The sequence below is a fragment of the Populus euphratica genome, unplaced genomic scaffold, assembly GCF_000495115.2.
Source record: "Populus euphratica unplaced genomic scaffold, PopEup_1.0 scaffold110.1, whole genome shotgun sequence".
NCBI lineage: Eukaryota > Viridiplantae > Streptophyta > Magnoliopsida > Malpighiales > Salicaceae > Populus > Populus euphratica.
Genome location: NW_011499904.1, coordinates 242,061 through 312,560, shown reverse-complemented (window position 1 = coordinate 312,560; position 70,500 = coordinate 242,061). Strand labels below are relative to the sequence as shown.

General features: G+C 30.8%; 5 protein-coding genes across 8 annotated transcripts; all 5 read right to left on the bottom strand.

The window, feature by feature from the left end:
• Positions 1-4,996: 4,996 nt before the first annotated feature.
• Positions 4,997-6,832, bottom strand: LOC105133201 (UDP-glycosyltransferase 88A1-like). Its single transcript, XM_011037078.1, has one exon. It carries the CDS (start codon positions 6,658-6,660, stop codon positions 5,230-5,232), a length of 1,431 nt encoding a protein of 476 aa, XP_011035380.1. The 5' UTR covers positions 6,661-6,832; the 3' UTR covers positions 4,997-5,229.
• Positions 6,833-11,069: 4,237 nt separating this feature from the next.
• On the bottom strand, positions 11,070-22,324 carry LOC105133199 (uncharacterized). 2 transcript variants are annotated; one of them, XM_011037075.1, is made up of 4 exons: positions 21,987-22,324; positions 21,296-21,411; positions 15,905-15,939; positions 11,070-11,173 (listed from the first exon to the last, which is right to left on the bottom strand). In XM_011037075.1, exons 1-4 carry the CDS (start codon positions 22,078-22,080, stop codon positions 11,089-11,091), a joined length of 330 nt encoding a protein of 109 aa, XP_011035377.1. In that variant the 5' UTR covers positions 22,081-22,324; the 3' UTR covers positions 11,070-11,088. The 2 variants fall into 2 exon arrangements, with proteins under 2 accessions (XP_011035377.1, XP_011035378.1); XM_011037076.1 differs by having other exon boundaries at positions 22,002-22,324.
• A 1,111-nt stretch (positions 22,325-23,435) lies between these two features.
• Positions 23,436-27,112, bottom strand: LOC105133198 (protein SGT1 homolog). Its single transcript, XM_011037074.1, has 10 exons — positions 26,837-27,112; positions 26,418-26,487; positions 25,876-26,000; positions 25,597-25,720; positions 25,309-25,405; positions 25,150-25,215; positions 24,778-24,919; positions 24,103-24,185; positions 23,920-24,024; positions 23,436-23,819 (listed from the first exon to the last, which is right to left on the bottom strand). The coding sequence occupies exons 1-10, from the start codon at positions 26,991-26,993 to the stop codon at positions 23,712-23,714; spliced, it is 1,077 nt and encodes a 358-aa protein (XP_011035376.1). The 5' UTR covers positions 26,994-27,112; the 3' UTR covers positions 23,436-23,711.
• A 1,295-nt stretch (positions 27,113-28,407) lies between these two features.
• LOC105133286 (uncharacterized) lies at positions 28,408-46,854 on the bottom strand. Its single transcript, XM_011037219.1, has 6 exons — positions 46,845-46,854; positions 46,427-46,711; positions 46,176-46,264; positions 29,421-29,522; positions 29,223-29,334; positions 28,408-29,160 (listed from the first exon to the last, which is right to left on the bottom strand). The coding sequence occupies exons 1-6, from the start codon at positions 46,852-46,854 to the stop codon at positions 28,763-28,765; spliced, it is 996 nt and encodes a 331-aa protein (XP_011035521.1). The 3' UTR covers positions 28,408-28,762.
• Positions 46,855-60,338: 13,484 nt separating this feature from the next.
• Positions 60,339-64,199, bottom strand: LOC105133196 (DELLA protein GAIP-like). 3 transcript variants are annotated; one of them, XM_011037072.1, is made up of 8 exons: positions 62,297-64,199; positions 61,961-62,163; positions 61,713-61,795; positions 61,505-61,658; positions 61,312-61,404; positions 61,144-61,224; positions 60,832-61,055; positions 60,339-60,748 (listed from the first exon to the last, which is right to left on the bottom strand). In XM_011037072.1, exons 1-8 carry the CDS (start codon positions 63,411-63,413, stop codon positions 60,565-60,567), a joined length of 2,139 nt encoding a protein of 712 aa, XP_011035374.1. In that variant the 5' UTR covers positions 63,414-64,199; the 3' UTR covers positions 60,339-60,564. The 3 variants fall into 3 exon arrangements, with proteins under 3 accessions (XP_011035374.1, XP_011035373.1, XP_011035375.1); XM_011037071.1 differs by having other exon boundaries at positions 61,961-62,181; positions 62,297-64,198; XM_011037073.1 differs by having other exon boundaries at positions 61,505-61,625; positions 61,961-62,181; positions 62,297-64,196.
• Positions 64,200-70,500: the final 6,301 nt, after the last annotated feature.

Sequence of the window (70,500 nt, the reverse complement as noted above, 5' to 3'; positions counted from 1 at the left end):
TTTACTTAGTTAACTTTTATCTTCTTTATGTTCTTATTTTGTTTATTTATTTTCTTTTCTTTCATTATGTCTAGCTAAGTTAGTTATGTCAAGGTGAAAAGGTTACACTAATGGTGTAAGAATAAGTATAGTGTAAACTTAATATGGATTTTAATGTTTGATACTAACATGTTTTGTATTTGTTATCTTATTCACTCTTTAATACTTACAAAAATGCCTCCTTTTATATACCAAAATTGGAAACTATTGATTTGATAACTAATTAATGAGTGGGTGCCCACTCTTGACTTGGTAACAATCTTTATCTTCTTTGTCTGCCTAAAACGTCATTAATAATGTCAAAATTGGAGCTACTTGACATGAAAGTTATAGGAAATTATCTCAGCGTTTTTGTGTAAAAGATTTAGCTCATTTCGACTTCTAGAACTCTAAATATGGCCAAAATACTGAATAGTGCTTGGGCTGGAGGACATATTCGTTCTTTGTTGTTGCTACAAGTTAGACTTGACAATGACCTTTTTAGATCTTGGGCTGCATATGAAAGTTGTAGGCCTATGTCTTACATTTCCATCTATATAAAGTAGACCTAAATCTGAGATCTATAGCTCCAGATATGACCCAATTACCGAACAGTGTTCCGATTTGAATTGCACCGACATCTCTTTTCTAAGTTTGGCCATCTCTTTATCCTTTCAATTTCAGTTCTTAAATTCATCAATCAATCCTTTTATTTATATGATAGGCCTGCATTTAAAATGAACATTTACCATAAATTAAAGGTATCTTATATTATTAGATATATTATTATAAGACATGCTTTAGTTAAAGAGTTATTAATACTTCAAATGCAAAATGATGATATAAAACCTTGATAAAAATACACTTTTAAGTATCAATCACCGACCCCTCAAAATGGATGTTCCATTAACAATGTTGATTTTGTTACATAACAAGGTGAAACAAGATCGAGTGAGAGGCTTTGTTAGTAAATCAACAAGTTGGTCATCCTTGTGAACATGAGCAACACACAATTTGCCACGATAAACAAAGTCATGAAAAAAGTGAAGATCAATGGCGATATATGTGATCTTGGAGATACATAACAGGATTCAGACTAAGCTAAATGACGCCATCATTAGCACAAATTAGGAGCGGTGGTTCACGTAATGTGAGACCAATTTCATCAAGAAGAGACTTTACTCACACAATATCTGAAGCAGCAATAAGCAGTGCCTTATACTCAGCTTCTGTAGAGGAACGAGCCATAACCTTTTGCTTTCTAGTATATTAGTTGATAGGGTTATTACCTAGAAAAATTATATAAGCCATGGTGGACTTCTGATTATCAAGATCAACACCCCAGAAAACATCTGAGAACCCCCGAAGCACAAGGTTTGATTAGCGATGCAGTAAAAGAGCGAAATGAATGTTATATTTGATATAGAGCAAAAGTCGGTTAACATGTTGCTAGTGCTTTAGCGTTGGTTGGTGCATGAACTGAGCAAGATGATTGATTGCAAAACCCAGGTTTGGACGAGTGAGCGAGAGGTATTGGAGAGATCCAATGGTGCATATGTATTCAATGGCATCACAACTAGCTAAACCATCATCAATGTAAAACCTTTAGACGAAAAATTATAAATTGACTAGTTTCATGTAAAACAAAAAGACAAATTCATAACTCTTCATCGGGTTATCAGAAAATTATAAATATTTACGTGAAGCCTTATAATATGATGCCTTAACTTGGGTTAAAATTTCAAAATTTTTAGAGATTCAAAAAATTTGATGAAAAATCATAATTTAACTAGTTTTATATTATTGGATATAATTTTAAATCCAACCATCAGATTGAGCTGAAATTTTGTGAGGAATCTTAAAATATATTAGATAAAATCCGATTAAAATTTTAGGATAAATAGAGCTTGGTAGTGCTAGAAAAGAATAAGGATCGTCAAATGGAAGTAAAAAGACTCATTAAGGGTAAAATGGTATTTTACCATTAAAAATAAAACAAGGCAACCCCTTTTTTGTTATAAACTACCAACTGGGTAGTAACACATTTGAAAAAAAAAAGAGAAAAATGTGAGAAATCAAGAGAAAAACAAGAAAAAATCAGAGAGAGCTTTGAAACTTATAAGATTGAAAGACTTGGAGTATTAAATTAAGGAAGAATCAAGTGAAGGAAGTTATAAGAAAGATGAGGAGAGCTGGCCACAGTAAGAGGAGAAGAAAAGTTAGGAGAACTTAGATTGATAAGCATGAAAAATTTAGATTATTACTTAAATAAAGTGGTTTTGGGTTTATTTGAGTAAGTTATCAAACAATGACAATTAAATTTGATTTAATTTCTTATATTCTTGATTTTTTTTCTTTAAATTAGTGTTCTTATAAAAATTTAGGGGTTTTGAGAAAAATAGTAAACATGATGGAATTGAGGTAGAATAGTATAGAAATAGTGAATGTAAGTAGTAATTACGAAAGAAATTGAATAATTTTAAAGAAAAGAACTTGTAATTAAGGATGAGAAAATATAGGAGTGACTCGTACACTTGAAATACTAAGGAAAAAAAATAAACTTTTAAGCACATTGAATCTTCTTAGATTTCTATCTTAACTGTCTCTTCTTTTATAGATTGTAAATCAAACATAGATTTCAAGACTTTGCATCTGTTTTTCTTGGCACTGTATAAACATATATAAATGTATTATCCATTTTGGTCAAGGGTTTTTTCTTTTAGACTTTGAACCCAAGTTCATTCATTGTAGCAAACTTGTCCTTGAAAAACTGATTAGATAACCCCAACACCATGGCAATTATAAGGCAAACTAAGCATCAAGCAACTTACTTTAGATAGAGCACACTAGAAATACTAAACCTTTCCCTTTTCACCGTAGCAAACTCGTCTAAAGACTAGTTAGGGTTTATAGTGAACATAATACAAGGTGACGACTTTATTTTTCACAATACAAATACCCTGACATCACTTTCTCGCTCTGATAAAGGTCGTCGTGATACCGCACTTTTGTAAGGGTAAGAAAAATTCATCTTCTATGGCATTACACTACCTACGTCCTTGAGAGCCTTAGAGACACAAGTTGGTTCCAATAATGGGGCAAGAGGGTGCTTGGTGGTAACCGAGTTTATTTTATTTTTAATTGTTTTTGTTCTTAATAATTGTATGAATGTTGTTGTAGGAAATTTTTTCCATATAAGATCAATTTTTAGTTGATTTATTTATGATATTTTTAAATTTTTTTATATGAATTTATTTTTTTCGTATTATTTATTTTATGCAAATTTGTTTGAATTGATTTTCTTCTTCTTTTTTCCAAACATTTTGAGTATTATAGATTGTTCATTAATATTAATTGAATTATTTTATAGTTTTGTAAAATAGATTTAAAAAAAAAAACTTTTTAAATAATTATCAATTATTTTATAGTTTTGTAAAATAGATTTTAAAAAAAAAATTAAATAATTATCGAAGAAATTACATACAGTATTTTTTCAAGTGAATTACCGACGGATTGAAGAGGGTAAGTTTTTTTTTTGCTTGCCTTTTCTGTCAGTAAATCCATTGGTAAAAATATTTTTTTATTATGAATTGATAAAAAATTACCAACAAAAAATTAGCAGACAAAACATTTTCATTAGTGATTTTATTGATAGATTAATTACCAACGAAATGATAGTGAAGATATGAACAGAAAATTCTGTTAATAAATCTAAAAATTATAATAGTATAAATTTTTGTGAATAAGAGACAGTTTCTTTTAAAATTTGAAATAAAAGAGCGGGAAGGGAAGGAAATAGTAGTGGAATCAATATTAACAACATGTAAACCTGTACTATCTCTAAGGACAACCTCATCTTGGCCATCATACTCAAAATGAATAAAAAGATTAGCCAAATTACATGTAATATGTAATATTATAAGAAGCAGAGGAATCAAAAAACCATTTGGCATTTAATGAAGCCAAAAAAGTTGTGTAATTGGTAGTAGTTGTACACAATAAAGGTCTTCTTTGAATGTTGGAGAAATTTTGTTTGAAATAATTTTTGTTGTTTTTGAACTGAGGATTTGATTTCCTCCATTAAGAGATATCAACAATGACAACTAGTGTTGAAGATTTGTCATTCATGTGTTTAAGGTAATGTTCTTAATCAATTAACAGATCATGCAATTTTGTTTGAAACAATTTTTGTTGTTTTTGAACTGAGGATTTGATTTCCTCCATTAAGAGATATCAACAATGACAACTAGTGTTGAAGATTTGTCATTCATGTATTTGAGGTAATGTTCTTTTTTGCAAAAGACAAGACGTTGTTAGGTTTTTTCGTGTGTATAGGTGCGTGCCATCATATCTCAAAACTCAGAGTCAAAGCTATTAAACACATATAATGTTAAATTATCATCTGAAATGGATGGATCAATTAACGAAAATTCATCAGCAATTATCACTCCATGAAAAAACTCATACACCGTGCAATTTCAACTGCATAATTCTAGCTCGAGATTTGCTAGCAAAAAAGTAGGTCAGATGTTGCCAGGCATCACAGTTTGTAATAGTCATAGCAATAACACACATAACTATAACTACTTCAGAAATAGAAGCAAAAATAACATTCAGCAGCAACTGGTCAAATCTGTACCAGTGTGCATGGAGTGGCATAGCAGAGGTAGAACAATTTGCATCAAATGTATGAGGGCATTGAAGAGGGTCGTCCAAATATTTCATTAGCTCATATCCCATGAGAATGTTGAGGAAAGTTGTACGCTAGGAAGGATAATTAGGAAGGATAATTTGAGGATGTGAGTTTATAGGACAATTAGCTGAAAGTGTTAATAGTAATGAGAGGGAGTGAAGATGCAGAGAGCTAGCAGGCTATGAGAGAGGAGTAGGGTTGCCACTAGCCGAGATGGAGTTAGAGGGCGTTTCTAATCTCGCGAGCGAAAACTGCTCTGATATCATAAAAGGATTACACAAGTAATTTGGTGAAAAACCCCGATAAATATTGCATTACAACACGGTCAATATATAAAATAAGACTGGCTATTTAAGGAATGCTGGCGAAGGAATAAACAAGACTGCAGCTATTTAAGGAATATAATAAACTAAGAAGTGCTATACATGGAAGTATATCACTGATGAGCGGGACTTATGGTGATTTCCGGATCGTGTTTCTTAGTGGATTCCAGCCTCTAAACATGAGGAATAATAAAATCATTTGTCTTTCCATGACTCAACAAGTTTAGACAAAGCCACCCGAGAAGAACCACCCTCATTCAATGCGGCCTGTGCTGCAATTTTCATGGCTATGGCTCGCTCCCTAATCAACTTACCTTCCTCCGACTCCATCAACCCTAGAACTCGCTCCTCCACCTCGGCCGAACTCACGAATCCGTTGTCAGATTCATTCATCGGCAATGCAAGTTTCATTTCCTCCACCAAGAAGATCCTATTGAGCCTCTGCTCTGCGTATAGTGGCCAAGCCACCAATGGCACACCTGCGCAAACTGCTTCCAGCACCGAGTTCCATCCACAATGACTTACGAACCCGCCTACCGATGGATGGTTCAGCACTGCTACTTGCGGAGCCCACGACTTCAGCACGAGTCCCCTCTCCTTGGTTCGATCCAAGAAACCTTCAGGGAGCAATGAGTCTAAATCAATGTTTGGATGTGCCGAGAGTGCCACGCTTTTCTTATCAGAAGGTGGATTCCGAACCACCCACAAGCCCCTGTGGCCACTTCTCTCCAACCCGAAAGCTATTTCTCTTAACTGTTCCTTGGAGAACAGCCCCAAACTACCAAAACATAGAAAGACAACACTTCCAACTGGTTGCGAGTCCAGCCATGTTAGACACTCCAGCGCAGTACCATTGCGAGTGCCTGCATCATCTTTAGGACCTTCAGTGGCTATCAATGGTCCGATACAGTAAATTGGCGGTGTGCGGTTATTGGGTACACATAATCCCTCTGATAATGTTTTCACAGCTCTGGCTTCAAGTGATGCAAAAGTGTTTACAACAATACCTGCTGATTCGGGAAAGCTGCTTGAGGAATCTAAAAAGTTCTCATAGGACTTATCGTCGCGATCAAGTACCGGTATTGGCATGTCAGACGATGGAATTGGGGGAACACCGGGAATATGAAGAAGGGAATTTAGATCTTTAAGACTTTTTGTGGTGGTGTTATGAATGGTTGGGAAATAAAGGAAAATAGCAAGAACACCAGCACCAGAAGAGGAGAAGTGGTAGCCAGGGATACTGAGTTCCTTGGCAACAGAGAGAGCAGCACAGCAAAAGACGTCCACAACAAGTCCATGAATGGTGTAGTTTTTGGAAATGGACAATAGTTCTTCACGAACGTGAGGATTGCTGAGGCGAAGGACCTCAGAAGTGAGTTCTTCATGATGGGTGGTTTTTGTAGAAGGGAGGGTTACAGTAGGAAGATGGTGGAATTTGATCGAGGGAATGGTGGCAGCAACGTTGGCAATGTATGGGGCAGTGGAGCCAGAATCATAGGGCACAGAAGTGATGAGTATGTGAATATAAAGGGAAGGATTTTGGGTCAATAAGAGTTTCCCCAGTTCCACCATAGATATCAAATGGCCAATAGGTGGTGATGGGTACAGAACTATGGCCTCCTCCATGGCTGCTCGTGGCCTTTCCTATACCTCTGTGTACTAGGAGGGAGGGAGGGAGAGCAAGCAATCTATGCGGAGCAGTTTCGAAAAGAATGGTCTAAGGTCACAAACAGCATCCGAGCATGAAATAGGGTCAGATAGATGTTGTTCCACCAAAGTTTTCATTGGTTTGTTCATATGCCTACTAAGTAATTGCTCTCATAGTCTTTCATCTTGGTGAACACGTGCTCTGCCAGCACAAAAAAATCTTATAGCAGGACAAAATCCAGGACAGTGAAAATAATAATTTAAGCAAAATATAGTAGTCAGCACTGACGTCAGAATCAATGTGTTTTAGCAGCCAAGAATCAAGACACATCTTCTAAATTTTCAAGGCAAAAGAAGACAATTGCGTTTATCTTTCCTTGACACGTAGCTACCACCTATGAGGTGGTATGGAATATGCCGCCGGCTACCACTTCATAAGTGTTCTCGGACAAGAAAAAAATCGAGACCGAGTCATTAATTTAGTTGGAATTCATGAGTTTGTATAATTTTAATAATACACATAAAAAATAAAATGATAATGAATAAATTAATAAAAAAAATTATCAAAAAAAGATAAAGAAAACCGATTCGAGCCCATCCATGTGGTGATGTGTACAGAACTACTGCCTCCTCCATTGCTCTCCCGCTTGAGAGATAGAACAAAAACAAGCACTGTACAAGTAGAGGGTGACGTGTGGGAGAGATTAAGCAGGCTACAAAGTTTTGTAAGGTGAGGCAAGCGTTTATTATTTATTTATTTATTTTTAAAGAAATTTACCAATAATTTACTTGCTGACAACACAATTAACTGGACAATAGCAAATAATAATAATAATAATAATAATAATAGATTACAGTGGTTGAAATAGGATAGACCATAGGAATCTTAGTTCATGAAGTGAAAATTTTATTACAATTTATTTTAAAAAAATTTACAATATCTTAAATAAATTTAAAAACAAACTAGAAAATCCAAAAAAAATAAAATTCATAAATAAACTAAGAAAAATAAAATTATGAATTCATCAATACTTGATTTTCTAAACTAAATAAAAAGAAAAATCATAAAAGTAACAAATTATCCTAAATCAAGTAATAATAATAATAATAATAATTGAAAAACTTTTTTTCTTGTAATCCTCCAATATCACTAGGCTATGTACAAAAATCAAGCCTTCCTCCCTTTCTCGTCCCAACTGTTCGGCCATTGTTCTGAGTTTTTTGTGTGTAGTTATCTTGGTGTCTTGTTGGTGAGTTTTGGGTTGAAGGTGAAGGAGACATGTACTTAGAAAACACTCTCATTATTTTCTCATTTTGTTTGAATTAATTAGAGATGAGAGAAGAAATATAAATAATCTTTAACCCCATGAATTAAAATAACCCCAAAAATTAAATGTACATAAAATTGCCTTCAAGTTAAGCATTGCATATTAATCATCTATAATGGCACTTTGCTTGAGTTTCTAGTTACACTTTTTTTTTTTAATTTTTATTGTTATTATTCATTTTATGATATGATCCTGCATTTGACTGTTGATATATATTCATGGGTCTTGTGATGCACACGATTGTCTTCTTCATGGCACCCCAGGATGGTGCCGTTTTGCTGCAAATTAACCCACTAGAACAGCCCATGCATTATTTACATCGGGTCCGCTATTTCTATTATTGTGTGTTAACGATAGTTTTAGCTTTATTTATTGCAAAATTTGAGTAGCTCACATTAGATGTTGGATCTTCTAGAAAGCAAGTAGGTAAACAAACTTGTGCAGGGGACTTGACTCCTCAATCAAGTGCCGCTACTGAAATTATAAAATCGTAAATAATTTTTTAAAATAATTATATATTGATAATTTTAATCAAGATAATAAATTAAAATGAGCTAATAATATTATAATCAATAAATAATATAATAAAATAAAAGAGATAAATAATATTAATTAATAAATTAATGACATAAAAAAATAAAAAGTTTCAGAACAAAATTTCTCAATACAGGAAACCACTGAAAAGTAAGAAAAAAAGACAATTGATGGTTCCCATCACAATAAATATCGATAAACTTCTTTTGGATTGCAAGCTAATAAATTTAAATTAGTAATGAATTAATATAAATTCAATAATAAAATCAATTCTTAAATAATGTCCAATGTGTTAGATAATATAAATTCAATAATAAAATCAATTCTGAAATAATGTCCAATGTGTTAGAAAAAAATTCAAATTAAAAATAATTATTTAAAATTAAATAAAAAAATAGAATAAAAAAAAATTCATGTTAAATACCTTCATATATCCTGAATCTCCAATTTTTGCATATTCTTGATTGATTTGAATCCTAATTTCAAACATGTCGTTCTCTCTCGTTTGAATAAATTATTAAACCTACAATATATGATTGAAAAGTTTCAGATGTCTAGTTTTTATCTCAACTTTAATCAAAACAAAATTTCATCGGTAGCTCTCGATATATCCTAAACAGTACACTAAGGTCTTATTTGACATATTTGACAATATTTGTTTACTAACTTTGATCATCTAAAATATTATGTTCCCTAACTCCATTTGACTTGAAAATATATCATAATATATTTTTATTTATTTAATATTTTCCTGTAAAATTTTAGTTTTATCTAATATACAGTTTAAAAGATATGTTCAATCTCGCAAAACTAATCAGCAAACATTTTAAGATCAATTTTGAACTTAACTTTACTAAAATCACAAATTTACTAAAATCATAAAATCAAACCAAGTTTACTGATTTTGCACCAGTTAAGTTTGATTTTACTAGTTCAAGTTTTTAATCGGATTTAACATGTTAGATACATATTGACTCGTAAAATCGTAAGATTTTAAGAATTAACTCGTAATTTTAACAATATAAACACTCAATCTTGAAGAATATTTAAAGTCTTTATTTCAATAATAATAATAATAATAATATGCTTTGAATAACTAATGTCTAGGAGATTATTTATATGCAATACGCCAAACAAAATTGGAAAACCTAACAAGTCTTAATTCAATAAGGAAGCTAAAATCCTAATGTAACTTTAACTAATAAATAATAAATACTATCATTCCAAGTAATAAAACATAAAATAATGACACAATTATAAAATTCCTCAATAAATAAATATTAATTCCCATCGTTGTCCTTCATCCCCATCAAACACCTCGTGCAATCTGTTTTCACATTGGACCCAGCATTTAGCTATGGACAAAATAAAACTTGCTCAGTAAGGCTTTTTGGTTTTCAAAGTTCTTTTTGACTAGACTCTGATTTGAGTGATAATAATCTATTGGAATTTGTTAATGAATAATTATAAAATAAAAAGTTTGAACAATGAAGCCACCGCCCATGGTATAGTGGCAGTAGCATTTACAACTTCCATTATGAAACATTGCCATTTTTTCTCTTGCCTCAGCTCGCAGTTCTTTTCCATGTTCAGTGATTGCACTGTGTACATAAATTGCTAGATACATTGTAAGTGTAGCTTGTATGCTCTACTTTAATTGAACTTGTATACATCCTTTGAAAGTTTATAATCCAGTCCCACACACAGGGCTCCCTTTTCTTTCATTTTCTTTTCAACCTTGAAGCATGTTCTACCAGCTGCCATTCAATATATTCAGGTCTCAGAATTATCCAAGTCGCATTAACTATTTTGTGGAATTTCCTCCTCTCAAGACCATACCAAAACATTGCATTGTCTGTTCTATTCAGATGCATGGATGCATATAAACACGCTACTTCTACTGAAATACAAATATCAGAAATTATTTTTTATTATCGGAATTCATTTCTTCAGTATGAAGACGTCTATACATTTTTTGAGCCAGAGCTTCCTTGTGAATCACTAGCATTAGCACGAACCAGGTCACTAGATCCTGCGAGGACATCTATTTCAATGATTCCAGACAGTACAAACCAAGTCAAGGCTCATCAGTTAAGGAAACAACGCTCATTGTCAACTTTGGAAAGGAGTAATTATCGAAGTGCTGCTTGGCGGCCTATAGTTCATGATAGAATGTCATTGCCAGAGGGCTCATCTGTACTTGATCTCAAGGCTGAGAATTTCTTCTCGTGTACTGTTTCCCGGAAGCAATCGGATGCTCGATATCTCCTTCAGTCATCAGATAATGTTGGCACACTTATAAAAGAGCTGGCAGAGTCTAAATCACCAAATTGATTCAATTTTACTGGTTTTCTTGGGCCTATAATTCGGAGGCTTGAGAAACTAGAGAGTACCTTGGCGATTATTGGTACTGGCGCTAGCAGAGGTTCCGTGATCAAGTTGATTCAAGCTATCTTTTTTCCCTAGTCGGTTCACTTGGGAAATTTGAGAACCTCACAGAGGATCTAGAGAGGAATGATGATGTTGGGCACATGCAAGATATGATTTATCTGCACATATTAGTCTCTCCCATGTCCCAACTACCTTCTTGTAGGCACTCCCTTACCCTACAATTGCTGCCTGAGTAGTCCCTGGACAGTTCAGTGCAAGAAGTCTGAATTGGAGTACAAAGCGGTATAATGAAAAGACGAGAAATTCCTTTTTGTTAGTTGAGTGACATCAAATGTAGCAACTAGAAGTTACATGATGAGAAGAAATTTGGGGTGTTTTCTCCTTTCTAATACATTTGGAAAAATATTTAAACAAAGTAGCAGCATTGGTTAAAAACTTATTTGACAAATAGCATAGCTGGGAAATAGAAATTTGGTTAAAAATATAGTCTTCTCCTGCGAGTTTTGAAAAAATTGCAGGTGGGAGGGAACTGCTATTTTTAGAAATCATAGGTGGGAAATGTAGTTTTTTTTAAATCTTAACTTTGATCTTAAACTTTAACTCTAACTAAACCCTAAGTAACCTCAAATGCAAACCCTACACAACCCAAGCCTCAAATTCTAACACGAAACCTCAAATCTAAACTCTAAACATTAACCCTAAATTCAAACCCTAACCTTAACAAACACCAAATACAAACCCTAAACATTATCCTAACCCTAAACACAAATTAACACCAATCCTAAATTCAAACCACAAACCCCCAAATAAAGATCCCAAGCCAATCCATTATGTCACTTGTTTTCCATCGTCTCTCTTTTCCCTAATAAGGGAGGGATGCACATACATGTTATATCAATCAATGCCCAGGATTCTCCCAACATTTTACACATCATTCACAAGGAAAATGCCCTAGATGAATTAGAAGTATTGCATCTTATATTTGTATTTATAGCCATACTTACCAAAAATAATAATTTAAGCAAAATATAGTGGTCAGCACTGACGTCAGAATCCATGTGTTTTAGTAGCCAAGATACATCTTCTAAATTTTGAAGGCAAAAGAAGACAATTGCCTTTATCTTTCCTTGACAGGTAGCTACCACTTCATAGGTGGTATGCATATGCCACCTACGGCAGACTAGCTTAAATTTTTTCCCCCATAAAAAAGATATTAAAAAAACTGTTTTCAGAGAAGGAAAAAAAATTGTGAGTTTAATAAGTTTATATAATTTCAATAATATAAATAAAAAATACAACAATAGACATAAACTAATAAAAAAAATAAAAAATAAAAACAAATTTGAGCTCATCCAAGTTAGCATGCTAAATTTACACCATGATCATGATACCAAGGTAATCCTATTAAAAACAAATTGAATAAAACAATAAATCTCGATTATCAAACAATCCAATATTGAAAAGTATAACTGAAAAAAATAATTAAAAAAAATGATAGTATAACTGAAAAAAATAATTAAAAAAAAATGATAAAAAAAAAATATGAATCAACTAAGATTAACTTGTTAACCCTGCAACCATGGATATAGAATTGAGATAACCTAATGATAGTAAAGCGAAGAAAAAACACAAAAACTAATTCCCAATAAATAAAACATTTAATGGATGAAATTAAAAAAATAAAATTTAAAAAGAAACTAAAAATAGATCGAAGTTAACCCGTATTAATATTTGAAACTCATGATCCTTCACATGAACCTAGAACTAACTTCATAAAAGACAAACCAGTAAAATTCTCAACCACAAAATGCTAAGAGATGAAATTGTGAAGAAAAATAAATAAAAAGAATATGGACTAAATTTAACTTAAAAATAAATCAAAATCAAATGTTAATGGAAGGAATTGAAAAGAAAATTCAATTAGAAAAGAAATAAGAAAAAAAAATTATAGAAATGAATTAAGAAAAAAAGATAACAAAACAAAACAAATAACAATAAAAAAAATAAGAATTAAATTGAATATTAAAAAAACAAATGAAAAGACACTTTATAATTTCTCAAGGAGGATAAAAGAAAAGGGGGGGAAGAAAGAAAAAAAATCCAACGAAGCCACATTATCACTCCACCGCCAACACTTACCTTGTCATCATGAAGATATTAATTTGTCACTCCCAACACTACCACAAAAAGTAGTATTTGGCCATTAGAGTAGCTTACACATGCCGCTTGAAGGGCATGAGCTTCTTTAACTCTTTAGCACATGCATTGCATGCCTCAACAACTTTTCTTTTTATTTTCTTTTCATTTATTAAAGACTAGATTGTTTCTCCCTCCATTTGATAATAACGAGAAAACTATTATGAAAAGACTAAAAATCCCCATAACACAAGTTATAGGGTTTTTTTGTTTCTAAGGGTAATTTGGTTATTTTAGTATGTTTTTAAAGAGGAAAATCCAAAAATAGCCTTAGTCAATAGTTGATCAATCATACTTTTAAGGGTATTTTAACCATTGCATTATGCAAATAAAAGGATAAAGACTTATATGTCCCAATTCAATCTAGTAATGGCAAATAAGTCAAATGAAAAATACTATTTTGCTCTTATAGACGGCAAAACAATTATTTCATTATGCAAAACCATAGTGAAATATAAGTGCCTCTATAGTAAAACATATTTTATTGATCTTAGATATTATTAATTTAATGACCAATAGTAAAGAGGATAAGGGGCAAGGTAAAAGGGAAGGACCATGAAATTTTAGACTTCCTAGTCTCATCATGATTGGATTCTAGGACTAGCAATGTGTCAATTTTTTAAAAAATTAGCATAATTAATTAAAAATTTGGGCAAAAAAACACAGTTTGAAAATGTTTTGGCAAACTAGTATAGTTTTAGGTAATTGCGCTTTTGAAACACAATATTTAGTAAATGTCATTATTTCTAAGCACGACAACCACCATGTCGCGCTTTAGAATAACAACTTAACATGTTGTACTTCTAAAGCGTGACAACTTAACATGTCATGCTTTTAAAATGTGACATATTATGAAATTTAAACCCTTGTCAGATTGAAGAATATAAACACAACAGTCACCTATCTCTAAAAAACAACACAACCTCCCTCTAAAAAATTCATAAATCACTACCCCTAAAACACCAAAAACTCGAAGCCATCTTAGCCACCAAGCATCCTGCGATGTTTTTCTCTTTAAATATTGCTAAAAACCATCATTGCCAATATTGCCAAACACTTTCTAATCTTACAAGCAAGTTAAACATACTACATTGCTATTAGTTATATGGGTTTTATATTTATTTTATGTTTGGTTTAGTCTAAATGAAATTATAAGTTGAATTTAAAGCTTATTGAATTAATGATAAATTTTCTACGAATGTCATCAATTAGGATTGATTTGATATAGTTGAATATGAAAATAATATCAATTAGAAATTAAGAATTTCAATGAATTATGTGTTGCACTGAATTTTGGATAAATTACCAAATTAGAAATTTTATATAAATTGGTTGAAATCAGCTAAGAGCTATGAATTACGCTTGATGATTTCATGCAATAGAGCATGAATAAGGTACAATTTTGATGAATTACATGAGTTGAATTGTGGATAAGTTGTTGAATTTGATATTTTCTTTGAATTGTTTGCATTTACTACAAATCTGAATTTGATTTCATGCAATTGAATATGAAAATATCAATGAGGTTTGATATAATGAATTATATTGAATTTCAGTGCATTATGCACTACATTAAATTTTGGAATTATGTTTGGATTTGCTATGAATTTTGACAATAAGAATTTGATTTGATGCAATTTATTTAAAATTATATTCAATTGACCATAATCAACTTTGTTTTTTCAACAAGATGTCTTATAACATTTCCATGCTTATGTCATTATGGTGATGCTATTGTTCCTAATGTGAACAATAGTATCACCTGCAATAATAAAAGCAGTGTGCTATTAAATTGTAATTTAGACATGCATGCAGAAATAAAAGAAACTACATGTCATGGACTTAGATAAAACTATAATTATATTGAAGTTGATATCACTTGGAGATATCAAGTTGGGGAACACCATTGTTATCTTGGATCGATTGTATATTATAAAAATTTTAAGATATTGGTGGATTCTTTCATCCAAAATGGATTGAACATGATGATATTGTATATGAATAGTCAAACAAGTTCTTTGTATATTCTAACTTCTAGTCGAATAGGTAGTATAAGTGTATCATAATCTATCGATCCTTCAAGGTTACTTAGTAGAGAGAAAAAAAATTAATTGTTAAATGATTTGTTACAAAGAAGTGATGATACTATGTTTAACAATCCATTTGTTAATCAACATGACTATAATTATTCTAAGTCTAATGACAATAAAGATGATGAGACGTTAAACTCAAAGGTGACAATAAATGATGATGATGATGAAGAAATAATATCTCTTGTTCCTGAACTTGGAGATGCTTATAAGTCTACATTTGTTGTTTTTCATAATTGAGCACTTAGTCATAAATGTTTGCTAGGAGACTCTAATTTGGAGGTTGGAAAAATATTCAGTAGTAAAAATAATTTAGTTAGTGCAATTAAACTATGGCACATTGCATATTCAATTGAATATCGAGCTCAACAGTTAGCCTCGACTTTTGATCAATTACAATGTGTGCAAAAATCAGAATATAAATAATATTTATATGGGGGATACCATAAAAGATCAAGTTCAATTGATATAGAAAAGTTAAAACAATCGCACATATGTACCTTGAATTTTGTCCAAAAAGACCAATATCAGCTCGATAAAAATTTTATTAGTAATGTTGTATCAACCCTTATGATGAATTAGAAATGAGTGCAAAAATCAAAATGCAAATGATATTTTTGTGGGGGATACTATAAAAGATCAGATTCATTTGAGAAAGAAAAGTTAAAAGGATCACACATGTACCTTGAATTTTGTCCAAAAAGGCCACCATCATCTCGCTGAAAATTTTATTATTAATGTTATATCAACCTTTATGATGAATAATCTTTCAATGATGGTTGTAAGCATTCAGGAAAAAATAAAACTGCATTACAAGTATTATAAAATATCATATGACAAAACATAAATAGCAAAACAGAAGGTGTTTAAGCATCTCTTTAGTTCATACAAGAAGTCATAATTGCCAAGTTTGTTGTTGGCAATAAAAAAATAAAATCCTATAATGATTGTTAATTGGAAGAACAAAGAAATTCTTCATGATAGTACAATGGTATTTGAGAGAATTTTTCGATCATTTAAACCTTGTATTTAAGGTTTCAAGCATTATATGCCACTAATCAATATTGATGGCACATATTTGTATTGGAGACATGATGAAAAATTATTGATTGTAGTTGCTTTTGATGCAAATAATAGGATATTCCCTTTGACTTTTGCAATTGTTGATGAAGAAAATAATTACAATTGAAAATGATTTTTACTTTGCTTGTAGAGATACGTTATCAGTGATGGTAATCACTCTTGATATCACTCTTTAAAAACAAGTTGGAACCTGAAAACTAATCCAACATGTCAACTAGTGGTGATATTGAGAACTTGTACTTCACTGTAATCTAGTTGATGGCTTGACTATCCACAAACATATGCTATAAACCATTATTTTTTAGGACTAGAAGAGTCGGGACTGCACACAAACTTATGTTTTCTTAAATGTAACCCGGATCTAACAACTCCAGAACCTGTCTCTACAACTCTTCAGTTTCCTTAGAGTTCAATCTATAAGTTGATTAGTTTGGGAGACTAAGGTTGTGTTTGCATTGCGTTCCCAAAAATTTTGAAATTTGTTTTTACTTAAAATGAAATTTTTTTATATTTGCACATCATTTTGATACGCTAATGTCAAAAATGATTTTTTTAAAAAAACAAAATTCATTTTGATGCATTTCTAAGCGAAAAGTATTTTAAACTGTCACCGCTACCACAATTTCAAACATGCTATAAAACCTTCAATCAAGTCAATATGGTGTTGAATATCTCTCATGAGAGGCAATCCCTAGGGTAATTAATCTAGCATCAAATCTGAAAATTATATCAACACATCTTGTACCTTCTCAAAGCTATCATCAACATCATCATCATCCTAGATTGTTCTACCACTAGGAACTAGGGCATAGACTACTTGTTCAACTCGTATTTTCTCTGTAATTTGTTATAAAGACAACAAAATCTTCCCTTTTTCAATTCTCTTTTCCACTTTCTCTTTCATTACTTATAACACAATATGTTTTCCTTCTAAGCTTAGATTATATGTATTTTTTCTAACATCATGCACTACACTTCTATCAAACTATCACGGCTTTCCTAATAAAATGTGACATGCATCCATAGACACCACATCATATCAAGAACTATCAAAATATTTTTTTTTCCCATGGAAATAGGTACAAAAGAATGTTTGACGACCATTACTTCGTTATCTCTATTTCTCGATGTCAACTTATAAGGCTTATGATGATATTTTGTCATCAATTAAAGCTTTTTTATCACCTCTATCAAAACCATATTCTTGCAACTACCACTATTTATGATTAAACTATATACCTCATCTTTAATAGTGCACGTAGAATGTAAGATACTAAAGTGACACCAATCCTCTTTTGAATAATTTTGGGTGTCAGCAAACTCTTTCTAATAACAAAGGTTATTATTATCTGAATCATTATCATACTTAGGATAAGTCATATTTGTAGGCTTCTCTATCAACAATGTTTTTTTTTTCTAGGTAACTCTCTACTTTGCTACCCTCGCCAGCCCAATGCCCAAGTTTACCACACTTGAAAAAAAGAATTCTGAAACTAAAACCCTGACCCAATATTTGTTGATTCTGCTAAGCTGGCCTAAGTTAAATGGCCTAAGTTATATGGTAATAGCCTTCTGATTTATAAAATGCCCCCTTATGATCTGCTTGAAAATTTCTACTAACAGTCCTAGCAGCCTATCACTTCTTTACTATTAAGGCCATTTAATAAGCCTTAGAAATTGTTTATAAAGACTAAAGACACAGTATCTCTTGTATGGACTATGTAGCTTAGACCACTCAAATACCTTACAACTAATTGTTCTTTCATTTCTGGCAGATTATTCCGAGCTACTAACCAGTGGTAATCATTGACAGACTTACCTCCTTATCTTAGTGTATGAAACCCCAATATAAGGTTTAGGAATAACTAAAAGAAATGAAATGCTCCCTCATCTTCTTCATCTTATCCCAATCACTATTTTTTTTCTTACCTCTCTTGCTTCTTCTTTAACTATTCCCACCAGACAGATACTCGACCTTTCAATCTGATTGTGATTAGTTTAACTAGTGTCTTCTTAAGAACCTCCTTACACTAAGAAATCCTTTCGATTTCGTTCAATCATTCTATGAACTCATATGTATGTAATGTTCTAGTAAACCCAAGGATTTTGATGTGAGACCTGAAATCCCAGATCCGACCTCTTTCTTATCATGATTATGTCTCATCTAATCTTTAAAAATCAAGTATAAAAATCAAAAGAAAAGGACATATAAGGTTTAATGAGCAAATATTGTTGAGATGTGAACCTTGAATTCATAATTTTATCTTTAAAAAATAAAACAAATGGTGGTTGCCTTCTTAAAAGGTTTACAAGACTTCTAAATAGGCTAAAAAACCCTATATCTACTAGGAAACAACTGGGAATATGAAAACATAAAAGAAATAAACAAAACATCCGAATTAAAACATAGAATTCAAAATAAAATTGAAAAATAATAAAAACCGCAATTTTAGAAGCATCAATGCTCAAAATGTGATTATAAAAGATCCAAAGTCCGTTTAGGAGGTAGCCGCTGCCCTAGAAAAAATTGCTTGTAAAATCATTTGTAAAAATTTGAGTCAGATATTTTATTATCATAGTTTTAAAAAGCTAACCAATCTTGACTATTCCAAACCTTTTCTTGGATCTAAACTTGTCTCACTAGTCTATAAAAATATTTGTTAAGCCATCAACATAGTCTATCTAGGCCAGATCCTCATTTAGTAATGTCATATTATCACCTGAATGCTTAGAACCACTCATGTCTACTAGCCTAGCTATATCATATATTTAACTTTAATTAATAACTTCATTACTTAACATTAAATATTTATGTAATTATATGCTTAGAACCACTCATGTCTACTAGCCTAGCTATATCATATATTTAACTTTAATTAATAACTTCATTACTTAACATTAAATATTTATGTAATTATATGCTTAGAACCACTCATGTCTACTAGCCTAGCTATATCATATATTTAACTTTAATTAATAACTTCATTACTTAACATTAAATATTTATGTAATTATATTTTAAATTGTTATATAGGATGAGGTTACAATTTATTATCAAATACATAAGCAAAAGAAACTACATGAGCGACATCAACATTATATGTCTCAGGCTAGTTTCTTATACATTAATTATTTGAAGCACATCAAGCTTGATCACAGCTTGATCTATGCACTGATTGAGCGATAAAGACATGAGACTCACATGTTCCTCCTTAAGCACGAGGAGATTACACCAACACTACAAGATATTGCAATTTTTCTTGGACTTCCTATTGATGAACAAGTAGTCACATCTATTGGGGTGCAAAATTAGGTTATGTTATACAAACGTGTATTTAGATTAACACCCTCTCCTACTGAATTGAAGGAGGGTAGCATACGCTTTAAATGTATTGGTGAGATATTTGCAACACCACCAGATGATACTGATGACAAGAACTTATGAAGGTATGCTTTAAAATATGATTTGAATGTGTTAATTATTTGTTAAGTATATATGAATTAGTTTGATTATTTTAATGCATTATGTAGGTATGCAAGAGCATATATATAATGCATTTGTTTGGCAGTGTATTATTCATAGACCTCACGGGGAGATATGTGCCATTGATTTATTTAACACTTCTTAAGGATTTTGACATGATTCTCATACACAACCAGGGATCTACTATCTTGGCATGCCTATACAAACATCTATGTCTTGCATGCATGAAAGGGGCAAAACATGTTGGAGTATGTTTTCTACTTTTACAGGTATGAATGGAAAAATTTTAAATAATTATTTACATTTTAACTATTTGTTGCTAACATGAAAAAATAACTCATTTTTATTTAATGACAGCTATGATACTAGGAGAATGTTTGTGTGGGTCAGCCCTAGATTCCTAGATTTACTTCAGCTCCTATTAGGATGCAAGTAATGCAATGTTCTTTTGCAATTATATGCATTTATATTATATAACAGTAACTTTAAAAATGCAATTAAGTTAATGTATTTGTAATATTAAAGGGTGTGCTAGTAGTGTATTTGATAATAATCCAACACATGCTATCATTTTATTAGAGCAAGCTGCATAGACAACACCCTATCCATGTATTTTTTAAACCATTTATTTAGCGAAACAACTTGACTTTAATAAATTATTGTTGTTTAATATTTATGACACTTATAATATAGGTCATATGAACTCCATACGAGGATAATAAATTAGCCGTTGCTCCAACAATTTGCAATTTCAAGAAGAATCAAGTGTTACTCATCAACCATGACACTTAATACAAGGCTGCTTTTCATGATATTGTTAGAAAAGTTTAATTGCAACTGGAGTTCGAGCAGAATCAAGAGTTACCTACCAAACATGACACTTATACAGGCCCCCTATAAGAAGAGCAAGTCAATGCAAGTTCTGAAAGGTTAATCTAAAACATTTAAGCACATCAAATTTCCTTTAAGTATTTTAACCACCCTGTACCTGATTTATGGGCAAGTTCTATGATCTCTCAGACAAAATTATGCTATTCTAGAGATGTACAAACTAAACGGAGCTTTCCCACTACACCATCCACCATGCTGGAAACCAAATCATTTTACTAGGGAAACATTGCAATGTTTAAGGGATATATTACACATCAGGTATTCATTCAAACTCAAAGAAGAGATTGAGCTTTCAATAAAATCAAGAATAATTTAAATCTCAGTGGTATCATCAGTGACATATGATCTTTTCGAAAATAATTAATTTCTTGTTCCATGATCCACTTTAGTAAGATTTCGGGTGACAAAATTTAGAGGGAACCCTACTAATGGATCACTTTTTACTGACTATGATCTCTTCCCAAAAACTAAAATTGCATAATCTCAAAATAGCAATCAAGCACACAGTAAAAATTGCAAAGCAAAAGAATGCCTCTAAATAATCAGAATTCACATTAAGATTCATGATGTCAACAGCATAAAAGCACGTAAAGAGGGAGAAAAAAAAAAAACCTAACCTTTATCCCAGAAGGAGTTTCCATGAAAACTGAGCTTGTACGTATTTGTACAAAAACTGTGAAAAGAAGAACCTTGCCCTGGTAACTGAGGGACCCCAAGGTACCCTTTATCAGCGCTGCACAACCAAAAATTAACTTTCTTAAACAAAAAAAAAATCAGAATAATCTCAAATTCCACAAGTCATAAACATGATACCACTCATAACCATCAATAAGAAAAACAATGGTGGGTCAAGTAAAATTCTGCCAACTACAGAGATTAGCAAAACTAGAATTAATTTGGGATTCTAAGAGCAGTTTAGTCTTGTACAATCTGAACTGGACTGACTGTATAACATGAGGAATCACTTCAGAGAATGAGAGTTGAGAGCTGGCTGCTGTGAAAATTATTACATTTCCCTCTTTCCAAACAAAGTAAACAACACCGCATTCCACAATCATTCACTAAATTCATACCCCATAAGTCAAAAACAATTGCATGTCTCTAAAAAAACGAGTCTTTACACAAATCACAGAAACCTAGTATCAAAAAGAGCATCCCAAATATTACATGTCCTAACGAGCAACAACTCCACTTTTGCAACATCACCACACCATGTTTCTTAAAATTAGAGCTACCCCAGTAACAAAAAGAGCTTGCAAATGTCACATATCCTAGTGATCAAGAAGTACCAAAATCACAATAAATCACCAGAAATGAGCTTACGATCTTGCAGAGGATTGAGAGTGAAGAGGACGGTTCCATTCTCTACAAAGCAAACAAACTCCATTCCTATTAAAGACATACATCATGTGTGCATTGTTCCCTGATGTTAGTTGGTGGTGGTGGTGATGTACTCATGTCTGACCCTCCAGAAAAAAATGCATCTTTTTGGGTTTTAAGATTGAATGTCACTGACCCTCATTCAAAAAATGTCAGAGGGACACTGTAAGAGAAGAATCATCAAAGAGGGAGAGGGAAATGGGAGAGGGAGGTCATGTTTTTGGGCACGGGGCTTTGTAAACGACGTGTCGTGGATTGTTTTTTATTATTTATTTATTTTTAATGCATGTTTTTATGCTTTTAAAATCTCTGTCAAGAATCAGCAAAATTAAATACTTTTTCTTTTCTGTTTTTTTTAAGTGTTTTTTTAAAAAAATTATTTTTTATTTTTTTATTTTAAATTAATTTTTTTAATGTTTTTAGATATTTTAATGTGTTGATATTGAAAATAAATTTTTAAAAAATATTATTTTAATATATTTAAAAAATAATTACTACCTGAATACCAAATATCATATATCATATTAATTTCATAAAGAAGTTTCTTTAAACAAATATCTCTATATATTTTAAAAAAAATCACCTATCAATATTAGTAAAAAAATAATATTAACTATTTAGATAACGATCAAGTAGTAAAAACTTGAAATTAAAGGGTTTATTCTCTCTATTGTCTCAAATTTAAGTTCTAAGTTGTTCATATAATGGTCATTGAAGACTTATATGATCGTTAATTTTAAAAATTGTAAAATTAATTGTGATATATGTAAGTTGACCTGAACATCCATATTAATTAAAAAAAAAAAAATACTTTTATTTAATTCACTGTGGTTAATCATCAACTGATTTTTTATTAGAATTTTATAAAATGCATAAATTTCATAAAAAGAGATTGCTTTCTAAATAAATTCCAAGTTAAATTAACAAAAAAAAAAAGGAATCAAAATCACTGAATTTACCACAATGAAAATCATGTTGTATAAATCCAAAAGATGGCAGGAAAAGTGCAAGTAGAGCAATAATAACATGACATGTATTTTAAGATATTTTTAAATTGTCAGTAGCCACTGGTAACTTGGTTTTTCATATTATTTTAACAAAAAATATTAAATTAATATTTTTAATAGTTTTGATAACAATGTATAGTCATTTTAATATATTTTTATTTTAAAAAATTAAAAGGCAATATACACCTCTTCAGCTCACCCCAATCAACTACTATTATATTTATTATATTAATAATAAATTTAAAAAAAAAACATATATTATTTTAACATATTTCTATATCAAATAATATTTTAAAAATCAACCCTTGGCTGACTTTTTTTAAATCAAGGCTACAAAAATAAAAATAAAGAGATGTTGACACTAAATGGATTTGAGCATTGAACAATCAAAGAAGGGGCAAAAAGACCAGTACAAGTAGACTAGACAATATGAAAACTGGCAGAAAAGGGAGACATTTTACAACCAAAACAGTTTGTTTTCTGGAGCACTAAACAGCAGCGGTGAAGAAAGAAAGGAACACAAGCTGTCAACCTATTCTATTTTGCACAAAGTTATTCTTTAAAACAAATAACACCGACTAACAAAATAGAGCACTGTTTTGGTTACAATACATGTCCATTCAATGGAACCGGCATGCGGCTCGGCTTAGTACTCCCATTTCCTCATCTCCATGCCATCAGGAGGGCTTCCCTCCACCGTCTTAGTACCCACTTCTTTCCAGTTTGTCGACAGCACCGTCCCATTGGACTCCACCTGTGGTTATGAAAACAGCAGAAAGCACAAACAAACATCAGGAAGCAGTTCCTTCACCCCATAAAACATATGCATAACATAATTAATTCAAAGGCCTTACAAAAGGCTTTTGCATGGCTCTTCTTGTGTCTTCATCAGCATCTTGGTAAATTGTTCGGAAAAATTTGTTCAAAGCAGCATCCCCATCTAGTTTCTCCTCTTTCTCCTGAAATCCATAAATGATATCTCATGCTTCGGTTATGAAATGAGCACAAAACATGAGCACGGAATCAACAAATATTACCTCCTTCTTCACTTCAGCTTCAAGCTTGTCCCAATCAACTCCTTTTGGTTTTGATGAGGGATAGGTAGGCCTATGAGCAATCTCTGCAAAATTCATCATGAAAAGCAAGCAATTTAGCAAGGCCATGCAGCATGCACAAGTTCAAGCTACCACTTAGAGGCTTAAAGCATCCCTTATCCTACCGACACAATTCCAACATAAACATTTCCAAAACAAGCCCTGACCCCTTGGGAAATGCATCTCATCACACATGGCACATTCCCATAATAAGTCATCGGTTCTTTGGATGTTAGTTACACAAATGGACTGCAATATTAGTTGCTAGAATTTCACCTATACTGGGTATGAAAAATTTTACTACACTAAATAAAGTACCAAGTTAGCTGAGAAAATGCACTAAATTAAATATTATAATTCATAACAATTAAAGCTTGATGATGCAAGATGTAACATGTATAATATATCACCTTGAAAACAACAATGGGCAAGAGGAAGGGGGTTAAAGAAAATGTTTCCGGAGCATGGATTTCACAATCAGTTCAGCCTCCAGTTAATATTGATAAACAGTTGTCATTTACTCTTGTTTAACATATCAGATGATACAGATATGTATTGCTAGCCTCTTATTTAACATATGAGATGATACAAATATGCATTACTAGCAATTGGACATACCAGAGGATACAGTAATCCTTTTTACCACTGCTGTCTCCTTCTTGTATTCAAGAGATGCCCAGTGCAGACCTGGTTCAGCTTTTGTGAGACGGATTTCAACTTTGGTGGGCAAGACATTAAATTTGCACTTGTCAAGTATAATCTGTTGGCACAAAATTTGCATCCAGAATAAGAAGCAAGAAAAAGCTTCCCCTACAGTATTACACAAAAGTAGAAGAGGAAAGGACTCAAAGGATAGCAGTAGTAGAAGATGCTGATTATTTTATGATAACCCTTCATTCCTCTCATTTCAAACAAGTAAATGCTATAGAATCAAACAATTATAGCCTGCTCAAAAGCGAAGTAGATTCCAACATTAATCTCAATCAATACCTTCCCAAATAAGCGAGTTTGAAAATGGTACGCATCTTCACCGGGAACATTAATGCGAACACTTAACTGCAAAGCAATCATCACACATTAGAATCTAGAAGTTCAACCCCTTGTATCCAGAAAAATATACAGAGAAAGACTTCTAATTGACATGCATACAATCTGTTCACCAAAATCAACAGTAACACTGTCGGCTGGTATGCCCTTTGCAAATATAGTCACAACCACCTCTTCTGGCTTTTGGTAGAATTCATGCCTGTACAGTTCAGTAGACCCATTACATATTCGCATGAGAAAAACATAAAAATACTAGTGTTCAGTCAAAACTGGAAACAATACTAGAAAGTTTCAGGATAAAAGCAATCCTTCACCAGCATTGCCTTTGAAAATCAAAACCATGAGAGAGGAGGTGTCCACATGGATACACAAGCACAAATTTGCACTAACCTGTACTTCGACTTGGAACGTGTTACCATTGGAGCCTGACAAGAAATGTCTTCTGGCTCTTCTTTTAGGGAAAGAGTGTTTACTGATGCCTCCACTGCTTGCTTTTTTGTCTCACCAGTTTCCTCTGAAAGGACACGAAAAGTTTGTTCACAAGATCATGATAAAGCGACAATGTTCCTAAAAACACTAATACCATCCTCAACAATTTTGTTTAGATTAATAAAATATGAACAATTGGACCAAGTATTCACACTGATAATGATAAAAGAGGACTCATACCTGCAATGCGCTCATCACATTCTTTGATCAAGTTAGCAAATCTAGACTCTTCTGTTGCCAAAGACGCTCCTGCTTCCAACGCTGCCTTAGCTGTCTGATACTCCTCAAGTTTCATGCATGCAATACTGCAACAGAGATAGTGGCAAGGGAAAATCAATCAGAAAATCCAGTGAACAGAATCAGATCATTCATGAGAAGGTACAAATGCATGAGGTAAAACCAAGGGCACTGGCACTACTTATATGACACAGAATCCTTACACCATGAAATAATGAATAATCAAATAGAATTCAAGACAGAGTCATCACTTCTCGCTTGCGATCTCGATTTTACTACCACAAGAAACCCAACTTTTCTTCAGAATTATCATAAACTCACATTTCAATTCAATCACACACATACAAAAGCACCACCAATTATACACCAAAACACAAAGAAACCACAAACTCCACACTCATAATTCCACTAAACCCCAAGCACAAATTCATTAACTCAAAAACCGAAAATCAAATCCAACAATAAAAACGAATTCGCAAACTAACCCTTTCCGCAAGTAAGCTTTAGCCATGGAAGGATCCAACTCAATCGCTTTGCTTGCATCCGCAACAGCCTCTACAAGAACATACCAAAATACAAACAAACTCTCAGTCTCATTATTATTATTATTATTATTATTATTTTGATAAATAGTCTCTCATTACTAAAATCAATAAATTAATCAAACCTTCAGTAAGTCACAATTACATATTAAAAAAATACACAATTCTGTGACGATTTATTAATAGCTAATTAACACAGAATATGAACAAGAAATCGTAAAGCTAGGATTAAAAATACAGAGAGCAAGCGAGAGAAAGTGAAGTGACATAAAGGAGAGAGAGGGGTTGATGCTGTGGTGGTGGTGGAGCGGGGTTAGTTAAGTATACCGGTGAGACAGTTGAGTTTGGTTAGTTAAGTATACCGGTGAGACTGTTGTGTTTGATATTGGCCTGAGCACGGTCAGCGAGGAGGTCAGGATTGGTAGGGTTAAGAGCGATGGCTTGGGTGTAGAGATCGACGGCTAACTCGAAGTGGTCGTCGATGAATGCTTCTTTGGCTTTCTTCTCCAGATCTGCCATCGATTGAATTCAACAAAATCGATTCTGAGAGACGGAGCCGGAGAGTCTAGAATAGAGGGGAAGAGAATATGATTGACTTGGGAGTTGAGTTGCTAATACGAGCCTACTCTCTACTAATCACTTTGACAATCTTATATAGGATTGGGAAAAAAAAAATTAAAAAGAAGCACCATTACTAAAAAGTTATTTTCATGAATAAACTTGAGTAATTTTCTACTGGGCTTGAAATATTTATGAATATAAAATATATTTTAAAAAGATTATTAAAATACAATAATTTATCATACAACAAGTGTAAATTAATTATAAAATACATATAAGATGAAGTGCTAAATGATTTTAACATTCAAATTAAGTTTAATATATATATATATATATATAATATTGAGATAAAAGAATTAATTTTTTATAATAATTATTGTAAAATGTTTATATTGTTTTTGTTTGTAAGCAAACTCGAGCTTGATTGAAAAAACAATAAACATGGCTTGGATATTATTTTAGAGCTTCTTATAGTACTAGAGCTCAACTGGAAAATGATTTAAAATTTATAAAACTAATTTTTTAATATTTAAATTGATTTTGCTTGTTTAAGCCCTGGTTTCACATAATTAAATCAGAAATTTGCATGCTTTTGTTTTTATTTTATGGGGGGTGTGTATGTAATAATACAAAATGTGAAAGTTATTACCGATTATTAATAAATTTAATTTTCTTGGCTTATTGGGTGAGTTTATAGGTTTTTTTCTTTCTTTTTTCCAGGCAAATAATGCCAAGTTGAAATCCTAAATTAAATATAAAAAAAAAAAAAACAAAATCTATAAAGGAATTAGAAACAAAATAAAAATAAAAATCAAATCGGCGAGCAGACACGCTTTCTCCTTGTTTTGGCTCCTTCAAGGAACACGCGAAGAAAAAACAATGCACAGATGCTAAAGAACAGAGAGAGGGAGAGAGAGAGAGAGAGAATTGCTTGAGCAGTATTACAATTGAAAGGAATCTCTTTTCCATTAAATTTCCTCAAGCCTGATACACCAAGAAAAGGATCACCTCTATGACCACTGCTTCAGGGGAAATTTCCATGAAAATTAAAACCACTAACCAAGAAAGTTCCTACCAAGACCATGGGGTCAACAGCTAACCATCCAATTCATCTGTCTTCCTCCCAATTCCCAGTATCAGTTACAGCCTGAAAGAGAAATTATCCTTTCATGTCCAATTAAGTAGCACGTTTAAGCAGAAAGAGAACTCATCATCCATGCTCACTGGGTGCCCCTGAATCTCACTCATCAATGGAGGTCCAATTAGCTATTACTGTAGCATTTAGTTTTTACTAAACTCATTTGCCATAGGATCGTTGCCGTAGTAATCTGAGCATGAACAAGAGAATCACATAATGGTCAAAAACCATCCAGAACTTTAAAATAACAAGAATTTCATATTGTTAACTTAACTTATCAGCAAATATTCCATCGATCAAGAATGTGCTAATCTAGCAGTAGTAATCTTAACTCAAGATCAAATGAAAATTTGTTGCTGACCTAAAATGGTGTCATGTGAATTTGTTATTGACATGTAAAATCAGGGCTTTGGAGGTACTTGTTTTACAAAATCAAACAATGCAGGCATTCCAGCTACTATATTGTCAATCTCAAGCCTATCAGCAGTGGCTTTACTGATTTGCAGTTCACGAGTCTATATAACAGCTTTACTTTCTTCTAATGTAGAAACCTCTAGTTCGATTTGTTTTATCTGTTCATATGTGGCCTTCAGTTGCTCTTCCATTGGGCAGCTTGATCTTGCAGCGAGGTAATTCGTGCTTTTATGTTAGAGCCTGATATAGCAGATTGGGAGACTGCTAAGTCCAAATTCTCGTATCCTTGCAGAGGCAGTGTTTCTGGTCGTGAACTAAAGGAGCAAGTAGCAATTGCCCCCTTGAGCCTATGTACTTTAGCCAAGAGCACCCCCATGCGGAGCTTCTTACATTCGTTACTGGCGGCATTGATTTCAGCATTTAAAAGGAAGCAGAACCTATCATTTTCAGTAGGAGAAAGCAATACTTGGGGTGACTGAGACAAAAAGCTCCTAAGTTCAGATGCAGCAGAAATAACTGCAAAACCAGAAGTAGTTGCGATAGAAGAAGTTGTGCTTGTAGCCAGATTCCCATCTGGAGCATGGAAAGCCGAAGAAACTTTAACAAACAACAAGGTTTGTGCTGGATGGAGTTCCCTTCTGCAGTAAGCTCCATCTTAGTGCATTCAACTTGAGGAATACCTCCAGTACCATCAATGGCCATATTATTGGATTGTTGGCCAGAACTTTGAGTTTCAGTTGGTTGCAGCTACAGAAAGATTGCTTCAACAACCAATATCGCAAGAAAAGAAAAACATGAACAAAGTTGAAAGAGAAAGATGATATCAACAATACCTCAATAATACAGCCAGATACGAGATGATGCTCCTGATCCTTGAGACGTCTTCCAGGTGTTTCTTTTGCAGTAAAATCATCTTGTACTGTTAATTCTTGTACCTGGTCATGAGCTAGACCAGAAACTGCTGCTTGACCGATGCCTGAAACAATAGGATATTGCTCCTCAGTCATAACAATAGCATTTGTAGCTTCATCAACAAGAAGATACAGAACACATAGTAAATTCATAAATAGTAAGACTAATAAAGACAAGACAAAGAATATTGACAAATTACAGATAACGTAGCATGCAAGCACTAGAAGTTTCTTCTTCCTCTCTTTCCTCTCCTACATTTGCTACTAGCTTTCTCCTCTTTGCTTGTGGAGGAGCACCAGCTCCAATGTTTGGTGAACCTTGTTTTTTGGGTTTGCTTTAGCACTAGACTCGATATTAGAAACTGACTGTTGTTTTTATCTTTCTTCCAATCTTTAAAGCAACCGTCTCAGTGTAGGCTTGTAGTTCCCTTCCTGCTTTTAGCACAGAGCTCTTTGTTGCAAACTGGGCATTTGGCATGTACCTCACATTTTCTTGAACCTTACTCGAAAACTTCCAAACTACAGATGTACTTTTTCTTGGTTTAGGAGTATACTTAGTCTGTTGAGTATCATTCTTTTTTCGTTTATTAATCCTCTTGCTCTGCTGCGTATCGTGCGTTTCTCCCACCTGCTTGTTGCCATCAACATCTAGTTCAACTGTAGCATTTTGTCCCCTGACTTCCTATCAAGAAATAATCAAGTGATAGTTCATGCAAGCTTCGTCGAATGTATACACCATCACTGAACAGGCAGTAGACATGTAGATAAGGCAGAGGACATCTTCCCATAAAGCAAAACATGCCGTAATTTGGTAGAATTATGACCGAGAACAAATGTGTTAGAAGCCATGTTAACTTATCTGCACATTTTCCCGACAGCAATAGTTAGCTACAGCCAGAGATCCGCACGTGTCACAATTTTGCACAAACTGATTTCTAAATTGTTCATTAGGCCCATTTGTTATCATTCTGTTTGAATATGGTGAAGGGCTCTCAAAAACAGCCAAAGGTGAGATGTTTGGCAACTCGGCTTCATGAGACCCAACAGAGGACAGGGTCTCAGGTTCAAATAATTAACATTCCGTCACTGTTGCCTAATGAACCAGAAACGAAATGGAGAACTGACAAATTACAAACTGATTTTTGAAGAACGAGAATTATTTTAGCACCAAAACAACGAAGATGCAGTGACGAAGCATACCTGTTCATGAGGCTCATCTGTTTCTACCCTGTTATTTTTGTAAATCGAAAATAAAAACTTACTTGTAAGAATTTGTTGAATCAATTATTTTAGTATCATTTTAATTACTAAAACTTAAAATTAAAGTGATATTTCATAGTACAAATATCTTTGTAAATCTTATCAAGTCAATGCAAAAAATTAAGATAGGAAAAGAGAAAGAGAGAACTATGTTCTTTTAATAATGAAAGCTTATAATTCTATATGGGTTATGTCTATTTATATATGATTAGAGAAGGTAGTTATTTTTCTTAGTAACTTCTTTAATAAATTGGATCAGGTTCATTCATCATGGGCAGACTCAGGGGCGGAGCAAGAAAAAAAAACTAAAGGGGTCAAATTAAAAATTAAGAGGAGTAAAGTTAAATTTTTAATTATTTTTATAATATTTACAAGGAAGGGAGCTGGGAAAAACATTTCCTGCAGGGGCCAGGGCCCCTGCCAGCCTCCCCCTGCCTCCGCCCCTGGGCGGACTAGACCTAATCCAATAACCAACATCTCTCACTTGTTCATGAAGAACTGAATCTTTTTAATACATTATACTTCAAACTTGCACAAGAATTTCATACTTGACGAACGGATCGTGTGACTTGAAGTACACAGTGAAAGAAGCTCCAATATATAAACCTAATACAGGCTATATAGCAGACATCAACCTCATAATTAATTATTCCTTAAAGTGTACTAATATACCCTAAGCATTTTTAGTTACACATGACTAAATATAATTCAATCCCTCAAGAATTTTCATACTCAATCCATTCTTACAATTACAAGTATTCTAAATCATATCAAATCTATTCAAGTGATATGATCCCGGTTGGTGAATGCAAGTAACAAGTATAAAACTAAAATTACTTTTTCTTTCGCTCACATATCAATCAAATTTGAATTAACTCGTTTTCCTAAGAGTATCCCTTTAAGTTGAATCATTCCATGACTATAGGATATACTCTTAAAGTAGCGATCATTAATGCATCACCTCATGATATAGTCAAAAGTCATAAAGGGTAAGATTTTAAGATCTTAGATATGATCTTCAAGACTCATATAATAAAGAAGCAGGGATCCATTCTTTTATTCCTGTAACGGTCGCTAACACATGTAGTATGAAATACATGTTATAATAGAGTTTACTCTTTTCTTTTCTTAAGACAAAGAATGTTTGTCATTGCTCTCCTTGTTAAAGGAAATACATTATACGAGTCTTAGTCTTATTACTAAAAACAAACTTCAAATAAAAAATTCTCATTTGTTTATTTTTTATTAGTGGCAAATGAATAATTTCATACTCGACTTTAATCATAATAGACACATGAATGGTGGGAATTCATTCATGTCGATTCTTTTATTTAAGAATCTCATCTTGGTCCCAGCCAAGATGACTTTTTAATAATCATTTTAAGTTAAAATTGTTCTCACTATGCCCAAATCGCTTATTAAGCATTAAAACTCAAATAGTCTCGTCTCTACTCACCTTACAAGTGCTAAAAGTGATTGCTTATGTGAATGAGCTAATCTAAGTCTATCGATCTATTATAATAAATTGTATTATACGATACTCATAATATATTCATGAAACAAATAATGAATAAAATGATATTCAAAAGATATTTATTCATTACTCAATCTCTCAATCACTGTAAGCTTTCGTATGATCTTTAAAACTAATTACATTCTATATAGGCTAAGGGATCTCATATGTCTAACAAATACATCCCTTGTTATTGGTTTTATGAATAGATTTACAACCATAGAATTTGTAGAAATGTGTTTTAGGATCATATCTTGTTCAATAATTGCTTCTTTAATATAGTGATATCTCATCTTGATGTGTTTGGTCTTTACATAGTATTTTGGATCTTTAGCTACAGCTATTGCAGCAGTGTTATCATAATAAATTGTCACTGGGTTTGATGCTGATTTGATAATTTTCAAATAATACAGAAAAGTTTTTAACCAAACAACATTTTATGTTGCTGTGGAACAAGCGACATACTCAGCCTCCATGGTAGATAAAGCTATACATGATTATTTCTTGCTCCTCTATAGTATTGCACTATCATTAAGCAAGAAAGCACATCCTGAAGTTGACTTGGATTGGTCAACATCTCCTCCATAATCAGCATTAGAGAAACCAATCAATCATAAATCTTTCTTTTCTTTGTAATATAGTATGTAATTTGAAGTTCCTTTCAGATATTGTAAAATCCTTTTGACTATCATCCAGTGTTTCTAACCAGGGTTTGATTGATATCGGCTAACCAATCCAACGGCATAACATATATCGGGACGTGTGCACATCATTGCATACATCTAACTACCTACAGCACTAGCATAAGGTACTCTAAACATTTTCTCCTTTTCTTCTAGAGTTTTGGGACACATATCACAGCTTAAGCTCAAACTTTTATCAACAGGAGTGTCCATTGGTTTGTTATCTTGCATGTGATAGCGCTCTAACATCTTTTTGATATAAGTCTCTTGAGTTAAATCCAAAAGCCTTTTAGCGCGATCTCTTATGATTTTCACACCAAGTACATAGTTGGCCTCACCCATGTCTTTCATTTCAAAGTTTGATGATAACCACTTTTTAGTAGTATCAATCATTTCTTTACTATTTCCAGCTATTAAGATGTCGTCAACATATAAGGATAATATTATAAAACTATTGTTAAAACATTTTAAATACACACAATGATCTTCTTCTATCATTGTAAAACCATCCTTAAGGATAGCTTGATGAAACTTAACGTTCTATTGTCTAGAGGCTTGCTTAAGACTATATATGGATCTTTTAAGTTTATAAACTTTGTGCTCTTAACCTTTAGTCTCGAATCCGAAAGGCTGATCCATATGGATCTCCTCATTTAGTTCTCCATTGAGAAACACAGTTCTAACATTTATTTGATATAACTCAAGGTCTATATGTGCAACTATAGCTAAAATGAGGTAAACTGAAGTAATCCTCACAACTGGTAAGAATGTATCTTCATAATCAATTCCTTATTCTTGTGTATAACCTTTTGCTACTAGTCGAGCTTTATAACATTCTATTGACCTGTCCGTCTTACGTTTCATTTTAAGAACCCATTTATTTCCAATGGATCTTCATTTTGATGGTAAATCAACCAAGTCCCAAACTTGATTAATTTTCATTGACTCCATTTCTTCTTTCATAACTTTAATCCATTCACTTGCTTTAGGACCAGATAGACCATGACTGAATGTTTTAGGTTATTCATCATCTTGTGGAGCATTCATGAAAGCTTCCCCCTCAATCTTAAATCGACGATGAGGAATTGGTTCATGAATGCTTCTTCGAGGTTAAGATTGCTCATGATCTTGCTTAATGAGAGTAGGAATAGATAAAATATCACTTCCACTATTTTTAGGAGGATTAAAAGTTTTATCTAAGTCCTCTACTGAATGGCTTGTTGCGCCATAATCTAGATTTTCCAATTCATATAATTGAAAATCTTTTTCAGCCTCTCCTATCTTTGGAAAAACCTTTTCTAAGAATACAACATCACGCGATTCAATCTTCATCACTCTTCCATTAGCTTTTTCATTAATAAATACAAATCCTTTGGAATATTAAGAATATCGTATAAAGATACACTTCTTCCCTCTAAGACCAAGTTTCCCATATTCATGATAAGTATTGTGAATATAAGCTTCACACCCTCATGGATGGAAATAACCTAGATTAGGTTTGACACCATTCCATAGTTCATATGGGGTGGATGAGACAGACTTAGAGGGCACACGATTAAGTATGTATGCAGCAGTTAACAATGCATCTCCCCAAAAGGAAATTGGTAAGTTAGTTTGCGCCATCATCGACCTAAACATATCAAATAGGGTTTTATTCCTCCTTTCTATTACACCATTTTATTATGGAGTATAAGGAATAGTTAGCTGTCTAGTTATACCCTTTCATCACAAAAGCTTTTAAATTGTTCAGACAGATATTCACGTCCTCGATCAGTTCTTAAAGCTTTGATCTTAGCACTTAGTCTATTCTCTACCAAATTGGTGTATGGAATGAAGCAATCCAATGCTTAAAACTTATATGAGATCAAATAAACATGACCAAACCGTGTGAAATCATCTATAAATATGATGAAATAATTTCCTCCATATCTTGCTCTCACATTCATTAGACCATAAATGTCTGAATGAATAAGTTGTAATGGACTACTAACTCTTTTAGCTTTGCCAAATGGTAATCTAGTTGCTTTTTCAGAAAAGCAATGCTCACAAACAGGTAATTCCTCTTTGGAAAGTGATCATAAAAGACCAGCCCTTGCTAATCTATGTAATCGATCTTGCCCAATGTGTCATAATCTAGCATGCCAAGTTATGATATTACTATCATTAATAGTACTGGAATTTTGAACAACATAAATTGAAGCATCATAATTAATAGATATATCAACGGTGTCTAACACCATAAAACCATTTAATACAAAACCAGAACCATAAAAAATATTATCCAGATGTATTTTTACACAACAACTAATAAACGTAATTTTAAAGCCCAATTGGAGTAAAATAAGAACATATACAAGATTCCATCAAACTTCTAGAGTGTAGAGCACATCATAAAGATAAAGTGTGCGAGTACCCCGCAAATCCAGTTTGTAGGTACCGATCCCAAGCACAATTGCGGAAGCATTATTTCCCATGTATATGTATCTACTTCCCTTTGGAATTCAACGGAATACCACAAAAGTTGTTCAATCCCTTGCTATGTGGTCAGTTGCTCCTGAGTTTATGGTTCAAAAGGGAACAAATTCAGCAAGCATTAAACAACTGCTAATGTACAAGTTAGAAGGATGATTGTGGTTAAACATTACCTTTGGCTCAGTGTAATTACGAGCAAAGTAAATCCTTAAGAAGTGTTAAATAAATCAATGGCAATGCTTAGAAGACTAGGTTTACCACAATTGAAACAATTCATATTCTTGTCTTTCTTACCGCCACGTTTTCCACACCTGCGTTTATGTCCATTACTACTTGCTTCTATTTCTCTCTTGTCATATTTGGAACTTTTAGCCTTACCCTTTTTATATTTAGAGTTATATGCTCCACGCATCTTTATCTCAGATATAAAAACCTCGTTCATAGGCTTTTCAGCGTGTAGTCAATCTTCTTCAAGCTCGACATGACGAGCAACATCGTCAAATATCTTAATATTGTCATTGTAGGTAAGGTTAACACACATGTGTTCCCAATTACTTGGTAAAGAGCGGATAACTGCTTGGACTTGTTGTTCATCAATCATCTCATGCCCAACACCTCTTAATTCACTAATCATGTTAGACATAACTATAAGATGTTGTCTCATCGTTTGATTTTGACGCTTCTTATAACCATCAAATTTAAGGGTTAACTGACGAAGTCTAGTAGTGGAGGTTCCTCCATATTAAATCTTTACTGTGTCCCAAACAGATTGAGCTGAACGATGCCTTTCAAAACGCAGCATTATATCATTTCTCATGCTGCCCAGCATCAAAATGTGAGCTACATGATCCTTGCGTTTATAAGTTTAATATGCTTCCATATGAAGCCTGTGTTGAGCAGTGTTTCCTTGCTCAGGTTCAGCCATCGATTGTGTGATTGTTTCCAACATTTCTTGCTCTCCCAGGAGATACTCAATTTTACGATGTAAACATCATAATTCTTTTCACTTAGTTTGTCTTTATGGTTCAAATCAGCAATAATACTCTTAGATGTAGCCATATTAAGCTTTATTGATAAGAATTACAAATATTAGTATTTAATGCAATTTAATTGATATATTTTGTCACTCCATTTCAAATTAAACAAATAATAATCTAACACGTACAATAAAAATGTAAAGAATGTTAAACATTTAATCAATTTCTATTTGTATTGTCTAATTATTATTGAAAATTTAAACGAGTACAAAATTATAGTTATTAGTTTCAACTAATAACTTCCACTAATCAGGTTACATATATTATCATATATATGCATATAATGTAATTAAACTTAAATTACATAAATATTCAGTTCACAATTAAACAACCAATCATCTTTTAAAAAAAAATACAATATTAAGAATAATAAATTTTAGAATTATTTTATATTTTAGGCACATAAGTGGGGTCTCCAATTACATCATCTACTTCATTAAACTCATCTCCTCCAAGTTCATTCTGCTCAAACCATGGAATAAATTTAGCAGCAGCATCCAAACGACTTGCGCTTTTTCTAGTGCGTTGTATACCTTTTTTACTGATATTCTCTCTCAAGCAGCATTTCATCTGCAAGATTGTTGAAATCTAAGAATTTCAGCCTATATTCCAACGATAGTCGCACCGATATCTATTCCTCAGGTAGAGAATTGAGAATGATTAACATTTGATGTTCCATGTAGAATTCATAAACATCACTTATAGTCAATCTACTCATACAATGATACATATAATCAATATGCTCTTGAATTTTGTGAATAGAATTAAAGGTATAACCCAACAAATAATACCAATATTGATTAATTTGTTGTTGCCTATCCACTATAACAAAATATTTCAAAAGCACATAAATATTATACTTAATATTTAATTAAAGCATATATCATCATATATGTTAAAAAATTTAAAAATTAAATAATTTATTTTAACAGTAAATAAATTGCTCCATGATTTGACAATTTATATTAACAAAATAAAATAATATTAATTGTCTTAATATTATTCTTAATATTAATAATTATTAATATATACTAATTTTCCACACATCTTTGGAAAGATGGAAAGATGTGTGCATATATATTAACTGCCACACGACAGTTAATATTTAATATACACACACATCTTTTGAAAGATGTGTGTGTATGTATAAGACATCTTTTGAAAGATGTGTTGATTTGTTTTTTTAATAATTATTAAATAATAGTTAATTAATTACTGTAATTGTAATTAATTAAAAATAAAAATAAAAATAAAAATGATAGTTTTTAATTTTTATTTTCATTTCCATCATCAATTCACACATGAATTGATAATAAAATTAATTATAGAAAAGACAAATTCATAACTAAATTACTTCATAAAATTTTATAAATTCAAAATTCTTAATGAAAGTAATTTTTTTAACACAAAATTTACATCTATCATTCGTATAATAATAGATATACTGTATAAAAGTAGTGTTAAAAAAAAATAACTCTGATACCAATGCAAATCAAAAAGAAAAACTTACTTGTAAGAATTTGCTTTCTTATTCGTGAATCAATTACTTTAATGCCACTTTAATTACTAGAACTAAAATGATATTCCATAGTATAAACGTCTTTGTAAATCTTGTCAAGTCAATGTAGAGAATTAAGATGAAAGAAGAGAAAAAAAATCATGTTCTTTCAATAATAAAAACTTATAATTTTATATGGATTGTCTTTTTATATATGATTAGAAAAAATAATTATTTTTTTTAATAACTTTTTTAATAAATTAGATTAGACTCATTCATTATGGACAGATGGACAAATTAGATCTAACCCAATAACCCATGCATCCTGTCTTTTGAATTTAAACCAACATTTGAAAAAGATGAAAAAGAGCCCTTAGAAAAAGCCAGTGATGGAATGTGTGATGCTTCAACTTCCTCAGACAGGTTGGGCTTTGGATCCGCCTGAATTACAACAAAGTAATCACACCAATATAAGATTTTAGAATGAAGATGAATTCACCGGCAGATTGAACCTGGACCACATGCTAAAGCACAGGCAGCATACAAACACAAATGTCACTGAAGTTCTTCTAGCAGGCTAAATTTTAGTACAAGAGTGCTTTCATAAGAAAGAGCATGACACAAATAAAGAGGCACACCTGTATCTGCAACTCCACGGTCCCTGAATTCTCGCACTTCGTACGCAAACTTGATAAGATGTCATTGATCAAATTATTCTGTTCCACAGTATCTTTCAAGTTTTGAAAAACCTTCTGCCACATACTCAATTTCACCAGCAGACTTACACTTTAGCTGACTGCCATAGCAGCTCGAAGCCCCAGTTAAGAAACTCACACACAGAATTCAATATGTTTTGCAAGCAACATTTTGTCCTTTCTTGAGAGGATTTCTCATGCATGCTATGACATAATCTTACATCGACGAATCATTCGTATACCAAGCAGATTCCCTAATGTTTAAATCATCAAAATCGGATTGAGGCTTTTCAAGGCTCAGTCGCTAGCCTTGATTTTCTTACACTGTCAATGAGTTTCAACATCAGCGAGTTATAATTTTTTTTGTCGTACGGTTTCGATCGGTTCAACCTTATAGTTTATAGGTTTACATTATTTGTTTACAAAAAAAAGACTCACAAATCTGCGTATAGCACCTTAAATTCATACCATTACCGGAATGCAGACAACTTATTTTAATGAGTTCAAGGTGAGAGATATTTTGCATGTGGTGAATTAATTAATATATCAGTTTTAATTATCATTCTTTCATAAATATTGGATGCAATTAAATATTTAGAGATAGATTGAATATAATTTATCTCTTTTCCTAGGACTTCAGGGCCCTAATAATTCTTTAATAAGTAAATTCATAATTGACAATCGGATGGAAAAGTCTTAAAAGAAAGTCTCCATAGAAACTGGCTGAAAGAAACCATTATAGATTATTTAGATACAAGTGTTAGCATCTTTCAAATTATCCGGAAAAAGATTTAGTTTTAGTTGACTTATAATAAGTTCGTTGGCTTAGTCTGATGATTCCAATACCTTCTTATATAAAATACCTACATGATTCCCAGTCACCCGTCCCGTCCGTCCCGACCCACTACAACCCGCGTTTCCAAACCCCGCCCCCCTTCCAGATCACCGTACACATCTCTATAAATTGAATACCTACATGATTCTGCCGAACATATTTCCTAGTACACAGTCATGGGCACAGCACAAAGTATCTATGCATCAGCAGCAATATATCTGTCCCGGCTGGTATGTGGTAGAGATGCACCGCCATTTTCTTCTTCGGTGGTCACTTTGAATTGGCAGCTAGCAGAAACACAACTCTCTCTTACCGTCAACCAAGAAGCCTCACAACCATCAAATTTACAGCCTTCTTCTCCGGCTACGGATCCGGAGTCGCAGTTATCAGAAACACCACCACAAGTACTCTCTCCTGCTGTCAACCAAGAAGGTACACAGCAACCGCAAGAGCAAGAGCTTTCCATTGCAATCAACGAGCAACCAACCAATACAAAGAGTGTTGTTAATAAAAGGGTGCCATGGGAAAAGATACTCGTGGCTCTCTGTTTCGCTGCATCTCTGGAAATTGTTCTTGCATATGAAAAAAAAATAATCAACATTCAAAACTCAATCTTAAGTTCTGCTTGCGCTTTGTCTGTATCACACTTACCTTTGTTTCTCTCATTGTTTCACAGCTTATTAGCAAAACGTTCCCTGTTGCATCCAGAATGTTAGGGAAAGTTGCCATCGGCCTTGATGTCACTGCGTTCTTCATCATCATTGCATCTCCATTGATGACCATGAGCCAGCTCAACCATGCTACCTGGCAAGGATACGTACCTACTCCAGATCCCTACTCCGTACAGTGATTAGTATTGCTTCCAATGTCGTCTTATATATGCAAAAGAAAGAGTAATGATTGTGGTGTTTTAGGCGATGCCATTGGAGATATAATATATATTTTATATTTTATTAATTTTATTGTTGAATTGTAATTTCTAGTAAATATATATAAATTTACATTTATATAATTAATTGATAATGAATTAAAATAATTATTAAAATAAATTAAATAAACTTGAGCTAAATCATTAATAAAAAGACAGCAATATCCCTAAAAAATAAAAATTAAAAGAATAAAGATAAAAATTGAAATAAAAATAAATTAAAGAATAACTAATTTTTTTAATTGAAAGATGAAATTAAAAATAAATTAAGTTTTATCAAAAAAAATTAAAATTAAAAATTAAAAGAATAATAATTGAAATTAAAATAACTTTAAAATTTTAAATGATCGACACAAATTTAAAAAAAAAAAAAGGAAAAGGAGAGGAAAAAAAAAATAATGCTAACAACAAAACCACACGCTGCCACCAACCACTCATGTTGCGCTTAAATTCCAACAACCTGGCAGATGAATATTTTTATGTAAAGAGTGTATTACCTCCAATCATGCACCTTTTCAAAATACTTAGGTGAGAATGACATAATTATCTAGGTGGCAGTTAAGGTTAAGTAGCAAAAATTTGCCACTAAAAAATTTGTTTTTTTATGATGTCAGATTCATGTTATTAATTGCTCTGATCTCATGTTCATGTTTTTAATTTGTTAATATAATTATCACTAAAAAATTATTTAATTATTAATTTTAAAATTTGTAGAATTCGATAATAGTCCAATACTTATATTAATTTAAAAATAATATTTTTATGTAAAGAGTGTATTACCTCCACTCATGCACCATTTCAAAAAACTGGGCGAGAATGGCATAAACGTCACTATATTGATAGAGTGTAAAGTGAAGGAGCATCTACTGTCTGGAAAGGTTTCCATTAATAAAGAATTGCGGCGGAAAAAAAACAGTATGTTAGCTTAGTCAGATGGGCGAGAATGGCAGAAACATCACTGCATTGATCCAGTGTACAGTACTCTGAATCTAAATGAACAGTGTAAAGTGAAGGAACATCCACTGCCCGGAAAGGTTTCCATTAATAAAGATTTACGAAGGGGAAAAAAAAAGAGTAGTCAGATGTTTCATTGTGTTAGCTTAGTCAGATGCATGTTTCTTGTCTCTTGTATATGTTCCCGGTTATAGGAACTCCTTGGAAAGCCCCTTGTTGGACCCCCACGATTCCAATCCATACTGTCAACTACATTCCAAATCCAAATACCCATACTTACAATCCAAATATTGGCTCTCTATAAAAATACCTACATTCTCGTTTGCTTGCTCTTGCTCCTGCAACATATTTTGTTGAAACACATCTCTATAAAAATACCTGCATGATCTGCATTGCCTTGCTCTTGCTTCTCCTCTCCTATTTGAAACATGTTTTGTTAAAACACAGCTAGTACGTACACAGTCATGGGCATAGCACTAAGTACTTATGTTTCAGCAGCAACATATCTGTCCCGGCTGGTATGTGGTATAAGAGATGCACCACTAATTTCTTCTTCGGTGGTTACTTTGGATTCGCAGCTAGCAGAAATACAACCGCCAGTACGCTCTCTTACTGTCAACCAAGAAACATCACAACCATCATATTTACAGCCTTCTTCTCCGGCTACGGATCCGGAGTCGCAGGGCAACCAAGAAAGTACACAGCCACAAGTACTCTCTCCTGCCGTCGACCAAGAAGGTACACAGCAACAGCAACCGCAACAGCAAGAGCTTTCCATTGCAATCAACGAGCAACCAACCAATACAGAGAGTGGTGTTAATAAGAGGGTGCCATGGGAAAAGATACTCGTGGCTTTCTGTTTCGCTGCATCTCTGGAAATTGATCTTGCATATGAAAAAATTAATCAACATTCAAAACCCAATCTTAAGTTCTGCTTGCGCTTTGTCTGTATCACACTTACCTTTGTTTCTCTCATTGTTTCACAGCTTATTAGCAAAACGTTCCCTGTTGCATCCAGAATGTTAGGGAAAGTTGCCATCGGCCTTGGTGTCACTGCGTTTTTCATCATCATCGCATCTCCGTTGATGACCATGAGCCAGCTCAACTATGCTACCTAGCAAGGATACGTACCGACTCCAGATCCCTACTCCCTACAGTGATCTGTATGTTAGTACTGATTGCAAAGTCGTCTCATTTATGCAGAAGAAAGAGTACTGATGATGGTGTTTTAGGCAATGGCCACTGGGGATATATATAATGGTGTATACCTTGTTATGTACATCACCTGATGAACTTGGTTATGAATAAGAATTTGTACGATGATATTGTTAAAAATTCGTAGTGATTTTATCCTTCGTTAAACTTCCTTTTTTTGTTGGTCAAAATCCCTTAAACTAGTGTTTAACTTGCTGATAATCGATGAATTATCTACAAAGAGCACAATTGCTTATTATAACATGTCTTTATTATGGCATACGCACGGGAGGAATTAATACATCTGAATTTGTACTTCTTTCTCTCAAATAAAAGTAAGATTTATGAATAATTTCCATGATATATACGAGATCCCATGTTCATGTAAAAGAAAGAGTAAAAATTCGAGTATATCTACTTTTTTTTTTTAATTAATAGTGCTAGGTATTTGAGTGAATTAATTAATGAGGGGTATACAGTGCACATAATCTAATCCTCTCATTTGCATATTTCCTTGGAACTAACCGGGTAATGTGATGAAGAGATCAAAGAATCATACATGCCCATTTCCGTAGTACCATTAAGCAAGTAAAAAATGCCATTGTGGACATCAAATTTGTTAATGGAGGTAAAGGATACTGATATGTTATACTTGAATTACGAGTTTTGTACAATGCAAAAATTAATTCCTTTCTTCATCTGATTAAGTTAAGTGGATTTTTGCATCCTCTAATCCGGAATCAATACTATATTATTTATAGCAATGTTTTCATATATATTCAATCTTTAGTGGTACTTTGCTAGTTAAGGAGTCAATGACTCAAATATAATCTAATGAACAAACACTATTAGAAAATTAGTAAATAAAATAAAATATGGAGGGATGAAAATTAGCAAATGCAAACACAAAAGATATCCAACTACCTTTTGTTTTGAAGCATGGAGGGATGAAAGCAAAGGCAAAAGAGGGATGAAATCAAAGCAAAACAAAAGAGGGATGAAGCAAAGCACAAGATTTTGTTTTGCTTTCATCCCTCTATGCGTTCACAAGATTTTGTTTTGCTAGGCAGGGTATAGAGCATAGGACAGACAGGGCTCATGTGATTTCCTTCCTATGGTTGTTGCGAAATACAAATAATAATAACGTGGTGCTTAATTCTCTTCTCAAGGTGTCCTCGTTGCCTATCATCACATTGCATGCAAGTACTCATGCTTTGTTGCCTATCCAGACTAGCGTTAGCGTTTTGGCCAATCATCACATTACATGTAAGTACCGACTAGCAAAATCACTGTAAACACTGAACAGCACTAATGCTTCTTTCTTTCCTTTGGCCTTTACCCGTCTACTTTCATCTTGAGAGTGTGCACCAGCTGGATAAAGAACAGTTCAAACCTCTTTCATTTTAGTTTATTTAGAGTGTATTTGGTGTTGTGGTAGATATTATAGTTGTGGTTTGAAAAAAATTATGTACAAATAAATTTAATTCACTATAAACTATTTTTTTTAAAATATTAATAAAATTAACACTTAAAAAATATTAAAAATATTAAAAAATATTTAAAAAATTAACACTTAAAAAAATATTAATAAAATTAAAAAATATTAATAAAAAAATCTTAATAAAATTAACACTTAAAAAAACATTAATAAAATTAAAACTAAAAAAAAAACTGTATGAACAGTGTAAGTGAATTGCACTGTTCACGTGAAGAGTGCAACTCAATGTGAACAGTGCAGTTCAGTGCACTGTTTATGTTAATTACACTGTTCACTGAACAGTGCAATTAACGTATACAGCGAATAAAAAGCAGCATTTATCTGTTTTTTATTAACTATGTTTTAATCGTAAAAATTGTGTAGGAACATGTACAGTAAATCATTTCTTTTTTTTTACCAAACAGCTGCAAACTGCGTTTTAATTAAAACACAGCCGCAACCGCGTAAACAAACACCCTCTTACTATTATATTGACTTACGGTCTACAGCCGATAATATATATATATATATATATATATAATGGAATAAATTAAAAATTATATATATTAATAAATTAATAAAAAAACATTAATAACACTTAAAACCAAAATTTAAAAAACCAAGAGATAAATGTAGATCAAAATATTGAATCATGAACAATAAAACATTAAATTGATTGAATAAGAAAAAAGAAATAACATGTAAAGCTACACATATTAAGAATATCTTTCAAAAATAAATATTTTTTAATTTCAAAAACATAGTTATATAAAAATAAATATTTTTTAATTTCAAAAATATAGTTTATTTATATAGAAGATAAAAACAAAATCATATATGAACTAGAAAAACCACACTAAAAAGTAAACACATAACAAAAAAAATCAATATTTTTTAAAAGAGACTTCTGAACGAAATAAAAGAAAGGAGGATTTGTCTACTTTTGTATGGTTTTTTAGTTTTTTAACCAGACACACGTCATTTTATTTCTTTTCAATTGTATTTTCTAAAGTTATATTTTCATAGCAACCATAGTTTTCAAACCTAGCTTAGTTTTTATTATTTTATATAAAATAATTAAGAAATAATTCATGTAGATATAGGTTATACATGTTATAAACAATTAAGTTTAAATATTTATTTCAAAAGGTTTTTTATCCCATATTAGAAAGATATTATTTTATTCTTCTGAGTTGAAGTATTTAAACCAAAACGGTTTATGATCCCATATTAAAAAAAAAACATAACTTTTTTTTTTGTGAATATAGAATATATATATACTAATGGGTTTCAAATCTCACATTACAAAAATAAAACATTATTATAGTATTTATATAGTGAATTTTGAAATGAGTTAGCAACCAACTAGAATATATTTTTTTATAAAAAAAAAGTCTCTATCGGGTTTATGCAGGATCATCCGAGTTTTGGTTGACCCAGTAGGGCGACTAGTTTACTCTGAGCCAATTGCAAATCAAATTTTGAATGAAATAAAGTTGGTCAAGTCTTTGGGTCACCTGTAAAAATTTCAAAAAAATATTTGATATTTTAATATTTTATATGAAAAAATTAAGAAATAGTTCATCTATATAGGTAAGAAATTAAGTTTAAAATATTATTTCAAAAGATTTTTTATCTCACATTAGAAAGATATTATTTTATTTTTTTAAGTTGAAATATTTAAATTACATAAGTTTATTATTTTATAATGAAAAAATATAACTTTTTTCTTGTGAATACGGAGTATATATACTAAATAACTTTAAATTCTATATGAAAAAAAAAATCTTTTAATATTTATAAAATGAAATTTGAAATGAGTTTATAACAAAATGAGAAATATAGCCAGTAAAAAAAAGAAATGTCTCTGGATAATAGAAAAATCATATTTAAAAAAAAAAAGAGTTTCTACTAGATGAAAGAGTCACCCAAATTTAAAATTGATCTAATAGATCCATCGATTTTATTTTTAGCCAATACTCCAGTTTTGAATGAAACAAACTTGTCCAATGTTGTTTGGTCTTGCAGTGATTTAGGGCTCCATGTTATTGGATCATGGTGAAAGAGGGGTCAACGTTGTTGGGTGCTGCTGGTATTTGGCCCTGTTGTCTTGTGCTGTTAATTCTTGTACTTGGTCATGAGCTAGACCAGAAACTGCTGCTTGACCGATGCCTGAAACAATAGGATATTGCTCCTCAGTCATAACAATAGCATTTGTAGCTTCATCAACAAGAAGATACAGAACACATAGTAAATTCATAAATAGTAAGACTAATAAAGACAAGACAAAGAATATTGACAAATTACAGATAACGTAGGGCATAGTAAGACTAATAAAGACAAGATAAAGAATATTGACAAATTACAGATAACGTAACATACAAGCACTAGAAGTTTCTTCTTCCTCTCTTTCCTCTCCTACATTTGCTACTAGCTTTCTCCTCTTTGCTTGTGGAGGAGCACCAGCTCCAATGATTGGTGAAGCCTTGTTTTTTGGGTTTGCTTTAGCACTAGACTCGACATTAGAAACTGACTGTTGTTTTTCATCTTTCTTCGAATCTTTAAAACAACCGTGTCTGTGTAGGCTTGTAGTTCCATTCCTGCTTTTAGCACAGAGCTCTTTGTTGCAAACTGGGCATTTGGCATGTACCTCACATTTTCTTGAACCTTACTCGAAAACTTCCGAACTACAGATGTAGTTTTTCTTGGTTTAGGAGTGTACTTAGTCTGTTGAGTATCATTCTTTTTTCGTTTATTAATCCTCTTGCTCTGCTGCGTATCGTGCGTTTCTCCCACCTGCTTGTTGCCATCAACATCTAGTTCAACTGTAGCATTTTGTCCCCTGACTTCCTATCAAGAAATAATCAAGTGATAGTTCATGCAAGCTTCGTCGAATGTATACACCATCACTGAACAGGCAGTAGACATGTAGATAAGGCAGAGGACATCTTCCCATAAAGCAAAACATGCCGTAATTTGGTAGAATTATGACCGAGAACAAATGTGTTAGAAGCCATGTTAACTTATCTGCACATTTTCCCGACAGCAATAGTTAGCTACAGCCAGAGATCCGCACGTGTCACAATTTTGCACAAACTGATTTCTAAATTGTTCATTAGGCCCATTTGTTATCATTCTGTTTGAATATGGTGAAGGGCTCTCAAAAACAGCCAAAGGTGAGATGTTTGGCAACTCGGCTTCATGAGACCCAACAAAGGACAGGGTCTCAGGTTCAAATAATTAACATTCCGTCACTGTTGCCTAATGAACCAGAAACGAAATGGAGAACTGACAAATTACAAACTGATTTTTGAAGAACGAGAATTATTTTAGCACCAAAACAACGAAGATGCAGTGACGAAGCATACCTGTTCATGAGGCTCATCTGTTTCTACCCTGTTATTTTTGTAAATCGAAAATAAAAACTTACTTGTAAGAATTTGTTGAATCAATTATTTTAGTATCATTTTAATTACTAAAACTTAAAATTAAAGTGATATTTCATAGTACAAATATCTTTGTAAATCTTATCAAGTCAATGCAAAAAATTAAGATAGGAAAAGAGAAAGAGAGAACTATGTTCTTTTAATAATGAAAGCTTATAATTCTATATGGGTTATGTCTATTTATATATGATTAGAGAAGGTAGTTATTTTTCTTAGTAACTTCTTTAATAAATTGGATCAGGTTCATTCATCATGGGCAGACTCAGGGGCGGAGCAAGAAAAAAAAACTAAAGGGGTCAAATTAAAAATTAAGAGGAGTAAAGTTAAATTTTTAATTATTTTTATACTATTTACAAGGAAGGGAGCTGGGAAAAACATTTCCTGCAGGGGCCAGGGCCCCTGCCAGCCTCCCCCTGCCTCCGCCACTGGGCGGACTAGACCTAATCCAATAACCAACATCTCTCACTTGTTCATGAAGAACTGAATCTTTTTAATACATTATACTTCAAACTTGCACAAGAATTTCATACTTGACGAACGGATCGTGTGACTTGAAGTACACAGTGAAAGAAGCTCCAATATATAAACCTAATACAGGCTATATAGCAGACATCAACCTCATAATTAATTATTCCTTAAAGTGTACTAATATACCCTAAGCATTTTTAGTTACACATGACTAAATATAATTCAATCCCTCAAGAATTTTCATACTCAATCCATTCTTACAATTACAAGTATTCTAAATCATATCAAATCTATTCAAGTGATATGATCCCGGTTGGTGAATGCAAGTAACAAGTATAAAACTAAAATTACTTTTTCTTTCGCTCACATATCAATCAAATTTGAATTAACTCGTTTTCCTAAGAGTATCCCTTTAAGTTGAATCATTCCATGACTATAGGATATACTCTTAAAGTAGCGATCATTAATGCATCACCTCATGATATAGTCAAAAGTCATAAAGGGTAAGATTTTAAGATCTTAGATATGATCTTCAAGACTCATATAATAAAGAAGCAGGGATCCATTCTTTTATTCCTGTAACGGTCGCTAACACATGTAGTATGAAATACATGTTATAATAGAGTTTACTCTTTTCTTTTCTTAAGACAAAGAATGTTTGTCATTGCTCTCCTTGTTAAAGGAAATACATTATACGAGTCTTAGTCTTATTACTAAAAACAAACTTCAAATAAAAAATTCTCATTTGTTTATTTTTTATTAGTGGCAAATGAATAATTTCATACTCGACTTTAATCATAATAGACACATGAATGGTGGGAATTCATTCATGTCGATTCTTTTATTTAAGAATCTCATCTTGGTCCCAGCCAAGATGACTTTTTAATAATCATTTTAAGTTAAAATTGTTCTCACTATGCCCAAATCGCTTATTAAGCATTAAAACTCAAATAGTCTCGTCTCTACTCACCTTACAAGTGCTAAAAGTGATTGCTTATGTGAATGAGCTAATCTAAGTCTATCGATCTATTATAATAAATTGTATTATACGATACTCATAATATATTCATGAAACAAATAATGAATAAAATGATATTCAAAAGATATTTATTCATTACTCAATCTCTCAATCACTGTAAGCTTTCGTATGATCTTTAAAACTAATTACATTCTATATAGGCTAAGGGATCTCATATGTCTAACAAATACATCCCTTGTTATTGGTTTTATGAATAGATTTACAACCATAGAATTTGTAGAAATGTGTTTTAGGATCATATCTTGTTCAATAATTGCTTCTTTAATATAGTGATATCTCATCTTGATGTGTTTGGTCTTTACATAGTATTTTGGATCTTTAGCTACAGCTATTGCAGCAGTGTTATCATAATAAATTGTCACTGGGTTTGATGCTGATTTGATAATTTTCAAATAATACAGAAAAGTTTTTAACCAAACAACATTTTATGTTGCTGTGGAACAAGCGACATACTCAGCCTCCATGGTAGATAAAGCTATACATGATTATTTCTTGCTCCTCTATAGTATTGCACTATCATTAAGCAAGAAAGCACATCCTGAAGTTGACTTGGATTGGTCAACATCTCCTCCATAATCAGCATTAGAGAAACCAATCAATCATAAATCTTTCTTTTCTTTGTAATATAGTATGTAATTTGAAGTTCCTTTCAGATATTGTAAAATCCTTTTGACTATCATCCAGTGTTTCTAACCAGGGTTTGATTGATATCGGCTAACCAATCCAACGGCATAACATATATCGGGACGTGTGCACATCATTGCATACATCTAACTACCTACAGCACTAGCATAAGGTACTCTAAACATTTTCTCCTTTTCTTCTAGAGTTTTGGGACACATATCACAGCTTAAGCTCAAACTTTTATCAACAGGAGTGTCCATTGGTTTGTTATCTTGCATGTGATAGCGCTCTAACATCTTTTTGATATAAGTCTCTTGAGTTAAATCCAAAAGCCTTTTAGCGCGATCTCTTATGATTTTCACACCAAGTACATAGTTGGCCTCACCCATGTCTTTCATTTCAAAGTTTGATGATAACCACTTTTTAGTAGTATCAATCATTTCTTTACTATTTCCAGCTATTAAGATGTCGTCAACATATAAGGATAATATTATAAAACTATTGTTAAAACATTTTAAATACACACAATGATCTTCTTCTATCATTGTAAAACCATCCTTAAGGATAGCTTGATGAAACTTAACGTTCTATTGTCTAGAGGCTTGCTTAAGACTATATATGGATCTTTTAAGTTTATAAACTTTGTGCTCTTAACCTTTAGTCTCGAATCCGAAAGGCTGATCCATATGGATCTCCTCATTTAGTTCTCCATTGAGAAACACAGTTCTAACATTTATTTGATATAACTCAAGGTCTATATGTGCAACTATAGCTAAAATGAGGTAAACTGAAGTAATCCTCACAACTGGTAAGAATGTATCTTCATAATCAATTCCTTATTCTTGTGTATAACCTTTTGCTACTAGTCGAGCTTTATAACATTCTATTGACCTGTCCGTCTTACGTTTCATTTTAAGAACCCATTTATTTCCAATGGATCTTCATTTTGATGGTAAATCAACCAAGTCCCAAACTTGATTAATTTTCATTGACTCCATTTCTTCTTTCATAACTTTAATCCATTCACTTGCTTTAGGACCAGATAGACCATGACTGAATGTTTTCATAAACAGCCACAGGTGAGATGTTTGGCAGCTCTGCTTCATGAGACCCAACAGAGGACAGGGTCTTAGGTTCAAATAATTAACATTCCGTCACTGTTGTCTAATGAACCTGAAACGAAATGATGGAGAGCTGACAAATTACAAACTGATTTTTGAAGAACGAGAATTATTTTAGCACCAAAAAAACAAAGATACAGTGACGAAGCATACCTGTTCATGAGGCTCATCTGTTTCTACCCTGTTATTTTGGATCTTTTCTTTTAAATTTAAACCAACATTTGGAAAAGAGCTCTTAGAAACAGCCACTGATGGAATGTGTGATGCTTCAACTTCCTCAGACAGGTTGAGCTTTGGATCCGCCTGAATTAAAACAGAGTAATCACAAGATTTAGAAATGAAGATGAATCCACCCGCAGATTGAACCTGGACCCAATGCTAAAGCACAGGCAGCATACAAACACAAATGTCACTGAAGTTCTTCTAGCAGGCTAAATTTTAGTACAAGAGTGCTTTCATAGGAAAGAGTATGAAACAAATAAATAGTTGTTGATATTGATAGAAAATAATATATATTATATTTTAGAATTTTATTTAATAATTTAAGTCATTAAACTGATATGGTTTTTTGATATAGTATTAAAATATTAATAACTAAATAATTGTAAGTTTGAATCTCATTATCTTTATTGATTTAATAAAAATTAAACACAATATAATATGGATTTGTACAAGTTTCAAGAACAAAGAGTTTTTATTTAAAGGAATATATTCAAAAATAATATAAATTATATCTTAAAACCTTACCTAACAATTTAAAATATTATGTTAAAATGATTTGATAAGATATTACTCTCTTAATTTTTAATAAAACGTGCAAAAATATATAAATTTACAAATAAAAATTAAATATAATTTTCATGGCATGTATCATTGATCAAACGGTGAAAATATGTTATAGATGATTTTATTTTGATTTATCATAAATAAAATTCATTTTGGAATCTTTTAAAAAAAATCAAGTAAGTAAACAAATAAAAAGTGGAAAAATAAATACCTAGACTAGATCAAACCAAGGTTAGGCGCACAGCCTGGCTGTGTGTGTGTGAAAGATTCCAATATTCTCAAAGTTAGTGCTAAGATTGAGAATTAAAAAATGGATAATTTCTCGATTGAGAAACCAACTTTATTAATAATGATAAAATTAACTTATATTAAGGAATTAATATATGAGTTTTAATTATCATTCTTTCATAAATGTTGCATGTGGTGAATTTCGGTACGTGCATGTAACTTATTCTAATGAGTTCAAGGTGAGAGATAATTTGCACACATATAATTAAAAACTTAACTTTATAAATAGTTGCAAGTCGAATGTTATAGTTTATTAGTTTGGATGAAGGTGAATATTAAACAAAGGGGTAGACTGAAAATATTAAAAAAATTGGATGCAATTAAATTAATATTTAGAGATGGATTGAATATAATTTATCTCTTTTCCTAGGAATTCAGGGCCTTAATAATTCTTTAATTAGTTAACTCATAATTGACAATCGAATGGAAAAGTCTTAAAATTAAGAAAGTCTTCACAGAAACTGGCTGAAAGAAAAAGTAACTAACCATCGTAGATTATTTAGATGTAAGTGTTAGGATCTTTCAAATTATCTGGAAAAAGATTTAATTTTAGTTGACTTATAATAAGTTAATCCAAAACTATACTTGTTATAAGAAAAAATAAAATGTTAAATTACTATAGTTTGATTATTTTTTTTATTTTACATTCAAGTTTTTAAATATTATAGTTTGCAACCTTGGTTAAAGAATATCTTAAAAATCAATGAAAAGATAATAATATTTAAAAAAAATAAAAATAAAAATTGAGATAAAAAAGAAATTAAAAAATAATTAAAAAAATTTAATTAAAAAATAAAAAATAATAATTAAAATTAAAATCTCAACAACTTTGAAATTTTACACCTCTAGTATAAGTAGAGTTTAGGTAGTATAGTTATGATTTCTTTTTAAATAATTTTTTATATTAAAATACATGTTAATAATATTTTTTATTTTTAAAAAAATTATTTTTATCATCAAGCACATCAAAATAATTTTAAAAAATAAAAAATATTAATTTAAAATTAATAAAAAAATCAAAATTTTTAAAAAATATTTTTAAAACAGAGCAAGAAACGAACTCATTGAAGACTTGGCAAAGCACAATCATCCTAGCTGGCACAAAAGTTGGTGGTCGTAGAAGGGGGACAAGAGAAATCCTAGCAAGCAAGAAAGTGGTTAATTCGTAGAAAGTAGTAAATTCGTAGAAGAGGAAACAGATAAATATGAGCGCAAAAGTAGTTGAGGAAGAAAACACAGAAAAGACTGTAACGCCGAACCACGAACCACGAATCACTATAACATCTGCGTTGGCTTGCTCCGATCCTATTTGGAACATATTCTAGGACACAGTCATGGGCATAGCACAAAGTATCTATTTAACATTGAAATGAGTTAGTAACCAACTGGAACTTATGTATTTTTAAAAAAAAAAAGGCTATGTAAAAAATTAAATTTAAAATATTATTTCAAAAGGTTTTCATTTGACATTGAAAAGATATTATTTTATTGTTCTAAATTGAAGTATTTAAATAAAAAAAAATATTATCCCACATTGAAAAAATATATTTTTTTTGTGAACATGGAATATATATACTAAAGGATTTCAAATCTTATATAGAAAAAATAAAATATTATTCTAGTATTTATATAGTAAACTTTGAAATGAATTGGTAACCAACTAAAAAATATAGCTAGCAAAAAAAGAAGGATCTCTAGGTAGGAGAAAAAACATATTTGAAAAAAAAAAAAAAGATCCCTACCAAGTTTTCGCTGAGTCACCCGAGTTTCAAGTTGACCTGAGGGATCACTCAAGGCCAATTACAGGCCCAGATTTTGAATGAAATAAACTCACCCAATGTTGTTTGGTCCTATAGGGAGTCAGGGATTAACATTATTAAGTCCTAGTAAAAATAGGATCTAACACTATTAGATCCTACTAGCATTGAGCATTATTGTCCTGCTAGACAGCAAGGTCCAATGCTAATGGGCCTCTTTGCAATAGGATCCATAGTTATTGGGTCCTGCTAAAGACAGAGCCTATCATTAATGAATCCTGCTAAGAAGCAAAACAAAAAGCTGATGAACCCTGCTACAAGAGGCTCCAGTGTTATTGAATCTTGCTCGGGGCAGGACCTATGGCTAATAGGTCTAGCCGCCAGTTAGGACTCGCTATGTAGCACACCCAATCCTTGAGTCTAGCTACATAGCAAGACCCAATCTTATTGGGTTCGACTGCACAACAAGACTCAATTTCAATATACTTTTAAAAAAATATAAAAAATAATTAATTTCAAGTAAACAAAACAATAAAAAAATTTAATTTTTTAAATGCAAAAATAAACATACTTTAATAAAAAAATTCAACCCAACCTGAAATTAAAAAAAAAATTATCATCAACTAACTTTTGTACAAAATAAAAAAAATTACATCAATTTATTTTCTCTTTACAATATGAAAAAAAAATCAATAAGAGAAAAGAAAAAAATTAAAGAGGAACAAAATAAAATTGGAAATATCTTAAAATATTTTTAAAAAAAATATATTGAGATAATATTTTTTATTTTATAAAAAAAATTTATATTATCACATCAAAATAATATAAAAACATCAAAACATATGAATTTGAATTAAAGAAAAAAATATTCATTTGAAGTAAAGAAAAAAATAAAGAATTGTCAATTTTTTTCAAAGCATTTTTGAAAAATAAAAACAAGCATGCTTTAATAAGAAAATTTAACCTAACCTCAAATATAAAAAATTATCATCACAAAAAAAATTTAAGAGGAAAAAATAAAATTTAAAATATCTTAAAATAAAATAAAATTAAAGAAAAAGAAATTAGTTATTGATATATTGGACGCTCCTATGTTATGTGCTACTTAGGGTGATAGTGTAGGAAATACTTTATTTGTAGATAACGATGTTGCAAATGCATTCCACTTGTAACCCAACTCAAGTATTTTTACATTTAAAAACAAATTATTGACTCATTGCGGAGTGTAGACTAATATGCTAGTTATTATATTATTACATCATAGTTATTTTTTAAAATATATTTTTTAAAAAAATATATTGAGATAATTTTTTTATTTTGTAAAATTTATTTTTTATATCATCACATCAAAATAATGCAAAAACATCAAAAAAATATTAATTTGGAGTAAAGAAAAAAATTCAAATCTTTTTTGAAATGCAAAACCAAACATGCTTTAATAAAAAAATTTAACCCAACTTCAAATAAAAATAACTTATCATCACCCTGTTTTTGTACAATATAAAAAAAATCCCATCAATTTATTATCTCTTTACAATATGATAAAAAAATTATATAAGAAAAAAAAATTCAAGAGGAAAAAAATAAAATTGAAAATATCTTAAAAGAAAAAATATTTTTAAAAAATAGTTGTCGGTGTATTGGGCACTGCTTTGCAATGCACTATTTATGGTGCTACAACATAAAATACTTTATTTGAAGATAGTGATGATACAAATATACCTTGTGCTTTTAATCTAACTCAAATATTTTTATTTTTGAAATTAAAAATTGTTATTCACATGTCGTGGAGCACAAGTCATTATTCTAGTTATTATATTAGTACGTAACGGTTATTTAAAAAAAAAAAAATTATATCATCACATCAAAATAATACAAAAATATAAAAAAAATATTAATTTTTATTAACAAAAAAAAATATTAATTTTTTAAAGCATTTTTGAAATACAAAAACAAATATACTTTGATAAGAAAATTCAACCCAACCTCAAATGAAAAAAATTATCATTACCCAACTTTTTTACAATATAAAAAAAGTCTCATCAATTTATTTTCTCTTTACCATATGAAAAAAATAAAATAAAAAATATGTTAACAAGAAAAAAGTTGTGTAGCCAGACCTAATCTCTTGGATCTGATTGCTAAAATAGACTTAATATTATTTGGTCTGGCTACCCAGGCAGACCCAGCAATATTGGGCAGCCAGACCCAATAACTTTTGGTATAGAATTTGGGTATGGATGCCCAGCCAACCATAATAATGTTGGGTCTCATTGTCAAGCTAGACCCAGTAGCTTTTATCACAAAAAATAAAAAAAGGCAATAATCTACAATATTTAGGTATGATTTTTAATTTAAATTTAATAGTATTGAGTCTACTACTAAATCAAACCCAATAACTCTTGTTATAGAAAAGACAATGCCCCAACGATACTTTTTAACTAAAAACATAGCAAAAAAAATACATCTTATGTGCGCTATATTGTTGTTCATATCATAATAAATTTATATCTACAATACATATATAATATTTTTCTTGTATATTTTAAAATATAGTATAATATGTATAAGTGTTATCACTCATTAGTATATGTTTAGATTCTAGAATAGCTAAAGCATGTTATTAACCACAAAACCACTTTGTTATCAATTCGATCAATTAGGTACTATTTTCAAATTTAAAAAAATTATTCACTCAATTGATTTGATAACAAATAAAGTTTTTTGATGAATTGGTAAAAACAAATACAGGATATTAATGGGTTTAGCCATTCTAAAATTAAATATTAGTGCTGAGTTTTATTTTATACCTGTAAGAGAAGATACATAATTTCATTTATTGTAAAAACAACTTGATACTGTATGTGGCTAGCTTGAGCATAAATCAACATGTATGAAATAAGCGACAAATGTGAAGAAAAAATAATCTTTCATCATGTCTGTCAATGTATTTGGTAATCTGATGAATAATGTTTTTTAATAATATTTTTTAATTAAAATATTTTTTATTTTTAATATTAGTACATTAATTTTTTTTTTAAATATCAATTTAATATTTTTTCCAGATAAAAAGCAATTTGTAAAATATTTTTAAAAATTATATTATAATCTTAATATTTTTTAAATGTCTCCAATTGTTAGTACGTTTAAAGCTATTTTTCTAGTTATTAAGATCTTGAGCAACGTTACAAAATAAAATGAAAAACAAAAAACTTCAATGATACTAAAAAGGAAATAATTATTAAAAAAAAATCATGTGTATTCTAAATTTGATTTATCTTTACACCATTGATGGGACATGCACAAAATCACTAAATTAAAAATGAAAAAAAAAAGTTCAACAAGTATGCAATTCAAGTGACTTCTATGTCCATTATTCATTATAAAATGTTAGATTCAAACTTCTCCTTATAATAAAATGGAAAACAAGGGCTATATAACTTTTGATGCAAGATATAATTGTGATGGTTAGGATATAGTAATAAAAAGTGATAATGATAACCTAGATATATATATAAGAACATTTTCCACATGTAATAAAAAAGTTGAATTCCAAAAAAACATGATGTTCAAAAAAAAAACTAAAACATAATAAAAAATAATTAAAAAATATCTAAATTGACCCAAGTCAACATCATAAACTTGTCATTCAAATCATAAGACAAGGTTAATTGAAAGAAAATAAAAAATAATGATGATGCCCAACTTCCAATAACCAAAATGTAAAAGAGTAAAATTAAAAAAATAGTTAAACAAAAACAAACCTAAAAAAATAAAATAATTGCAAATATGAGTAAAGTTATCAAACCTCATTAGATGGATAATGCAAATGAAAAAATCTAATAGAAAGAAAAACAAAACAAAAAATGAAACCTAACTTCTAAAGAAACAAAATGTTAAAAAGTGGAGCCGTGAAATATTCAATATTAAAAAATAACTTAAAAGGCAAGATTAAGCTAACTTTGACAAATCCGTTGGACAAGATTTATAACATGAGATTATGATAATCTTACAAAAGTAAAGCAAAAAAAAAAAATATGAAACTCTATTCCCAATAAATCTAATTTTGCAAATAAAATTAAAAAAGAAAATCAATATAAACAAAGATTAAAAAAAACTGATATCAATCTGGATTAATGTTTAATACTTGTAATCCAGGTCATGAGACTAACATCACCACATTGAAAAGATTATGAAGAGTAATTTCTAACTAACCCAATGTTAAAAGATAAAATAAAAAATTTTAATTTAATTTAAAAAAGATCGAAAGCAAAAAAAAATCAATTAAAAAGAATAAGGATTAAATTTGACATAAAAATAAAATGAAATAAAATATTGAGGAATGAAATTGAGAAATAAATTTAATTAATAAAAGGATAGAAAAATAAATATCAATTAAAAAAATAAAAATCAAATATAATATAAAAATCAAATGAAACTAAATGCTAATCAGCAAAATTAAAAAAAAAAAACTCAAAATAAAAAAAATTAATAAAAAAATAATGATTGAATTTAATATAATAAAAAAAAAATATAATATTTTTTTAAAAATTTAAACTAATACAATTTTCAAGAAAATGAGAGAGAAACAAGGAATGAGAACAAGATTTTTGTCAGAGCGCCATCGCTATATCACTATTGACACACATTACATCACCAATTTTCAAGAAAATGAGAGAGAAACAAGGAATGAGAACAAGATTTTTGTCGGAGCGCCATCGCTATATCACTATTGACACACATTACATCACCAGAAAGAGAGTGGTTGGCACTTTCAATGTTATTATGGAAGTTGTCATTTGGCAATTAAAATACAACTCATGCGTAGCTTTAACACTTTGAAAGCTTCTCATTTGCTAACACGTGTGTCGCACAAACCAACCTTTTTTCCTTGCTCGTTTATCATAGTGCCCATATTTATTTTAGTTTAAATTCTGGTTTCTTGATACTTAATTATTTTATATTAGCTGAATTTAGTTTTAATTTTCAAAATTAATTATCAACTAAGCACCACATATTTCCTCAACATCAGGAGATCCCCTTATATAGCCAATAAGAAAACCCTGTTAAGTCCAATCTTAAAAAAAAATAAAAATTGTAATAAGGTCAAATTAGAAAACAAATAAATAAATGAACGGATGAAAAGGGAAAATGAAGCTTAATGTTTACCCTGCCCTTGAAACTTAGTCCTTGAAAAATATCTAAGTATTTGTCAATTATTTAATTTTTTTTCCTTATAATTTTAATAGTTTTATAATAAAAATTTTATATTTAATTTTATCATGTATAAATTGAGAGTCGGATTTGTTCCCCAACATAACGAGTACACAATACCATGATAATCAAAACAAATAAGAAAGCTAAATACCAAATTAATCTTGTAGAAAATTCCATTCTTATTATGTGAAAATATCATTTTAGAAATCAAGATTTCAAAGTTTTGTTCAATAGGTTATAAGTTTGAACTTAACTATTTTTATTTTTCTAATTAAAATTAAATCATCATAAAATATTGATATGCTTATACATTTTCATGCTCAAAGACTTTTATATTAATTTTTTAACCCCACGTAGCTTTTTATATTTTAAATTGTGTACAATGTTCAAACTGTAATGATTTGCTGGTCATTCCCATGATACGTGTTAAGGCCACGGTTAGCCGCGGAGAATGTGTGTTCAGATTGAAATGTTCGAAAATAGAATTTTAACCACCTGTCTAATCAAACAAAAAGCTACATGTGTTTTGTTTTTTTAATGAAAACATGTTTTTTTATTTATTTTTTATTAATTTTAATTAATTATATATAAAAAAAAAATTAAAAATATCTGTTTTAAACCATGGCAGCAAAAGTTATCATGGCAACCTGTCTAATCAAACAAAAAGCTACATGTGTTTTGTTTTTTTAATGAAAACATGTTTTTTTATTTATTTTTTATTAATTTTAATTAATTATATATAAAAAAAAAATTAAAAATATCTGTTTGAAACCATGGCAGCAAAAGTTATCATGGCATTGCTAAAGTACCGAGGCATTGCTGATATCTGTTAAGATTATGGCTCCACCATGCTATATTTTAACGCTTGCACATTTATCATTTGTTCTTTAAATTTTTTTTATTTAATTTTTTTGTGATTAAAATAGATATCTATATAAAATGTTACAATTTAAAATACTTTATTAAATAAATTATTCTTTTTTTTATTAGTAGCCTGTTTCTTGAATAAATAATAAAAGAAATTAAAAAAACTTTTTTGTAAAATTTAAAACAAGTAGAAAAAAGATGTATCTCTTCAATCTAAATTATATTTCTTTATTAATGTATTTCCTTTTCTTTTAACAAATACATTTATTTCATTAGAAGAAATGTTTTTTCTTTTTTCCATGTGTCTTCTAAATTTGATTTTTCATGACACCATTGATGGGACATGCACAAAATCACTAAATTAAAAATGAAAAAGAAAAAAAGAAGGCTCAACCAGTATGTAATTCACCAAATTAAAAATGAAAAAGAAAAGAAGGCTCAACCAGTATGTAATTCAAGTGACTTCTATGTCCATTATTAATTATAAAATGTTAGATTCAAACTTCTCCTTATAATAAAAGGGATAAAACAAGGGCTAAATATGTATATAACTTGTGGTGGTTAGGAAATAGCATTAAGGTGATAAAAAAGTATGAGAAGAAATACATACATATTATATATATAAAAGAATACGCAATAAAATTACCCTAATTGCGAATATAATGTTGTTAAAGTTCTGTGAGTGTTTTTATCATCATGCGTGTCTCCCATCAATTATCATATATATTTAAGTGTAAAACAATTACTCTTAAATAGCTTGCTCCATTCGCCCCCACTCCCTCAACCTTCTATCACAGAAGTAGGAACAGGAGCGAAAAGGCCCTGCGTTAGTACCTTAGTTATAAGACAGCTTCCTGCATTTCTCTCCACATAACAAGTGGAAGGATCATCCATCAAACAGAGAATCCTATATCTTATACAAGGCTCTTAAGAATCTAACATGGCTGGGTGGCACAGGTAGTCTCCCACGATATATGTCCAGAAAGACTCGAAGCCGAAAGTGAGGCATGTCTTGTTGTGTAAAAGGGAAGTGATCGCAATGTGCAAGACAATCAGCATACTTCATCACAAATATGCCACAGTCTATTCGACTGTTTGTGCAACAAAAAGTTAAAACTTTTTAGAGTCGGTATCATTTTGGAGCATGTTCATATCAATATCGTTTGCTACTTACTTTGTTTGGTATGGAATACTGAGTTGCTTTAATTTCAATTGCTGTGAATTACGATAGCCCAACACTGGTAGTAGGTGCTTTACAAGCCACTCCGAAATTGTAGTCTTTTCCGTATGATGAGCATCAGGAGGAGAATTTAATGAATCTAACCAAAGAAATTCCCGTTTCTCCATGTCAACGCAAATGAGGATCCAATGATTTTCCAAGCACAACGGTATGAACAACTAAATATGAAGGCGAGTTGGAGAAAGAGTTAAACAAGTTGCAAGCAGCCATTGAAATAACTAGGAGAGCTAAAACATTCAGGGATACCTTTGCTGTGCCTGCTATGTCTTCAATGTTTATGCAAGATAGTAGTTTTGTCATGGTCCATTTTCCAGAAAGCAAGAAGGTCTTGTAAATTTGGCCATGACAATGAACACAGGTTAACGACAATGAATAAAGAGAAGCAAAAGACGGCCAAGTTTTAATCACCCTTACCATTGTCCAAGTTGGCAATGAGGAGTTCCTCTTGTACCAGTCTGGAAACTTCTCCTGTCTCTTCTTCAGCAAGTCGAAAAATGCATTTATAACCTTGTTATAAAGACACATATATAAACAATAGTTTATGTATTTTTAATTGCAACACCGAAGTTGAAAATAAGGGGGGAAGGAGGAACTGAACTATACATACCGAATCATCAACATAATATTGTTTCTCCTCGCGTATTGGGGTGCTTGATGGAGGAATCCTAAGCAGACTTGCAAGTGATGTATCGGTAACATTCAATTGCTTATCCCGTCCAGCAACATTCCTATAAGCTTTCAAGTCAATTTTCATAATTGACCTACTTGATGGGCCATATAATTGTTAAGATCAAGCATGATTTTTGTGCAGATACCTGGTAAGTTGACGAGACTTCCACCTGCTGAGTCTTTTTGATTCCTTCTCTTTCAAAGGAGAAACCAAATATTCTCGTACCTCCTAGAAATATTATCACATTTTAAGCTACATTATAGTTTGTCATCAGTAAGGCGATAAAACGAGGATAAATATTTAGGAAATTGAGGGTTTGGGCGTTCATCTTTAGACTAACCATAAGGAATGAATCAACAAATTGACCAAAATCTCACAAATACAGAACGTTACCTCTACAGACCATATCTTTCCGTGCGTCAATCTCCTTATTCTATTATAAACGTACTCATTGTCGTCATCAGACTCTGAAGAGCTTACTACCTCTGGCTCAGCAAACTCTGAAGAGCTTACTGCCTCTGGCTCAACTACTGGAGATGTACTTTCTTCTTGTATTGTGATAGGATGATTAAGGTCAGTCCCTCTCATTGTGTCATCTGAATTGCCAATATTTTCTGTGCTCATTGACCCAAGTGATTGAGAGTTCAGAAAACAAGAAAACACAAATGAACATATGCTTGGTGATTGAATATATAGCAAAAGAAGAGGGAGTGAAATGAGATCATTCACCACCACTGAAATGAGTTGCACTAGCAGGTTTCCAAACTGATGCGAAGATTAGCGGGTGACCTGCTGCCAACAGCACAGGAAATCCGCTATTTTCTTCTATTTTATACGCTGAGAAATCATATAAAAAATCAGCAAACTGGTCGGAACATAAGGCAACTGAACAGAACCTAGCACCATACAGTCGTTGTTGCCAGCGAGCCAATGTCTCATGCCGTTCAATCCGGTCAATGCCTTCACTTGCAACCACATTGCATATCTGCCACCTCAAATGTCTTTCCCAAATCAGGGAGCTTAAGTTGGTTGCATAGAGCTCTAGAGATTCAAAAAGGTTGAGGTAGTATTTGAATGATGTGGCAAACCGGTAGAAGAAATCGTCAGTGTTATTGTCAGCTTCCTGTTCAACAATTACCATGATATCTGGCTTTAGGTCTTTCAGTTTTGACAACACTTTATCAACTGCTCCTTCAAGTGCAAGCAATTTGTGGAGTTGAAACACCCATCTCACAATTATTATCTCATCCTCGCTTGTTCTTTCAAGTCTCAACACAGACTCTACTATATCAGGTACACTATCAGCAAACAATGCTCTATACTTGAAATCAACCCGAGACCTCTGGGCTACTTCAGTGATCATCCGTCGGTTTTCTTGAAGATAATCATCATTTTTTGACAGTTTTGGTCTAATACTGGTGTACTGGAATGACAAGGGCATGCCATGGTGCGCATGTATGAGGTATTCCTCCAAACTATGCCGCTGCCAGCAGTCTACCAAGCTGGAAATCTCAATAAGGTGGAGCTTATTTTTTTTAACATCTAAGACATCACGAATGGCATAGTCCGTGGACATACAAGCAAACCATTCAAGAGGAGAAGGTTCATAGCTGATCTTCTTTAAATTTGAGGAAGGAAGTAATGGGAAAGGATTTCGAGGATGCACTCCATGGACTCTCCGGGCTAGAGCTTCAGCAAAATACTCGACGACTTTTTTCGTCACTCGGTTGGTTTCCGCAGCTGACAGGGATTCCATATCGCTAAAAAGCTGATCTGCAAATTTCAGGTCACCATCTGCAATTGCCTTAGCACAATCCATCAATTTTATGACAAGAGGAGAGTCCATTCCTGGAATTAGCTGGCAAATGAAGATCTGTGATCTTATATACAAACCCTTTCTTTAGCACCAATTATTAAGATCTATCTCACATTCACTCTCATTTTTTCTACCTCTTTCCTTGTTTCTTCTGTTAATTTTTTGACATTTTCTTTCAACAAAAGTCAATGACTAAGGAGGTCCTATCCTATATCTCCCTGTCATCCTATTTTTTTTGGAAAGTTTTCATTTCACTCCTTCAACAAACTTCTACCCTTAAAACCTCAACAACTGAACCATTCAAAGCAAGAAAATCTAAGTTGCAGCATAACAACATGACAAGTTGATTAATTAAAGAGCTGAGATTTTCCAGCAACAGGTGCCTGACCCTTTATTCCTCAAGATCCAGGCAGCCCCACATGCCTTGCCGATGCATAAAGTGTTGTGTTCGTTCAGCTTGTTTGAATTCGAATAAAGATCATGTGAGGAAGCCATGTGAAGCTAGTTGCAACTCATGAAAGATGTGATGCCATTATGAAATCTGTCATTAGGGCATTAAAAAATTGTCACTAGCTCTAACCTGGATTTCTTATCGAAGCTTCAGATTTTCTTGAGATACTTTACAGCACTGGCGTCACCTGTTTCAAATCAAGAATAAACAGAAAGACAGAAAGAAGGAGGAAGCTATTATCTCTAAATTTATATATCAAGATTCAAGAAATTGGCTTATGATCTGAGATGGACAAGAGAGAGAGCAGTGAATTTTGAAAAAGACGAAACCATATTAATTAGAAAAAGGATATAGTTTCTTTGGACAAGATAAGCACTTCAATCAGTGTTCTGTTCACCACTACACGTGCGTAGTTTTCGTTGAATTTTCTTTTAGTCAATTTCAACTCCATCCCTATATTTTTACAGAACAAATAATTAATCCTTTATTTCCATGTATTTCAGATTTTATTCTCATAATTTCAAATTCGTTAACTACTTGGTATTTTTTTTTACAGTGAACGAATGCATGTCCGGGCGTTGCCGTTAATTTATAAAACAAACATATTTAATAGGTTATAATTATAAACTAATATTAAATAAATAATAGAAATTAAATATATAATAGAGCTAATATTTTATCACGGAAAAAAAATTATGCTGGTAATAAAAAATTTAAAGATTGAAGAAAATAATTTGTAGTAATCTATAGTATTTTGTAAGGAAAAATACAATATTTTCTCCACATGATTTTGTTTTTCTGTTAATAAAAAGTAAAAAAAATTACAAAGATAAATTCTCTAACAACTTAATATAAAAAAAAACCAACAAAGATAATTTTGAAAGGAAAAAAACCCATAAGAAAAAATATTATAGCAATTGACAATGTTTTATGAGGAAAACTACAATGTTTTTCCCAATAAAATAAAATAAAAACTATTTAGAAAAATACTGAATCAATCCACTATATTTTATGAGAAAAACTATAATGCTTTCCCTATATGATTTAGCTTTATTATAATTATAATTCTTAACCAACTTGATATTCAAAAAAAAAATTGACAAAGATAATTTTGAAAAAAAATCATAAAAAAATAATATGGAAAAACATTGCAATAATTCACAATGTTTTAAAAAACATTACTAAGCTAAATTCTTAATTAGCTCAATATTAAAAAAATCAAATCGACAGAGATAATTTTAGAAAAAAATAACAAAAAATAACACCAAAAAAAAGAAAGGGAAACCATGTTAGAAACACTTTAGCAATTCACAATATTTTGTGATGAAAGCTATTACACTTCCTCACATGATTTAGTATTATTTGTAATGACTTGCAATTGTAATTATCAACCAGCTCAATATTAAAAAAATCACAATATTTTGTGATGAAAGCTATTACACTTCCTCACATGATTTAGTATTATTTGTAATGACTTGCAATTGTAAATCTCAACCAGTTTAATATTAAAAAAATAAAATTGACAAAGATAATTTGAAAAAAATCATAAAAAAAACCATGTGGAGATTTACTGTAACAATCCACAATGTTTTGTGAAAAAAGTTACAGAGCTTTCCCTATATGATTAAACTTTATTACAAAGTTAAATTATAACCGACTCAATATTTAAAAAATAAAATTGATAAAGATAATTTTGAAAAATAATTAAAAAAAAACTGGAAAAAAACCAAGGGAGGAAAAACTGTATCAATCCATAGTGTTTTGTGAGAAAAAACTTGTATTTACTTGTAATTGCAATTTCTAACCAGCTCAATATTTAAAAAATAAAATTAACAAAGATAATTTTAGGAAAAAACACAACAAAACAGAAAAAAAACCGTGTGGGAAAAAATATTGTAGCAATCCACAGTAATTTACGAGGAAAGTTACAGTGCATTCCTCACATATTATAACTATAATTTTTAACTAAATCAATATTAAAATATAAAAATAAAAAAAAAAGATAATTTTAGAGAAAATCATAAAACAAAATACGGAGAAACACTATACTAATCAACAATTTTTTACAGAAAAAAAATTAGAAAACTAAATTTTCAGTCAGTTCAATATAAAAAAATAAAATAGAAAAACTATGTAGGAAAACACCATAGCAATGCATAGTATTTTAAAAAAAATTACAAAGCAAAATTTTAACCAGTTCCATATTTAAAAATTAAAATCAACAAAAATAATTTTGGAAAAAAAATAAGAGGCAAGTAGGAGAAAAAACAGGAAAGTAATTTTGAAAAAAAAATAAATGAAAAAACAGGAAAGTTGGAAAAACAAAAAGAAAAGGTGCATAAAAAAAATGAAAAAAAGAAGAAGAGAAATGCACTATGTATTACTATTATAATCCATATTGAAGTTAAATTCTAACCAACTCAATATTAAAAAAATAAAATCAACAAAGATAATTTTAAAAAAAAATATTAGAAAAAAAAACACAAAAGAAACTGTAAAAAAACCATGTGAGGAAAAACTGTATCAATTCATAGTATTTTATGAGGAAAAAAATTGTAATTATAATTTTTAACCAGCTCAATATTTAAAAAATAAAATTAACAAAGATAATTTTAGGGAAAAACATAACAAAACAGAAAAAACCTATGTGAAAAAAAATATTGTAGCAATCCACAGTAATTTGTAAAGAAAGTTATAGTGATTTCCTCATAACTGTAACTGTAATTTTTAACAATTTTAATATTAAAAAATAAAATAAAAAAAGATAATTTCAGAGAAAAATATAAAGAAACAAAAAAACACACGTGGAGAAATATTGTAGCAATCAAAAATATTTTAAAGAAAAAATTACAAAACTAAATTATTAATTAGCTCAATATAAAAAAAATAAAATTGACAAGTATATTTTGAAAAATAAAAAAATAAAATTGAAAAATTATGTGGAAAAACACAGTTGCAATCCAGAATATTTTTTAAAAAAAAATTACAAAGCAAAATTTAACTAGTTCAATATTTAAAAAATAAAAAGAAAGAAAAGACAGTTGAAAAAAAAAAGGAAAGTAATTTTGGAAAAAAAAATAAAAAACTACAGGGAAAAAAAATAAAAAAAAGTGGAAAGTTGGGGGAAAAAATGAAAAAGTGCAAAAAAAACTAAGAAAAAAAAAGGAATACAGTGTGGATTACTATTGTAATCTACAGTTGCATGAGTCTATATGAACAGTAATATCACCACATGATTTAGTTTTTTTTGTTAATGTCTAGCATGCATGTTTATAAAAAGAAGAAGTTGAGAAGAGCAATTGATTTTTTTAAATGAAAATATATATATATATATATATATATATATATTATTGTTAGATTGAACTAAAATTTTACTAAAATGTTTATGCATCATGTTTTCTATTAGAATTAACTAGATCATTGACTTATATTAGTGATACGGATCGAATCAAATATTGTTTCAACTTGAAATAAAAATGTTCAGACATTGTTAATGTTTTTTCTAACAAAAAATAAAATAAAATAATATAAAGGTTGATTTGATATAACTTGCTAAACTCAGTGGGTATAATGACAACTCGAACAACTAGTAAAAATATAGTTTTATTAAATAAAAATTCAAGACAATATTTTTTTAAAATGTATATATTGAAATGACAACATATTAGATTGGCTGGGACAACTCATATTAACTTGTCAAATTTACAACCATAGTCATAACACCATGATAACTTCACAAAAACAAATTTAAATAAATTGTAAAATATAATTTTTAATTAACCTAATATTGAAGAATGTATTAAGAAAATTTCATAATTAACATGAGTTAACTTATCAAACTAGTGACTCAAGTCATGAAATCAGAATAACCTTATAGAAAAAAAATAAAAAAAATAAATTATGAAACTTAATTCATGATCAACCAAATACTAAATAATAAATTTTATTAAAAATAAAATAAAAAGGATATAATTAACAATTGATTCAACTCGGGTTAACATGCTAAACTCGTGGCCTTGATTACAAGACTAAAATAATCTCATAGAAAAAAAAAAAAACAATCCGAGTTAACTCGAGTTAACTTGTCAAATCTGTGATCTAGGTCATGAAGTTGAGATAACTCAATGAAAAACAAATCAAAATAAATTATGAAGCACAATTTTTAATCAATCTTATGTTAAAGGATGAAATTGAAGAAAAACTTGTTAAAAAAAGAAGATAAAAAGATAATTTGAGTCAATTTAGGTTAACCTATAAAATTAGTGACTCGGGTCATGAAACCAAGATAACCTCAAAGAAAGTAAATAAAAAATAAATTATAAAACTAAATTCTCAAGCAACTCAATGTTAAAGGACAAAATTTAAAAAGAAATTAAATTTAAAAATAATATAAAAAAATGATCGCGTCAACACAGGTTAACATGTTAAATTCGTAACCTAGATCATAACACTAGGATAACTTCATATAAAATAACCCGAGACAACTCGGGTTAACTTGTCGAACCCGTGATCTAGGTCATAAAAATAAAATAATCCCATAGAAAATAAACCGAAATAAATTATAAAGCACAAATCTCAATTAACCTAATATTGAAGGATGAAAATAAAAAAAAAATTAAAACAAAAAACCAAAATACCTGTATCGAGTTAACCTAGGTTAACCCACTAAACCTGTAACTTGGGTCATAAGACATGAATAACCTCATAGAAAATAGCTCAAAACAAATTGTGGAGCCTAATTCATGATCAATAAAACATCGAATGATGAAATTAAAAAAAAATCAATGAATAAAAAAAAGGAAAAAAAATGAGCCAACCATATTAACTCGTCAATTCTACGATTTGATTCATCAGGCTAATATGACCTTATATAAAGAAAATTGAAATAAATTATGATGCTTAATCTACAACAAACCAAATATTATAGAATGAAATTGAAAAAAAAATATTATTAAAATATTGAATAGTGCTTTGAGAGACAGCTTACAATAAAAACACCATCTCTTTTAATGTTTTGTTACTTTGTCATAACCTATTACGGTTATATTACGGTTATTTTCATGTTCAAATTCAAAGTAGAAGATGTTGTTTTAATTTTTTTTAATTAATTTTTTATTTTCTTCTTTATTTTCCCTAGCAAGTTTCGGGTTATTTCTTCCTATAGATTAAGACAATTTAACTATTATAAAAACAATTGGTGTGCTATTTTTCAAGTTAGTTTTCTAAATTATTCGCTTTCAGATATATATTATAGTAACTAGTAGATGCTTATATGACAAGTGCAGGTTGTGACACTGTGACATCGATCAGGACTCCCCAAGACTTGAGCATAAAGGTGATATATTAAGTTTCTGTTTGTTTATAGAAAAGTTATTTTTTTTAAGTAAATTCCAGAAAAAATAAATTTCTAGAAAGTGAATTATTTTTCGATGTTTAGTAGTGTTATGGAAAATGAATTGAAAAATACTTTCCAGTGTTTGGTTATATTAAGGAAAATGAACTAGAAAATAATTTATTAATGTTTTATTTTTCTCAAGTTTATTAAAATAATAAGGAACAAATCTTACAAATTAAAAAGTTGAATAAGAATGAAATTGAAAAAAAATATAATTTCATAAATTATCTCAAATAAAATAAATAATAATCAAAATAATAAAGATCAAATCTATAAAAAAAAAGATGAAGAAATTAAAATAATAATAATTAACATTTCATAAAGTATTTCAAATAAAATAAGTAACAATAAAAAGAACGAGGATCAAATTTGATAGGTAAAAAATTTCAATAAAAAAATAATATGAGAAAAGCAAATAACAATTATAAAAATAAGGACCAAAGTTAATATAAAAATAAAATTTTAAGAAATAAAATTGAAAATTAAATATTCAAAACAAAATATATATAGCAATCAAAAGTTTGAGGATCAAATTTGATATATTCAGCAAATAATGACATTCAATGTCCGGAAAATGTTTTCTGTCTAAATGTTACAGGAAAACACTTTCCTGAAAACCAAGTTAATTTTTTTTTTACTGGAAAGTGTTTTCCGTTGACCAACTTTTCTAACAACAAACAAACACAAGAAAGTTTGGAAAGTGATTTTCCGGAAACTACTTTTTAAAAAACAACACAAAAAAGTTTGAAAAGTGATTTTTCGGAAAACACTTTTTGAAAAACAAATACAGTAAAAAAGAAAAACACTTTCATGAAAACGAATTCAAATTTTTCTTTGATTGAAAAGTGTTTTCTGTTTATCAGAAAATATTTTTCGTTGACTGAAAAGTGTTTTTTGTTGACCAGAAAGTGTTTTCCATTGACTAACTTTTCTAATAACAAACAAACATAAGAAAGTTTAGAAAGTAATTTTCCAAAAATAACTTTTTAGAAAACAAATATGGCTTAAAAAAAATTCATTACCTAATAATCAGAAGAAACTAGAAATCTTATAGATTCAAAGATTTATATAAAAGGTTAGTTATTATTATTACATCCTTTTATTATGACCTTTACTTCAATTTTCTTCTTCGGATGTTGTAATATTTTCAACAAAAGCAACATTTGTTTCCTAGCTATTCAATGCATGAAAGCTCGAATTTGATCCACGGAATATGATTTTCTTCTTCGGATATACTCTTCTAACAAAGTGATTCCAGGAGAAGAAACCGG

Coding starts and splice junctions, on each gene's coding strand:
- LOC105133198 (XM_011037074.1), bottom strand. CDS start 26,993: ATGGCAGATCTGGAGAAGAAAGCCAAAGAAGCATTCATCGACGACCAC. Junction 26,001..26,417: donor AAAGCTTACTTGCGGAAAGG/GTTAGTTTGCGA, acceptor TCTCTGTTGCAG/TATTGCATGCATGAAACTTG. Junction 24,920..25,149: donor AAACTCGCTTATTTGGGAAG/GTATTGATTGAG, acceptor TTGTGCCAACAG/ATTATACTTGACAAGTGCAA.
- LOC105133286 (XM_011037219.1), bottom strand. Junction 46,265..46,426: donor AGAAGAAACTTCTAGTGCTT/GTATGTTACGTT, acceptor TTGTTGATGAAG/CTACAAATGCTATTGTTATG. Junction 29,335..29,420: donor TATCTGGCTGTATTATTGAG/GTATTGTTGATA, acceptor ATCTTTCTGTAG/CTGCAACCAACTGAAACTCA.
- LOC105133196 (XM_011037071.1), bottom strand. CDS start 63,413: ATGGACTCTCCTCTTGTCATAAAATTGATGGATTGTGCTAAGGCAATT. Junction 61,796..61,960: donor GAAAGATATGGTCTGTAGAG/GTAACGTTCTGT, acceptor TAATATTTCTAG/GAGGTACGAGAATATTTGGT. Junction 61,659..61,712: donor AAGTCTCGTCAACTTACCAG/GTATCTGCACAA, acceptor CCCATCAAGTAG/GTCAATTATGAAAATTGACT.
- LOC105133201 (XM_011037078.1), bottom strand. CDS start 6,660: ATGGAGGAGGCCATAGTTCTGTACCCATCACCACCTATTGGCCATTTG.
- LOC105133199 (XM_011037075.1), bottom strand. CDS start 22,080: ATGTCTTTAATAGGAATGGAGTTTGTTTGCTTTGTAGAGAATGGAACC. Junction 21,412..21,986: donor AGATCGTAAGCTCATTTCTG/GTGATTTATTGT, acceptor TTGGTTGTGCAG/CGCTGATAAAGGGTACCTTG. Junction 15,940..21,295: donor AAACTCCTTCTGGGATAAAG/GTTAGGTTTTTT, acceptor TAAAATTTTCAG/CGAGATGATGGTGGCCTTTT.